This window comes from Lepisma saccharinum, chromosome 17 (assembly GCF_977018435.1).
Source record: "Lepisma saccharinum chromosome 17, izLepSacc3.1, whole genome shotgun sequence".
Classification (NCBI taxonomy): domain Eukaryota; kingdom Metazoa; phylum Arthropoda; class Insecta; order Zygentoma; family Lepismatidae; genus Lepisma; species Lepisma saccharinum.
Genome location: NC_139245.1, coordinates 20,611,446 through 20,683,534, shown reverse-complemented (window position 1 = coordinate 20,683,534; position 72,089 = coordinate 20,611,446). Strand labels below are relative to the sequence as shown.

The window sequence follows — 72,089 nt, the reverse complement described above, 5'->3', positions numbered from 1 at the left end:
CAAAATTGCGTTATCACCTGAGCAGAGTGCAAGAGGACATTGGATATATCTACGGTTTTCCATTAGCCTACTTGTAAGTTTGGCATTTCTCTTTATGGCGCTCGTCGTGTCATCCTATTATGGCATAAGAGTCATTCCATGCCAAATCAACACAGATATGTGCAATTTTTAACCTAACCATCTCCAATTTTCATGAAATTTGGGGAGTTGAAACTATGCATAGAACTTAGTAAATATGAAAATTTTTAGTCTCGTGCGTCTTGTAATTGTTAAATTATTCAAGGTCAAAGTTTGCAGAAATTGCCTTTTTTGAGCCCGCTTAGCTATACTAAATGTGCTGTAACTCCGCCATTACTTTGCCTAGGAAGCTCAAATAAAGCTTATTGTACAGAGAATTGAATAAGCTTTCCAGTGATATATAACAAGCCTACATTTGGATAAAATATAATTTTGTCACGTGACCTTGACTTTTGACCTTGAATATCTCAAAACATGTCATCACCAAAAATCGTGAAAAAAATATATTTGATCCCTCATACCATACTCTAAAACATATCAAAAAATCATTCTGGGACTGCAATGGGATCAGAAGATACAAAATAATATGTGTAACTATGTGACTGATAAAAGCCCCATTACATGAACTATGAAGAGTCAAATGTCCCTTAACACCCCCTACAAAATGCGAAGGAGTTATCCTGGGTATAATTGGTCATAAAAGAAATAGGTTAGGCACAGGGAGATCCCTAGCCGTGTGTGTCAAGCGCAGATCCGGCATATTGTTGACCGCCATATTGAATTCAACGCAAAAATTTCAAAGGAAAGGGGGTGATGTGATATATCAAATCAGGCTAGAATTTCACGAGAAATGAAGTGACGAAGGTTTATCCAACGTATCTTTAGCCAGCAAAAATTTATTACTGCATGCTTGTAACCATTTTCTCCTTTTCGAGGTGTTAAAAACAAAGCATTGGAATGCTCCTAACGTGTTAGGAACTCATCGAGATCACGCTGACATCTTGGGAGAGAAAGCAGTATACGCACCATTGCATATGATTTTAGTAGTAGTATTGATGCTATTATAAACCCGAGAAAGTATGAACCCCCCTCAAGCAGGTTTGGCTATACTTAAAACAAGCTCAACATGAGCATATGAGCTTTTTGCTCTAGTGTGGAACCCTGCCTAATCCAAGATTTTTGTAAAAATGCCCTCGGGAATTTCTCGGAAAGTATGAACCCCCTCAGATTGATGATGCTATACTTATAAAAGGCACTTCTGTGAGATTGTTGTCCATAATCCTGTCAAAAATATGCTCTTCTTGATATTTTTTTTGGCCACACTTAAAACTATGCCAAGATGCTTATAAGAGCCACCCACACCCACCCACACATATTTACTTCCGGTCTATTTCCGGTTATACAGTGTAACTTAGAATAAACAAGATTCAACAAGACAGGACAAGAATAGACAAAACTGGACAAGACAGGACCAGTCCAAACAAGATTCAACAAGACAGGACAAGAATAGACAAAATTCAACAAGACAGGACACAATATTACAGGTTAGGACCAGTCCAAACAAAATTCAACAAGACAGGACAAGAATAGACAAGATTCAACAAGATAGGACACAATATTACAGGTTAGGACCAGTCCAAACAAGATTCAACAAGACAGGACACAATATTACAGGTTAGGACCAGTCCAAACAAAATTCAACAAGACAGGACAAGAATAGACAAGATTCAACAAGACAGGACAAGAATAGACAAGATTCAACAAGACAGGACACAATATTACAGGTTAGGACCAGTCCAAACAAAATTCAACAAGACAGGACAAGAATAGACAAGATTCAACAAGACAGGACACAATATTACAGGTTAGGACCAGTCCAAACAAAATTCAACAAGACAGGACAAGAATAGACAAGATTCAACAAGACAGGACACAATATTACAGGTTAGGACCAGTCCAAACAAAATTCAACAAGACAGGACAAGAATAGACAAGATTCAACAAGACAGGACACAATATTACAGGTTAGGACCAGTCCAAACAAAATTCAACAAGACAGGACAAGAATAGACAAGATTCAACAAGACAGGACACAATATTACAGGTTAGGACCAGTCCAAACAAAATTCAACAAGACAGGACAAGAATAGACAAGATTCAACAAGACAGGACACAATATTACAGGTTAGGACCAGTCCAAACAAGATTCAACAAGACAGGACAAGAATAGACAAAATTCAACAAGACAGGACAAGAATAGACAAGATTCAACAAGACAGGACACAATATTACAGGTTAGGACCAGTCCAAACAAAATTCAACAAGACAGGACAAGAATAGACAAGATTCAACAAGACAGGACACAATATTACAGGTTAGGACCAGTCCAAACAAAATTCAACAAGACAGGACAAGAATAAACAAGATTGGACAATTAATAAACAGAAATTTTGATTAGCTAAAACAAACAAAGTTTTGATTGGCTAAAGCAAGCAAGGTTTTGATTGGTCCGACAAAACTATAAAAGCCAGGGCACAGTGCAGATTCTTCACCATTGCTGGATCGGCAGTGGAACCCACAAGTGGGGGGCAGAACCTGAACAGGCTCCACCAAAGTATAGGAGACTTGAAGCATATAATTTGGCGGAATAACCCAAGTAAGGTCATAGAAACAATATACACTGATACAATGAAAGCCAATTTTTGATTTGATTCCCAAGAAATTTTATATAAATACCAAAGCCAAAAAATATTAACACACACACACACACATATATACACACACACACACACACAAAGCACAGTGCTGAACCCAACTGATATTTTTATCCAGCATAGAATTTTGATTTGAATCCCAGGAAATTGTATATAATAAACAACAACAAAAATGCCAAGTCAAAAATATTGTAATCAATGCAATAAGAATATATCCAGCCCCAATTGGGCCAAGCACCAAAAGATTTGTAACCCAGACAAATACAGAACTCCCACAAAAATTTGCCCCAAATGCAATAGAAAATACAGCATGGAATATTTCACATATAAACATAAAGATACTTGTTCTGCACAGTCATCAACATTGCCCCCACAAGCATCTACATCTGGTCTGAAAAGGAAGCATGAAGCACCTCTTAATGCCAGAGCAGCAAAGCAGCCACGCTATGAACCTATCCATAGCAGTTTTAATGCCCAACTTAGGGATTACCGGTTTGTATCAGAGCCAAGATGTGGTATTAACAATTTTTTGAACAGTATAAATTCTGATCTGCAGGCAATTCTTAATGCACAAAATGGTTCTTATAAGCTGTCCCTCAAATTGTATACACAATATAAGAAGCCAAATGGCACAAAATTTACACAGCCCCACATAACAGAAACTGTACCGGTATATTCAAATGCAAATTCAGACAAAATAATAAGCAGATTGATAGATCAATTAAATATTAAACACTCTGAATTTGCAGCAAAAGAGTCTGGATGGAGCCTATGCGGATCTCCACACAAGTTATATGTCAATATTTCTGAATTCTGCCCATTACAAGGATCTACATATCTGCATTACCTGCCAATATTAAAAACAAAAGAGCCGTGGTTAATATAGAAAATACCGACCAGAAATGCTTTTTGTGGTGTATATTAGCTGCTTTGTTTCTAGTTTCAAGGCATCCTGAGAGAATAACTTATTACAAACAACATGAACATTTTTTTGACGATGCAATGGAGGGTTTAGAATATCCAATGTCTGTTCAGAATATTGATAAATTTGAAAAAAAGGCCCGGGATATTAATGGCAAACAATTATCTATTAATGTATTTATTTGTTCCACTGGCAATTGCTTGATAGAACCTCTCAGAATCAGTATATTTGATGATGAATCTGCTATTCCGATTGATTTGCTCTTAATTGAAGGGGATGGCACATATCATTACACTCTGATACATAATCTTGAAGCTTTAGTGAGAACACAACTAGATAAATCCAATAGAATATTTAAGTTGTGCAGAAGATGTTTAACTGTACTTGATGGTCAAAAAATGGTGAATGGGGTTCGGGAAAAAAATGCAGAAATTGCCAAAAACAAGTTAATTGAGCATCTGAAATACTGTGGAAACCATAAACCTGTTCATATGGTGATGCCTAATCCAAGTGAAAATTGCAAATTCAAAAAATTTGAAGCCTTGTTGGAACACCCAGCATATATTGTTTGTGATTTTGAATCAATTCTCAAATCTCTTGCATCCTGCAATCCAGATCCTGAAGAATCTTCAATTACACCATACCAGCTACATGAACCTTCCAGCTTTTGTTATGTGGTTGTACAGGATGGTGTTGTTACTAAAAAAGATTCATACTTGGGGCCAGATGCCATCAAAATATTTGCACATAGAATAGAAAATGAGTGCCGTGACATAGCATCTAATATCTTATTAAAATCAAAACCCATGTTGCCTTTAACAGAGAAACAGATTGAAGATTTCAACAATGCAGAAAAATGCCCGGTATGTGATTCTGAATTTTCAGATACAAATATCAAGGTGAAACACCATTCTCATACAGATGGTAAATTCTTAATGGCCCTGTGTAATAGCTGTAATATTCAGATCAAGAGACCAAGATTTGTCCCCATATTTTGCCATGGAGCATCCAATTATGATTTCCATCATCTGATCAGATATGAGGGGTTTGACAAGCAGAATTTAAATATTTTAGCTGAAAATGATGAGAAATATATATCTATTAGCAAAATAATTAAAGTTAATGGTGTTCCTATTCACATAAGATTTCTTGATTCTTACAGAATTTTATCTGCTAACCTGGCTACACTGGCCACTCAATTATCTGATGATCAATTCAAAATCACACGTGCATTGTTTCCAAATCAGGACCTGAAATTAATTAGGCGGAAGGGTGTATATCCATATGACTATGTTACAGATTTTTCTAAATTTGATGAGTGTTCTTTGCCACCACAAGAAGAGTTTTACAGCAAAATCAGAGGATCTGGAATTAGTGATGATGATTATCACCATGCCCAATTGATGTGGAACAATTTAAAATGCCAGACATTTGGTGATTATCACATGGCTTATTTGAAACTTGATGTGACCCTCTTAGCTGATATAATGCAGGCATTCAGAAAATCTTCTATGCAAAATTATAAACTGGACCCAGTGTATTTTTTCAGTGCCCCGGCCCTAGCATGGTCTGCAATGTTTTTAAACACTAAAAAGAAATTGGATCTGATCCCAGATCAAAAAATGTATCTGTTTATGGAGCAAGATATAAGAGGAGGCATGGTGCAATGCTCTCAGAGATATGCCAGAGCAAATAACAAATATATGCCTGATTATGATCCAGCACGGCCATCAAATTATATACTGTATATGGATGCCAACAGCCTCTATGGTTATGCCATGATGGATAAATTGCCATATGCAGGGCTTGAATGGGTTGAAGATTTCAATATTGAAGATCTTAAGGATTTTGATGACAGTAACTATGACCTCTTCTTAGAGGTTGATCTGACAATTCCTGATGATTTGCACAATAAATTTTCTGATCTGCCCCCAATTCCCGAGGTTCAGTGCTCACCTGGCTCTAAACAGAAGAAGCTCATGATGACACTGGAGCCAAAACAGGGTTATGTCATATATTACAAAAACCTCCAGTTCCTGATGAAACATGGTGTCCAAGTGACCAAACTTGGCAAAGTCTTAAGGTTCAGGCACTCAAAATGGTTGAAATCATATATTGATACAAACACAGAGCTTCGAACATCTGCAAAAAGCCAATTTGATAAGGCCTTGTTTAAATTGATGGTCAATTCTGTATATGGCAAAACAATTGAAAATGTCAGAAAACATACCGATGTTAAAATAATTACTGACCCCAGCCTGAGTAAAAAATTGGTTACAAAGCCTAATTTCAATTATAGAAGAATTTATGATGAAAATATGGCACTTTTCAACATGAAAAAAACAAAAATTAAGTTTGATAAACCTATTTATGTAGGGGCTGCAATATTGGATTTGGCCAAATTACATATGTTAATATTGTATTATGATGTGTTGAAACCTTTTTATGGTGATAGTGTAAAATTGATGTACATGGACACGGATAGTTTTATTCTTGATATTAAAACAGAAGATGTTTATCAAGATATGTCCCAGCCTGAATTGTTTAAATATTTTGACACCAGTGAACATACAAAGATTCAACACCACCACGACAAAAAGGTGCCCGGCAAGTTAAAAGATGAGACACTTGGTGATGTTATTGTGGAATTTGCTGGGTTAAGTGCCAAGATGTACAGTTTTAAAACATGTAGTGGTGTTGCTGCCAAAAAGGCCAAGGGCATTGGCAAAGTAACTGTGGAAAAAGAGCTTGAATTTGAAGATTATAAAAATTGCCTCAAATCCCAGAGTTTAATCAGAACATCAGAATCCAGAATTCAGAGTGTGGATCACTTATTGACTTCAAATGTTGTAAGAAAAGTGGCTCTGGACCCACATGATGATAAGAGATGCATTTTATCATGTGGCATACATACTTTACCATGGGGGCATTGTGATTTGAAAAATGGGAATCAATGCCCAATTACAGAGCATGATTTGAAATAAATAAACATGCCTATGAACTTATTTGGGTTCAAAAAACGGGCTATTATGGAGCTGCCAACACCACAACCCTCTTCTGATATGCTGTCTAAACTGAGTGGCTTGTTAATTATTCATCTGAACAGCATACTTACAGATATTGATGATGAAACAGGCAAAATATTGTACATATTTAACAATAATTTAAATTATTACCAATTACCTGTAGGTGGGCAATTGCAATTTATTACAACCCCTGAGGGTGATGTTAAAATTTCAGTAGGGAGAAATATTTATAGAATTAAGCATTCAAACATGGTTTCTGGCACTGTTTATACTGTTTCTGCTGGTGACTGCTTATATATTGAGGTCCCTGGATCATATGACAAGCTTATACCCTTTTTTATAGAATTAAGAATCAAATATTCTATAATAAATAACTACTAAACAAAATGCCTAATGATATTTTTGGCCATACAAGACATGAAGATCACAGTGATGAGATTTTGATGCTTGATGTCAGAGTCAAGAAATTAAGAAGTGATTTACAAGCTTTACAAACTACACTCAATGCCAGTCTTCAATTAGAAATTACAAATTTGCAATCACAATGCATGGACCCTCTTCTTAAAATTGATTCTGAACTCAAATTGTTGCTTCAGAAATATACTGATTTGGCCACATTGGATAATTTTCAAAGTTTAGAAGAAGCTGTAGCAGCTCTTCAAGCCAAATTTAAGAACCAGGCTAACAACTCTGAGCAATTGAAACAACAATTGGAAGAGCAAATAAATAATGTCCAGACACAACTCCAAACAATTGTCAAAAGCATAAAATCACAAGAAGATTTTGATCTCGTGATTTCCACTCTAAAGGAACAGATTCAGTCACTCCAAATACCTAATCTGGATCCTCTGAACAATGCCATAGCCGAGTTAAAGAAAAAATTGAGACACTTGAAAATTTTATGAACAACTTGCCATCTTCTGATGCTTTGAGTGCAATAACTCGCAGTGTAGCAAATATTAAGCTGCAACTTGAAACATGAAGATTTTGGAAAAATTCAAAGTTCCATAACCCATCTTGAAGGTACAATAGCAGCAGTGCAAAGTGATTTGGCAAATGTACTAGAATCCCGATTGCCTGGGATTGTAGATACCCTTGTCAGTGTCCAGCAACAAATCACAAAGCTTGAAAACCTCAACACTGAATCTGAACTATCTCATTTTCATCACTTGATAGATGATATCCAAACAAAACTTGAAATTTTACAACAATCTACACCCTCTCAGGCAGATATAGCCCTGCTCCAAAATGCTATGCAAAATGTGGCTCATGCTTCTGAATTAAATGATGTGAAATTGGCACTTGAATTTTTACAAAATACTGTGTCAAATCTTCCTACATCACAGGAACTTAAAAATATTAAGAGAGCAGTGAATAGGATATTGAAATCAGAAGATATCAAGAATATCCAGGCAGAGATCAAACATCTCACTCAGACAGTGGCCACTCTAAAAACCAATCAACATATTAATGAACTGCATGCCTTGTTTGAGGATATCAGAAGACAGGTCCATGACCTTACAGCTCAAAATTCAAAATTGGCAATTGTTGAAAATTTGCAACAAATTGTAGCTAATATCAAGCAACAGCTAGGGACCATGGAATCCAATCAAGCAAATGCTCTGTCTGTTTTTGCCACCCAGCTACAAGAAATTGTGCAGCAATACAAAAAACTTGTTGTGGACATAAAAATCAAGCCAGGCCATGATGATGTTGTTAGAACTATCAATGAGCACCTTGAATCTGTAACAAGCAGATTGCTCACAGCAGAAAAGGAAATAACAGGCATAATTGAAAATCCCAAACATACAGTAATTCTTGAATTGTACAGCATCCCCAACAAAGAATATGATTCTCCATTTACACCAGGTGGCAAAATATATATGCTGTCCCCTGCACAATTTTATTACCAATTTTTTGTTGGGGGCACATTGAGACCAATCAAGATCAAATATTGGCTTCAACCACAGGCACACCACTACCCCACCTTATCAATAACAAATGCTGATTACAAAGTGAAAATCACCAGTGTAGAATTGGAGGATTTTACAGATCCCAATACATTGGAAACAGCATATGTTGAAGATGATGGCTCTCTGGAATTTAAAATACAAATAGGGGACAAATTATATTTAGAAAATCCTGTAGTATCAGCTGCTGAACACCCCATAGTTGCAATATTCTTGTTTTCATATTATGTCTAGACAAATTATTGTTGATGAATTACACAGACAAGCCAGACATAATTATAAGAGACTGCCAGTGGTTACAAAAGGCATAGATGATTTATGGCAGTGTGACTTGGTTGAAATGGCAAGTGGACAGCTGAAAAACTTAGACAAAATCAACAAGGGCTACAAGTATCTACTCACTGTTATAGACACATTTTCAAAATTTGCCTGGGCTGTGCCACTCAAATCCAAGACTGGAACATGTGTTACAGAAGCCATCAGAACAATCATCAATCAGAGTGGAAGATCCCCGCGCTATTTGCAAACAGATAATGGCAAAGAATTTTATAATTCAGTGTTTCAACAATTTATAAAAGCCAGGCAATTAAACATTATTCGAGTTACAGTGACCTCAAGGCCTCAATTGTAGAGAGATTCAACAGAACCTTAAAAAATCTTATGTATAAACAATTTACCCTCCAAGGTAATTATAAATGGATTAATATTCTTCCAGAACTTCTACATAAATATAACAACTCGGTCCATTCCACAATCAACATGAAACCCTCTGAAGTAACTTCATCTGATGAGCAAAAATTGATCAGCACTGTTTATTATCCTAAATATCAGCCAACAATAAGAAAGGCCAAATACAGGGTGGGTGATCAAGTAAGAATCAGCAAATATAAGCACTTATTCAAGAGAGGCTTTACAAGAAACTGGAGCACTGAATTATTTACAGTGGTTCAAGTTAAACCCGGGACCCTTAACACATATATAATAAAGGATCACCGAGGAGAAATTCTCAAAGGCAGGTTCTATGAACAAGAGCTCAGCAAAACTAAACAGCCTGACACATATCTCATAGAAAAAATCATTCGCAGAAAAGGCAACAAGTTATTTGTCAAATGGCTAGGACTTCCAGAACACAGCTGGATCGATGCAAACAAAGTGATAATATGAGCACCTGGGATGTTATAAAGAGGCTGCCAGAACCTGAACAGCAGAATAAGAGAAATGGAAAATTGCTGCCTGATAATATTAGGTGTCTTATTGTTGGGCCATCTGCTTGTGGTAAAACTACACTAATGGTTGATAATTTTTTATTGGCACCCAACTGGTTAGACTGGAAAAACAGGCACTTGTATATCTTCTCTAAGAGCTTGGAACAATTAAAATATCAGCAGCTGATGAAGCTATATGATGGATTGGATATAGCCACTTTTGAATCAGATGTTAAGCCACTCCATGAATGTCTCGATAATTCTGTTGTTGTGTTTGATGACATTATACTGGATAATCAAAACAAGGTTAGGAATTTCTTTACACAGGGCCGGCACAAAAACATAGATTGTTTCTACCTGGCACAGACTTTTTCAAAAATACCGAAGCAACTGATCCGATACAACAGCAATTTTATATGTGTGTTTCATCAGGATCATACCAACCTCAAACACATACATGATGAATATGTAGGTGGGGACTTGAGCTACAATAATTTTTCTAAGTTTTGCAGCAGGTGCTGGAACCAGGACAGTTATGGGTTTGTCACAATTGATATGACAAGAACACCTAATAGTGGCAAATACAGAAATAAAATCAACAATTTTCTAGACATTGAAACATATATAAATAAACATGAAAAGGCCAATCATTGATGATCTTAAGTTAAGAGATTATCTTGTAAAAAGATTTAAGGGATGGAAATCAGAGAACCGTGGAATTTATGAAAAACACAAACAAACAGAACAGCCTGTAATTGATGCTATTAATAATTTAGGTAAAAATATCAAAACTGTTACAGAGCAAAATCAAAATTTGCTCACAGAGCTTGTACCTGTAGCTGCTAGGAACATATTAGATTATCCATTCACCCCACTTTCCAGTATTCATACACCTAGTCCTATTGCTCCTAGAAGAATTGAGGCTAGTCAGGATCCTATTGAATTGGGTCTTCTTGCTCAAAAATATTTAACCACACCTAAAGACAATAAAGATGAGGTTTTTGGCTTATATGCTGACACAGAGCTTGATGGTAGCATCATACATAGAATTGGCAATTTCAGAGTAACATTTATGGGAGATGATATAATTGTATATTCAGAATCTCGACTTGGAGAAAAAGGTGCTTTTGTTAAGTACACCGGCACACCTGGATTGTGGGAACTGATGACTAGGAAAAGGCCTGGCAGCTATACAGATCAAGATTATGAGGATTACAAAGAAATATTAATAAAATCAGATGCTCTATACCAGAACAATGATCCCACACAAAAAAGAGTCAAGTCGAGCAGTGGGGCAAAATACAATAATTTAATGAAGCCCATATGGTCACAAATCAAGACTGGCAGTGGAATAAAACAATATAACACCCTGCCTAAAGAATTTGTGTGGGTTGATGATGTCAGGAAACTTGTAGATAGGTTATTGGTGATAGCTGGGGAGGAAAATGCTGGGAACCACAATTTTTACAATGAAAAAGTTGGAATTATGGACATGATAAGCACAAAATTGTCTAATTTTATAGTGAATGACACTAAGGGGATTGGATATGTCATAAAAATTATTAATACTCTACCACCTAAATTTTGGAATATTTCTGAGGGTCGGGGCCTTGTTAATGATATTATAAACAAGCTGTCATTTGAACTACATATTCCAGGCTATCAGTATTGTGGTCCAGGCACAAAATTGGACCATAGATTAAACAGAGGTGATCCTGGTGTTAATCCCCTAGATGCTGCTTGTAGAGACCATGACATAGCATACAACACACATTCTGATCTTGACAAGAGACATGTTGCAGACAAGAAATTAGAAGAGGCTGCATTTGGCAGATTTGTAAGCAAAGATGCATCTTTGAGTGAAAAAATAGCAGCATTGGGAACCACCATAGCCATGAGCACCAAACAAAAATTGGGGTGGGGGTTGTGAATATGTATATAATAAACCTACAATGAGGGCTAAGGGTGTTATGTATCAAATACCTTATGCAGGTCTTAAATCTCTTAAAACTATTGACAGTCTTTTAACCAAAAAGCAGCGCAAGAAAAAAAGCTCTTGTATTGCAAAGGGTCATGGTATGAAATTGTTACTTAGCACCCCCCAATTAAAAAAATTACAGCAATCAAGAAAAAAATCACATGTGGGGGGATTCATATTTACCATCCCTGCCATCTTAGCTGCTCTCGGGGCTGTGGGGAGCTTGGCCGGGGGATCAGCCGCCATAGCAAAAACAGTAATAGATGCCAAGAAAAATAAGGCAGAATTAGATGAGCAAAGGCGCCATAACCTGGCCATTGAGAAACAAGGCAAAGGTGTTAAGAGAGCCATGAATAAGTTTAAAAAAAACAAGAGCCGCTTACAAACCAAGATATTGAAGCTTTAATCAAGCCACTGGGCATCAAACATTTTAGAGGTGTGTACATGTCTGATTCTTTACCAGAACAACCACTCAACAAAGAGTGTGGCATTGTTAATTTGGATAAGTACAAAAATCAGGGCACTCACTGGATTTGTTATCTTAAATATTTAAAAGATGAGGCATTTGTGTTTGATTCATTTGGAGGTGTTCCACCTGAAAATTTAATAAAATATCTAAATTCAGCTAATCTTTATTACAATAATGCCCGTGTTCAAAACTTCAAAGATGTTAATTGTGGACATTTGTGTTTATCAGTTCTTAGATATATGTCTCAAATAAATAAACCATCAATTGAAGATTTTCAAAAAGCCTTGTGGTATCTGAAACATCATGGGGGTATTCCATCTCACCAGCCAAAATTCAATATTGAAACTCAAATTGCATGATGACATAGTGTATCCCAAAACAATAGCTCTCAGAGCATTTTATGGCATGTACCTAATCCCCAATATTACACACCACAACAATACAATTGCAGTTGGTGATGAAAAAATTGTCATCACTCCAGGGCAGTATAATCTGTCCACTCTAAATGCTCAATTACCCAGAGGTGTAGTGTTAAGTCAAAATTCTGTCACTCACAGAGTAGAAATTGTATCTGCTACAGAAACAGTGGATCTGGGTACTATAGGAGAGCTGTTAGGATTTGAGAACAACACAAAACTTGAACCAGGCATCAAACACACTGCTATGAATATACCCAAATTCTTAGCCATAGAGACTCTGAATATTCACTGTAATGTGGCTGAGGGTATGATCACCAAATCAAATGGCATAGGCACTCACAAACAAACTGGGATCATTGCAACATTCAAACCTAATTCTGAATTCATGGAGCCCATCATCTACAATCCATCCCCAACATTATATTTTCCTGTGTGCCATAATAGAATAGATTATATTGAATTTATGGTCACTAATGAAAAAGAAGAATTAGTTGATTTTGCTGGAGCCACAACAACTGCAATCATAGAGATTAACATTTAAATAAAAATACATACAAGAAGAAAATGGAAAATATTGAGAGTTATGAGCTACAATCATTCCCCCCAAACAGGAGGACATTTGCAAATTTAAATCAACCCAACACAGAAATTGAGGTTGATCTTGATGTAGGGGATGGCTTTATACACCCCCACAGAGCAGATCTATACATCAAATTTGATGTTGTAAAGCTCGATGGTACAGATTATCCGGCAAATTCAAATATAAGATTGGTAGACAATTTTGTGCCACATCTGTTCTCTGAAATTGAGATCAGAAAGCATGGCGTTGTTATAAACAGAGTGGATTATCCCGGCATTACCTCCACGGCTTTGGCCACATTAAAATTATCCAAAACCGAGGCTTCTTACTACAAAATCGGTGGATTTGAGGCTGGTGATAAGATATTATCTAAGAACCACACAGTGCTGTTCCCGATGCGCCTATTGCCAGGATTCTTCTCAGATTACAAAGATATTATGTGGAAGGGTGGTTTAAGAATTACATTTAGAAGAGCTGCCAATGATAATAATGCTTTGATGAGGTACAGTGCAATATACTCTACAGGGGAAGCTCTGCCTAATACCCTACCAGATGCAGGCAAATGCATTATTCAGACTATGGAGTTAAGAATCCCTGTTGTTGAGTATGAGGCCAGTTATGCTCTTAAATACAAAGCAGATATTCTAAAAAATCCACAGGTTCCTCTGCAATTTTATACATATCAATGTGTACAGAAGCCCGCATCTGGTACATATTATGAGTTTGATGCTACAAATTCATTCTCCAGCATACAATTTGACATGCCTGATTTTGTAGTAGTATTGTTTCAGACTGGGAGACACAATAATCAGGAAAAAAATTCAAGTAAATTTGATAGCTGCAACATCAAGAACATATATCTTAAAAATGGCAGAAATGAGGTATTTCCTAGAGAAAATTACAATTTAGACATGTCCAAGAATGATTTCCTCAAATTATATGAGGCATTTTCTTCCTTCAAACGTGTCACTACAGGCAATACTGATATGTATTACACTCCAGATGAATTCAAAGCACAGAGACCCATGTTTGTAATCAACACTTCAAAAAGAAAACAAGTTGTGGTGAATGACAGGACAAACATTAAAATTATCTGTGAATTCCATGAGGCATTACCTGATGACACCATATGTAGTGTTATTCTCATAGGAGAAAAATCATATGTTTATGATGTAAGAAATGAGAGAGTCACGGAGCAATTCTAGAAGAATTATATTATCTTAATACTAGATATACAAGTTGAGCCTGGTGCCCAATTGAACTTAAACCGGAAGTAAATATGTGTGTGTATGTGTATATGTGTATGTGTGTATGTGTATATGTGTGTGTGTGTGTGTGTATGTGTGTGTGTGTATCTTAGCATAGTTTTAAGTGTGGCCAAAAAAAATATCAAGAAGAGCATATTTTTGACAGGATTATGGACAACAATCTCACAGAAGTGCCTTTTATAAGTATAGCATCATCAATCTGAGGGGGTTCATACTTTCCGAGAAATTCCCGAGGGCATTTTTACAAAAATCTTGGATTAGGCAGGGTTCCACACTAGAGCAAAAAGCTCATATGCTCATGTTGAGCTTGTTTTAAGTATAGCCAAACCTGCTTGAGGGGGGTTCATACTTTCTCGGGTTTATAATAGCATCAATACTACTACTGATTTTAATCAGCTACATTCACCAAATAGTTGAATAGTGAAGAATATTGGGAAAAGTATCTCAAACAATTATGTGACACTTCCTTTGGAATGAAAAATTCTTCAGTGACGAGGCTAATTTTTATGTTCACGGTGAAGTTAATAAAATAAAAATAATATGCAATACCTGTGATTTGCTCAGTCGAATGGTTGTTGCTGGTAAGCTAATTATGTGGTATAATGTATGGCGAACGGAAGTGGTTGGTCCATATACAACAACGGAACCTTAAATGGTGAGGGCTTCTTGGATTTGTTAAGTGAACAGGTTTTTTCACCCTTGCTTACGGGATATGCACTTTTCGAGAGTTTTGAAACAGGACAGAGTGTGACCACACTATGTGGACATTTTTGCAATTTCTTCATGGTAATTTTCTAGGTAGATTGATGGGCACACGGGGATCTATTAAAAGGCCTGCACATTCCCCAGATCTAACATCTTAGGAGGACTTTTACCTTCAGAAACATTTGAAGAGAATGGTGCATGCACTAAAAGTCCCTGATATTGACCATCTGAGAGAAAGCATAGTTGCTGCTTGCGATGTTGTTGCACATGCTACATTGCCAAATGTTCTATGCGAGTATGAGAGACGTCAACGAGTGTGCTCACAGGAACGTTGACAACATTATAATGTGCATATATCGTAAGTGAAAGATATGTCTATAACTTTTTGCTGGCGTAAGATACGTTGGAAAACCCTTCGTCACTTCATTTCTCGTGAAATTCTAGCCTGATTTGATATATCACATCACCCCCTTTCCTTTGAAATTTTTGCGTTGAATTCAATATGGCGGTCAACAATATGCCGGATCTGCGCTTGATACACACGGCTAGGGATCTCCCTGTGCCTAACCTATTACTTTCATGACCAATTATACCCAGGATAACTCCTTCACATTTTGTAGGGAGTGTTAAGGGACATTTGACTCTTCATAGTTCACGTAATGGGGCTTTTATCAGTCACATAGTTACACATATTATTTTGTATCTTCTGATCCCATTGCAGTCCCAGAGTGATTTTTTTAAATGTTTTATAGTATGGAATGAGGGACCAAATATATTTTTTTCACGATTTTTGGTGATGACATGTTTTGAGATATTCAAGGTCAAAAGTCCAGGTCACGTGACAAAATTATATTTTTATCGAAAGGTGGGCTTGTTATATATCACTGGAATGCTTGTTCAATTCCCTGTACAATAAGCTTTATTTGAGCTTCCTAGGTGAAATAGTGGCGGAGTTACAGCAGATTTAGTATAGCTAAGCGGGCTCAAAAAAGGCAATTTATGCTAACTTTGACCTTGAATAATTTAACAATTACAAGACGCACGAAACTAAAAATTTCCAAAGTTACTACGTTCCATGGATAGTTTCAACTCCCCAAATTTCATGAAAATCGGAGATGGTCAGGTCAAAGGCTGTGTTGATTTCGCATGGAATGACTCATAAGCGAAATTCTGCACCAAGCTGAACTGTTTCTTCCTGTGGATTTATTTTCACTTTTCGCGGATTTTCATGATTTGCTATTCGGCTGGATCGTTGACGGATAAGGTAAGAATTTACACTACTCAATTGACCCACACCTGACTCAATTTTTCATTTTCAGAACATGGATGTACACTTACTTCCATCAGAAAACATTGTTGATAAGAAAATAAATTCTGTATTTGTACGGATGTATTTCGTGATAATCCCTACGCCAGAAATACGAACAAACGGATGAAGGAAAATTGAACTATTCGAAATTTTGTATTGATGTGCGAAATTAGACATTCGTGGCTATCCCAAATACAGTACAAATGATGGAAATTAGAGAATGCCAACTGGAAGAACTAATTCGAACAAATATTTCTACCGTTGAGTATTTTATATGATTGTTTTCTGTTATGCTGTTTTTCATCCACTCTGTTGTCATATTTATAAATAATCGTTATATCTGGAATCTGTGGAGCGGCCGCGCATAACGGAAGGGAAGGGGGAGAAAGCGACTTGGCGGAGCAAAGCAGTGTGCGCTGCTGCAAAGGGCAGGTAGCAGCACTCAATTTCCCCCTCACGAATTTATTGGTCGAGGACTATGGAGCCACTACTAGAGCAGATACTTGATTGCGTTTGTACGCTGCAGAATTCTCGAGACAGAGTGTACTATATGTTTTAGAGCACTTTGATTTTGTCATGAAACGAAACAAACGTTAGGAAAATTTTGCACAGAAACGCTTCAAATGTTTCTTCAAGTGCATTGGGGTGACTGGTTTAATTCTTCAAATCGATGTGAAGATCTAGGCTTCCCCGATGGCGCAGTGGTAGCGTCGTCGCCCTGGTTCGATACCCGCTGGGGGCACATGGTGGTTCAGATCCCACTTTAAAACTGTAGGTCCAGTCCGGATTAGCCCTACTGTGCATAAAGTGGACTTAATACACCAAATCGACAACAACGATGAGAAGATCCATCGAAGATGATCTAAAATCCGAACGAGCGTCATCTTCTGTTGTGATATCAGTGACGGTGTCAGAGGTGTGTAGGGGGCTGGTGCCTACGTCGACCCTTCTGCACCGCAAATCGTTTCTTAGCATGTAGGAAAACCTTGACAAATGTATGGAATTTAGTGGTACACTAATGCGACTCCTATATTCCTCCCCTCTGACCCCCAACCTTTTCTTCTGGCGTCTTCACTGTTCATCGGCTCATGGAATATTAATGTCATCCTTAAATTATACGTTTGTAACATATAATTTATTTTCAACAACAATCCAAATGGCTATAGCAGGCAATACCTTTCTTGCATTTTGATCGTTTACGGGGTCGACAAAAATGCCGCGCGGCACTTCGCGGAGTCTAATATCCAGGATGTTATGGAATAATTTGAGGTTTCTATTGATTTTGTACAAAAACATTAAGTGAAGAACAAAACCGTTTATTTTGTGTTTTACTTCTGCGTACATTGCGTACGCTGCGTGGCTTGAGGAGTTTCATATTACATGTCACCGTCAGTAGGTCTTTGCCAAGTGAGAAGAACTTTGAAATTTGGCAGCATCAAGTAGCGAATGAGTGACAACTGCCGTAAGTACAGGTCGATGAAAAATGTAAGGATGTCCTTTGCTTCTTGTGGCGTGAAAATTTCCATGCTCATAGCCGGACGCTGAAAACAATAAAGAAAATAAGTTGCAATTCAAATGTTCCACTTACTCAGAAATAACTTTTTTCTTTGCTTCTTTCTTTTTAATCAATTGTCTTAAGGAGAATTGATTAAAAAGTTCACTTTTTATTATTATTTCGGTCATTCATTTTGGGATTAACGCCCTTTCTGCACATACGTACAAACATTCAGGGTGGTATTTCTAGGGAGATAATGGAGAAAACTCTCCTCTAGGTGCATTACCCTATCTGATGGCATTTGTGGTTTTCGGGGGGGGGGGGTGCTATGTGCTTCAAAAGACGCTTCTAGAATACTCCCCTGGAAATTTTTAAAATACCATAATGAAAACAACATTATTTTTTAATTGCTGATGAAGATTCTAGGTTCGTGTTTCTCACTTGAAACGTGTTTCATTGTCATTTCTTTTCATTCATCTTCCTTTTATGCATCATCATAGGCGTTCGGCAGGCGGGGCAGGGAGACGTGCCCCCTGGAAAAATGAATGTCAACTACTAACTAATTCACTCTCTAGCTTCTTAAACCCGAAGGTTTATGGCTGCAGCAACACAGGCCTTCCATCTGTCCCTACACTGGGCAAGATCTATCCATTCTTTTCCATCCCTACCGATTTCCTTCAGGTCCATCTCAACGTTATACCTCCATCTTCGTCTTGGCCTTCCTACTGTTCTCTTACCATCAGGTTTCCCAAGAGGAATCCTGTAAACTCCTCTTTCTTCTCCCATTCGTGCCACATGGCCGGCGCACCTAAGTCTTCTTGATTTAATCATTCTAATAATATCTGGACATGGATGCATATTATGTATTTCTAAATTATGTAACCTTCTCCAATCACCCGTCTCTCATTCCTTTTAGGTCCACATATTTTTTCTAATAATATTATTTTCAAAAACTCTTAATACCTTGCTTTTCCCTCCCTGAACAGAAAAGTCCTGGGACATCTATACACATCCTCACTGCATGCAGTGATTAATCCACACCCTCAACACCACAACAAATTTCCTGAACAGTCCCCTAAAATTCTTCACAAGGCCCCAAGTTATGGTCATTTATCCTTACGGCCCCCTCAGATGGTAAATTCTGGATACATCCCTGATTGCGTGTTAATGAAGGTAGAAAACAAAGTCAAAGAATCAACTACACAAAATACAAACATTATTATTTCACATACTGACCTCCACACAATGTCGTAGCAGCATTTCCTTGAAGTACATGAAGGTATCGTCTGTTGTCCTCCAACAAGATGCCATTACATACTCATGAGTCCGGAGGAACAAGGAATACACGACTGACACTTTACTTTCCATATATTTCTTCGTTCTGAAATAACCATTTTTCAAAATAAAGTCGGAATTAGGAATGGAAAATGCATACCGACGTAAAAGTAAATTAATGTGCATTATTGCACTTAGATACGCATCCGCTTGTGAAAATTGAAACATAAAAATAAATATCATACATTACTTTTCCTAACACTGGCTGTATTTTCTTGAAAATATTAGGCCAAATACTACTTGAAGAATTAATCCCAGAACTTTGTAGTTTTTCTCTGTGAGTGGTCCGCAAATGTACACACGTGTTCACATGATTGACATGTGTTGTAAACGACTGTATGTTCTGGGGTCAATTCTACTATTAATATTTATTATTTGATACACGTAATATACGGTTACATAAATTAAAGATCGATATTTCATCTGATGAAACCCATTGTGAAGTTATGAAACTACGAAAATACCTATTTTTAGTATTGTGGAGTATGAATTCAAAAAGTGATGTTTGCAATCAAGACGAATTTGTCGAAATAGTAGGTTAATTTTTCATTTTGTTTGTAGTTTTGTGTAATAGTAATAACTTGGAAAGTTGAGGTGATTGACTAATACTCACAATTGTGAAGATTCATGATCCGTGTTATTGATTTAATAGTGTTAACTGTTTCCTAATTGATAGCGGAGACAAAATTTGTTGTCAAGAACATGCATTTTTAAAGAAGCACTTCAAGACAGATATTGAGTTGAAAATGTTTGTCATGCATTTATTTCAACATAGTTTACAAAGAGGGGCATCTCACTTTCAGGCTTAACATAAATTATGAGTTTTTTTTTATCTAATTGAGTATACACCATTTGAGTTACGATGTCCATGATCGGTTCATTTCATAACAAAAACTGCAATGACATTTATACCATTCTTCGCACGTGTTTTGACAATATGTTTCCAATGTTCATTTACGTACATGTACTCGAAGTCAAAAACTAATAATAGCGTTTAAAATATGAACATTTCAGTGTAACAATACGCAGTAAGTAAATAACAAAAACTAACTGTAGAAACTGTGCGACAACTATTTTTGGAGTGCCAATATTAATACACAGTATATGAGTTACAACTACAATATTTCTGTGCTCGTATATTTCTGTGGTTCAGAACCAACTTTCCATGTTAGTCCTGTGGCTATTAGCCTGTTTGTGCATCATATGGACTTACAAGAAACTTAGACACTTAGCAAGTTCTTCCACTAATACTAAAATGTGTATTCTAATGTCCAAAATTCGTTTTTGGTTGTTTGTATGAGAAAATAACTTATATTTGGAATACATTGATAGAAGTAAGTTGTAAAAAAAATAGAACAAGAAAGTATTAAAGATGGTAGTCAGTTAAAAATATCTGAATGATTGATACACAATAATAAGATTACTTTACCTACAGAAGCGTATAACCTCATAGAGGAACTCCAGCGTTATATCTGCTCTCTTGTCTATGGCGTAGCTCCACATTTCAGGGTGCTTTTTGGCTGAAAGTAATGAAACCACATTACTACTACAAACAAATGCTTTTCTTTTCCCGTTATTCTCTAGTTTATTTATATTTCGTTGTTGGTAGAGTTTTGCATATTTAAAAATACATGGATTATACTATATATTTAAAGGATACTTATCTATAGTATAAGTGTTTCCAGAAAACGGTCACCCACGAAAATTGGCATTCTTTAATGTATCTTGTAAAAGAATATGATAAAAACTATATGAAATTGCGTGGTATGAGAGAATACGAAAGTAGAAATTCGAGTAAATTGTGTAATGTGCCTGCACCGCCTCTTACCCTCTCCCCCCAAAAAACTCTAAATCATATCGCAAGAGGGTTCATTTCAAATTTACTTGCAAATTTCAGGTTTACAAATTGCTTGTACTTATTTGGTAAGTTCCAGTATCCAGCAATTGTTGTATATCTTCAAATTATGTTTCACCACAAAATAATTTCAAATCAAGTATTTAGGGTGTGTTATACGGTTCAGTCTTGAATTTTTGCGAAATTGTTATTTTACCTCAAAGACTTATTGGTTTTCAGACGATATAACAGTTTTTATATCGCAAACACTCGTATTTACTGAAACTGCAGCTCTTGTAATATAGTTTTTTTTAACATCAATTTTCGCACAATTTCACCGATTGTTACTGATTTTACTGATTCGGAGTTGGAGCAACATATTTTATAGCCCCCAACCCCTCAATAGAGGATATATTTTATGTGAAAAACTTATTTGAAGACGCCGATAACAATAATACTTCTAGAGGAAAAGATCCACCTAATCAACATATTTCAGTAATTTCCAAACAGTTTTATTAGATAGAACCAAACTCACTGTCTAACCTAACAGCCAGCAGAGAAAATATATTGTTTTTGTTTTAAGTCCACTTTATGGATAGGTATACTTATCGAGAATGGATCTACGAACCACTATGTGCCACCGAGTATCGAGTCATAGACCCCGTTAGCGGATGATGATCTTACTATTACGAAATCGAGGAGATAAATATAATGTATGTCTGTTACCTGAGTCAATGAGCGAGAAAATTTTGTGTTTTCTTCTTTACGCTCCATATTTCTGAATTCATTTCCAATCAAAAGTTTAATTTTAAAGAAACGTATCTGTGGGAATTTTATAGCCTGGACTAACTTATCAAAATATTTTTTTTTTGAAGGTCTGTATATACATATAATTTGCACGCAATTGTGAAAGGAAAGTATAGGCTGTAGGAGTAAGAATTCTTCGAATATTAAAATTGTACTATTTCCTATACTGTGCATCAGGCTTCAAGTTCAACCTCCCTCCCGCCCCACAAAAATAGAACGTTCGGAACATCAGTGGTTCAGAGTACTTCACGACACAACGGCAAGGAAGAAACAATCGTTTTGTATCTTTGTATAGTAATGTCGAAAAAGTTGTTTAATTTTGGGAGGAATTTCACTTAACGTTACCATCATTTCTGCTATTGTACATTTTTAAAATTATTTTTAGTTTTTTCGAATAAGTTGCAAATTTCCATACCAATGTGCTAGATCTTATAATTCCGGTTAGGTGTGATAGCAATTCCTTGAAATAATGACTATAGCCACAATCCGAATTTATACCTAGGTATACATGAAAGTAAAACATTTTAATCTTCCTAAGTTATCAAGGAACACCTCTTTAATTTTTAACAGAAACAAGTACAACCTTTAGTTTTAAACGAGCATATACTTCCTTTTCTACCTTTCCATTACGTGTCTCCGATTTATCCCTTCGTAACTTGAGTTCTACGAAGGTCTAATTTACTTACTGAAGAAGCCCAGAATCTCATTCTTGTTTTCTAATTTCATAATTTCCTTCACTTCGTCACGGTTCAGGTCTTGCCAAATGCTAACGCGAGGACATGGCGACTTATGATCATGCTGGAATGGGGGAAGCAATGGAACACCAGTTTTTTGGGAATCTGTCGAATTGTTCATCTTCCTTCCAAATATTGCAATTTCCAATGGCAGTGATTAATTAAATATTTTGTATGTGTTCTGCGATTGAACTCCTTTGATTACGGGACAAAGATGTATTTAGTGAGGTGTAGTCACATTACACAGAAACGCATTCATTGCTCTCCAAAATGACGTCACTCTTTGGCACACGTCACCAATACTTCGATTCGCTTAAACCTTATTACCGACTGCATTTTCTATTGTCGCTTTTGATGTACGTACTTAGTTACAAATATTTGGCAAAAATTCTGAATGAAATTTATTTTCTTCCGTGGAGCAACGATCAACTTCGTGTTCTATAGGTTCGATCAAGTAAATAGGGAAACTTTATTTGTTCTCTCAGCTGTTTTACTATTCTCATCATGGAGAGACGTAGAAATATGAAGCCTCCCTTCCATGGATGTTGCCAGAAATGTTTGTACAGGGAGTCGAGCTGTTGATGAAACTTGAATATAATATTATTAAAATAACAACAACAATAATAAATTATATTATTAGGAATAAATGGGTTTACTTTTATTAATTTATAAGTTATTATTGTTTGTATTATTATAATTATTATTTTTGAAGTGGTTTAGTCACTAGGGCGTGTGACTACTACACAGGAGATCCGAGTTCGATTCAGGGGTTGGGTTTTAACCCATTACAGCATGTGATCCGAAAAATCGGATGTAATTATTTACCTGAGTAAATAATTAAGAAACAAATAATTTTGAAACTGGTTTCCTTCAATATGCACTTTGAACATTCAGCAATGAAAACCAGATTCATATGTTGCCATAACTTGTCAACACTGTTTCCTAGACGCAAAATGAAGAAGTATTTCGGCTTGTACTAGCACTCATTATCGCAGAGGGTAAGTACATTGTTGAAATTAAATATCTTACACAGGGATTTTACTTTGATTTTCATGTACATGTGTTCTTAAGACATTGTGAATTATTCTCTGATAATTGTGAAATAAGAGCTTTGTATTGTTATTATGTTGTAAGTGCTCATGCGGCGCGATCCGAAAAATCGGATCACATGCACACAGACCTAGGTTTGACTCTACACTTCATTTCATGCTCATCCATGGAGGTCTAGAAGAGCATTTATCAATTGATGAAAGCACGATTCCTTATTATGGGAAACATTACGCCAAACAATACATAAAAGGTAAACCGATTAGATTTGGTTTCAAGAATTGGGCATTGCGTACTGCTTCTGGCTATATGGTGGCCTTCAAAATATACACTGGCAAGGAAGAAAATCAAGAAAAACAGTTTGGTGTAGGGGGAGATACGGTTGTTTCTTTGATCAGGCTTGCTGAAATACCATCTAAACAGGGATTTAAAATTTATTTTGATAGTTACTTTACATCTGTAAAATTGCTATGATATCTGGCAGACGGAGGTTATTGTGCTACAGGGAATGTTCAGGAAGGGCGTGTAGAAAAGTGCCCTGTAATGAGTAGAAAAGACATGAGTAAGCTGCCACGTGGAAGTGTTGATTCTCGTACCTGTGATGATGTTCTTGTTGTTCGGTGGAAAGATAACAATGTTGTTACTGTTGCAACGAACTATGAAAAGAACGAAATGGGTACCTGCTCAAGATGGTCCAAAGAGAAGAAAAGCAAATTAACAGTACCGCAGCCAACAGTTCTTAGGTCGTACAATAAAGAAATGGGTGTAGTTGATCTCACTGATCAAATGGTTGCAAAATACAGAACAAGAATACGTCAAAAGAAATGGTACTGGCCCATTTTTGCTTATATGCTTGACGTTTCAATTGTGAATGCATGGTTGCTTATGCGGAAAGTGATGCCATCTAATGAAAAATCTCAAAGTCTTCTGAAGTTTCGGAGGGATGTGTGTGCTAGCCTACTGAAAAGCTACGGAACAGAATCACGAAGAGGAAGACAGCCTGGTGATCTCAATACAGATATTCGTTTCGATGAACGCAGTCATTGGATCATTCCCGTGTCGACAGAAAAGAAGTGTCGTTATTGGGCAGGAAAAGCTAAATACATGTGTCAAAAGTGTGATGTAGGGTTACATCCCAAATGCTTCAAAGACTATCATGCATATTAGGGAGGTAAGGACTGGCCGCGGTGGCTCAGTCGGTAACGCGTCTGACTACCATGCTAAAGGTCCCGGGTTCGATCCCCGGCCGGTTCAAATCCGGGAACTTTTCTAACGGTGGAAGCGGCCCCGGCGCCCACCCAGCGTCGAATAACATGGGTACCTGGGGGAAACCCTGGGGGGTAAAGGCGGTCAGGGGCGTGATGCTGATCACATCACCCCCAATCACGACCGGATCAAGAAAGTGTGGGGCGTTACCGCCACACCCCTATACGCCTTTATGGCGTGGTGCTATGCACAGGGGAACACTTTACCTTTTTTAGGATTGTCTCAGAAAGTACTTTTCAGAATATTCAAACTGTGTAAATAACTATAATATGTATCTTTGATCAAGTACAAACTTAAGGATTTGGATTTCTTCAAAATATTCTACATGTGACATATTATAACTAATGTTTGCAGTTCAGTGTTCTTCAGTCATGTGATTTGATTTTTTTGGGTGTTTCACTATCTTTGTGCAAACATATGATAATAAAATATTAAAATATATTTAATTTACTTTCACTTTTCAAATACAAATTTAAGGTTTTTGAAAATATTATTATTATATATAGAACAGGTGATCATACTTGACAGTCCAATATTTCCCAGGTATGTAATCCAATTTCTCGGTTGTCTCCCATCTCTCCCAATGCCGCCGCATGAGTTGACATCATATTATAATGTTCAATCATTAGAAATATTAAACTTCTTTTGGCTTGTCAGTTAGAAACTTAAGAATAGCGACTTTTCTGAAAATATTTTTCATTACATTACTCTATATCTAACCTAACATAACATGGCAAAATATTTTGAAGTGCAGTGTTCTCCAGGCATGTGATCCGATTTTTCGGATGCCCACCCCCTCTCAGGGTACAACATACAATGATCTACAAACATTAAAAAATACTAAATGGTGGCTAAAAAGTAAATAATAAATCAAAAGTTACAAAAAAAAAACATCTGCAAACTTTATGCACTAATGGGAAGGTCAAGAATTTGTACGTATTGTCCCTGGATAAATGCGGCTTTTGGGTTCAACCAGCCTCAAATAAATGGGTATCTGGAGGCAACCGAAGCGTGGTGCTGATCACATCACCTCCAAAATGGCCGATATCGACAATATGTGGGAGCCTATCTGCACATCAGATGAAAATACATTCAGACTATTTGAGAGAAGTATATTAAGAAAGATATATGGACCTGTAAGGGAAGATGACGACTGGAGAAAAAGAGAGCTAGATTATTTAATAAAAGGCCAGGATATAGTGATATTTGTCAAAGCACGGAGCATAAAGTGGTTGGGCCATGTGGAAAGAATGATGGAAGACCGGATGCCAAGAAGAATGTTGAGAGAAAAGATTCAACATGCAAGAAAAAAGGGCAGACCACGACTTCGATGGATAGACGACGTCGCTGCAAACTTGCGGACGATGAAAATTAAAGAATGAAGAAGAAGAATTGGTGACAGATTGGAATGCAGGCTGATTGTGGAGGAGGCCAAGGTCCATCAAGGGCTGTAGAGCCAGAAGGAGAGAGAGATCTGCACATCACATTTTTAAATTGCTTACAGTAAGTTTACTGAAATACATACTTCTTATATTTTGTTATTAACTTTTAACACCTCGTTCAAGAAAAACTTTTAAATGTTCTTGGAAATTTTGTAGTCGTAAAGCCTACGTTGAATTTTCATTTCTTGGATTTTGAAAACTGTGGAACCTCTTATTCTTTGCATTAAATGGTAGAATATGAAAACATAACCCAGTCCCAGTATTCAATATTATATTAAATATTTTCAACCTAACACATTTCTCCTTTGGTTATTCTGTTCGAAGAGTAACCGCTTGAACTTTATTTCGGTTAATTATACACAAAATAATTTTTCTGCTTTTTCGTAACTTGAAATGAACAACGACAGTTTCCCGGGGAAATCGGCGGATCAGTTCGAGCTAAACGGAAAAACTAAAGTTGAAGCGTTGGGAAGACTGAATAGAAGAAAAGTATGGACGCAATTGCAGCAAAATAGAATTAGCACGAGACTCATCAACTGCTACAAGTTTTCTTCGTCCTGTCGATAAAATTACTGAGGAAGAAAAGTGGAGAATACAAATTGAACAAATAAAAAATAAAATAGAACAAATATCTAAAAAAAAAAAACTAAAAAAAACAACCCCCGTCTATCAAAAAGTAAGACAATGACATGGAACAGCGAAAAGGAGGACATCTGAATGAAACCAAGCGTAAAATTGAAGACCAGATGAATTATCTATAGACGGAGAAAAAGAATAAGCCAAATAAGAAGTCTAAACAATGTATAGTGTGTGTACTCTGATACGAATCTGTCGCGACTAGCAACACAAATTAGTTTCTGGAACAAATATTGGAATATATTTTTTTTGAAAACCAATAATCGATTCTTTATCATTTTATTTTTTAATTTTAGCTTGAAGACTTTCTTTTAACCCAACGCTGGATCTTGGGTTATTGTGAGAACAATATCTCGTATTCATACAGTTGCCTGGAAAGTAACGGACAGAAACTAGCTGACTGACTGAGAGAATTGTGCGTCAGAAAATTTCATTAGTGACTCGATCGCTTTTTGAATCTATCCAAGTAGTGCTGGTCGATAGTTTTGAAACAGTGTTGGTGACTGTGATAGCATTAGTTCTCATTTCCTTTTTAAGTAAAAAATAACCCTAATTTGGGAGCAAATGAGGAATTCAATTCTAAACTTGGGTTGTATTGGATATTTTTAACTCATCATGAAGCATTTGAAAATTTTGTCTCGCCAGACTAATATATACACTGCTGTCACTCCACTCTTTTTCGTAAGCAATGCTCTCGGCATATGTCAACGTCCATTGCACAAGCAAGTTAAAAGAAACTGGTTCTTTAATTGTCACAGATTCACAGTATTTATAATACTCATTGTTTGCAATACTTTACTTCTGAAAAGGAAGATAACACATGCGTGGTGTGTAGAGTGCTCACCCATGACACCAGTGCAAAAAATGGTTGATATTCTTGATATGTTGTCTATCATTCTGCCCACACTTTTATCGTATCTGGCACTCATTAAGAATGGACACAAACATATCCCTATATTTCTGAACATTCACAACCTAGACAAAGTTTTAAATGTGAATACGAAAATACACAAACAAGCCAATATTTCTTGCATAATTCAGCTTGTTCTCGTTGGGACATACTGCATTTTAACATTCGTTTTTGACTATTGGTTTTTTGGATGGTATAAGGATAGTGTTTTAACGCATGCTGTCGTTGGATTCTACATTTTATACTTCACTGGTATCGTGATAGATTTGCAGTTCTGGATGTTGTGTCTCACACTAGGAAAAAGGTTTCACATACTGAACCAAAAACTAGAGAATATGGACTATAACTCAAAATCCAAGGACAGAATCATGGAAAATAGCGTCGTTCAAAACTGGATTCAGGGGAAAGCTAGAGATGAATTTAATTCTGTCCTGATTAGTAGAATGGCCCATGTTCATTACAGATTGTGTAGAATCATGGAGGAAATTGAATATGTTTACGGTTTTCCGTTGCTTTCGAATCTCATTGAGCTGTTCCTAGCAGTTGTTGTGGCATGCTATAATAGCATTTCAGCAGTTTTGAAACCAGCTTACTTACAGCCTCATCTGGTGACGATAAATGTTACATGGCTTCTCCTTGCTGTTGGTCGCCTATTTTACATTTGTGTTTGTGCCAAAATTGCCACGGAGGAGGTAAGTTACTATGTGTGTGTATTTGTTTGTTTGTGTGGCTAGTATTCGTAGTAGATTCTGACATTTTCTTTTTAAATGTGATATATAAAAATCATACGCTCTAAACACTTATGAAGTTATGTAAGAATTTGGTGTGCTCAGGCTTAGAGGTTACATTTTCAAAAATATATTTTGAGCTTATGTTCTGTTAATAGAATATCAGAGTTGTCAGTATTTCGACGTCATCGCGGAGAAGCTCGGCACAGAATAAGAAGATTGTTGATTTAAGCGAGTTTGGATTTGTTTTTGTTGTACGTTTTCAACGGATTTTTTTTTTCGTCAACTGAAATCATGTATAATTGTAATGGCAAGCTGTGAAAACTATAAACATAAAACTAAAGAAAGAGATATAAAATATCATAATTTCCAGCCGATAATTGTGTATGTACAGGAAAAGACAACATTAATGTAAGAAATGCGAGATTTCTCAGTGTCAATTTTTGTGAAGACGACGACTGTGTGTGAGATCTAAAAGCATAACTTTTGTATATTCTATGTAAGGGTATAATAAATGTGACTGCTCCCCGTAAAATATAACCACACTCTTCGCGTTTCGCCTCTGTCTTTTGTTTGGCGCCGTCAATAGCTACAACACATTTTTATTTGTTTTATATATCACATGTTTGTTTTGATTTTAGTATTTTCTTCCGCTGTTTAATATATTGTTACCTCAGGTACGTTGCAAGTGGAGGCCCGCACGTACTAACAAAATCGTGAGCTCCTTGCCATATACGATTTCAGCTGTCACATGGAAAGCTATATTTTTGTAATCTTGCCGCATTTCAAAAATTTCATTTTCCATCATTTTCTGGACCATCGTAACATATCGAGGTCCGGGGATATAGCCTTCCCAAGCCGCCCCTCCTTCCACACAGACACACCATGCCTGACCTCTTGAAATAAAATTATATATGAGAGATTGATTTGACATTTTTTTCGAACAATTTGAAAAACAATATGAAGAACACTACAATCAACCAATAGCTGTGCAAGTTTATGGCATTGATGAAGAAGATAAACTTTGTGTACTGCGTCACTATCCAGCAGCAAATGGTACACATGTTATACATTTATTATATGTTACAGAGAGAAAAAAAACACTATTGTCTCATACAGGATTTTGGAAGATTGATACATAGTCAAAAAAACATCAGATCATGGTAAAATAGCAACATGTGATCGATGCTTTACAAAATTTCATGGAATATATGGGAAAACACGTGAAGAGAAATTAGAGGAGCATATTAAATATTGTTCTCTCTACCCTCCTGGCACTTATATTTTTTCCTGCCAAAGTATAAAATTTAGTAATTATAAATCATTGGTAAAACATTCATATGTAATTTACGCAGATTTCGAAACAATACAAGAACCAATAGCAACATGTTTTCCAAATTAGAATGTATCAAGTACAACACATACAGCTAAACATAAAGCATGTGGTTTTGAACTAAAGAAAAATGTATTGCCTAAATATGAAAGGCAAAGAATAAATTAAAAAAGCTAAGGGTGTAATTCGACCATGTACTAGAGAACTTATAATGCAAGATTATAAAGAATGTTTATTTGAAAAGAAAACAATAAACATGTCTTCATATCATCTTACTAGCAAATTGGATGGTGTCTATACTACAGAAAAAAATAAAGTAGCTCTTGATGGCAATGATAATAAATCGCAAATATTAAATTGCAATGTCCATACTAGAGAATATGGACACTATAATATAAATAAACAATGTAATAAATGTTTATGAATTAAAATAGCATTTTTTAAATTAGTATTTTATTATATTATATTAAATATAAATAAATAGTAAATAGTATTTAAAATTGTTCTATTACACTGATGAACAAATTTAAACTTTTTTTTGCTCCTTTGAACGAAAAAAAGATGATTATTTATAATTCGACCCCGCTGAATCCAAATCTGAAAGTAGAAATGCTGTATCACCTATCGTTTTCCCTGGATTTTCATATTTTGCTTTTAATAAAAATTTAATTCCCTTTGTAATAATACATCGAAATTTGAAATTATTTTTGTTTGTTTGCTCATGAAATAAGATTTAAATATTGAAGTGAATAACTATGAAATATAAAAAAATAAAAAAATATATATAGGACCGATTTTGACTGTTCAATTAAGAAATTTCATGCAAATAAAGGAGAAAAACACATTTTTACTCACATTTTCAAAATTTCTTTCTTGAACTCTGCCGTTTGTAACTGCCACCAGAAACCTCTTCCTTGAGGTTCCAACAGTAGTCTGCTAACATATTCTGTACCGATTTTCCTGCATATCGTTTCTCCATGACACAAATATCCTGGTGAAATCTCTCGCCCCATTCGTCACTAACCGCGCCCAAGTTAGGGGGGAAAAAATCCAAATACGAATGTAAAAAGTGAATTTTCAAGGACATATTGCACCCCATGCGCTGATAACACTTCAACAAGTTCTTAACAAGTTCCTTGTAGTTGTCACATTTCACATTCCCAAGAAAATTACAGCATACTTGTCTGAAAGCTAACCATGCGCATTTCTTTTTTTCTGTTAGCAATTCCACAAAGTTGTTATCATGAATGATCTCACGGATTTGCGGCCCAATAAATATGTCTTCTTTTAACTTAATATCACTGAGTTTAGGAAATGTTTTTCTCAAGTACCCAAAACGCTCACCGTGTTTATCCAAAGCCTTGACAAAATTTTTCATCAGCCCTAACTTTATATGCAACGGTGGTAACAAAATCTTGTCTTTCTCAAGTAGAGGGTGATGCCTAACACTCTTCTCTCCAGGAATTACGTTTTTTCGTATGGGCCAATCCACAATGTTGTAATGTTTATCTCTTGCCCGGCTGTCCCATTCGCAAAGAAAGCAACAAAATTTTGTAAACCCAGATTGCATGCCTAACAGTATACCAATCACTTTGAGGTCTCCGCATATCTGCCAACCATATTTTTCATAATTTATCACTTTTAATATTGTATCCATATTTTCATATGTTTCCTTCATGGTGGAAGAATAGGCAAAGGGTACTGATGGGTATATATTACCATTATGCAACAATACTACTTTTAAACTATTCTTAGATGAATCTAGAAATAGTCTCCACTCGTTTGGGTTTTGACTCCTTCCAAGTTCTTGCGGAAGGCCTTCTACATCATTGCAGTAAGTTAACTCATTACTAACAGAAAAAAAATGTGTCAGTGATTGTTGGCGTTTCCGATATGACACCTTAACACCATCTTGTAATAAATTCCACCCTCGGAGACGAGAATCTAATAATTCCGCTTGAACTTTAGAAAGATTGAGGTCTCTGACTAGATCATTTAGTTCGGATTGGGAAATAAAGTGAGGTATATTTGGATCAGGAAAATTTGGATCGGTGTTTGAATATGAGGATCCAGGTTCATCATCTGGAGAAGCACTGCTTGCTTCTGTTTCATCCACTGTCCATTCTTTAGGAGGCTTAGGAATTGGTATAAAATCATGACTCATAGGTTTTTTGGCTGAAGGAACATCAGGATAAAATATAGAATGTTTTGATTTTGAACTATATCCCACTATGTTTGTTAAACACAAGTAACAATCCGTAGTATGATCTTTCTGTTTTGTCCATATTACAGGGTTTCCGAAGGGCATTGATATGTGAGTGCCATTAAGCCAACCACAATATTACATTCACAATTTCACGAACATACACAAACATAAAATACCGACGGCTACTCGCGAAGTTATCGGAAAGGAAGTTAAGACTCGACTAACCCACAGAAGAACAAATTTTAACAAACAGGAAATTACTCTACTGTCAGATGTTTCCTCCACGAAATATTAAGTGCCAGTCATAAACACACAAGAGCGCTAAAAGGTTCTTATCCATTTGCTAGGAACCAAACGTTAAGCCGTATGCGGAGCAGGGTGCGGAGACCTGAAACCATAAAACTATAAAATGTGGGTGTTCTGCAAAAACCTTAGGTGATACAGGAAAACGGATGCGATATTCGTTATCAGCACAACTGAATACATAAAAATCACTTAGTTTTATTTAAAGGAGTATTTCATTGTTTATCAGTGTTATCTATTAAAATATATATATTAGTAATAAATTGTATAAAAATTATAATTGTTCTATCACTCTCTCATTCTTTACATCATATCTCTCTGTATGATTTCTCTACAACTAAAATTGCATTGCATATGGTATTTTCAGGTAAAGTTTCATGAAACTCACATATTAACTTAATATTTGTTCGATCATTTATAACTATCAATTTTCTTTTTGATGCATTTATTAAAAACATTGGTCTGTGAATTATGAACTCGTCTGGATTATAATACATATCGATGTTTCCTTCAGTTACTCTCTTAAATGCAATAAATGCTTCATATAACTTCATATAATCTTGATCTCCAATGTTTAAATTGTAATTTTCACGTGGGAATACCTCATTTCGACCATTCTTCAGATATACATTTTTAATTTTACAATTATCAAACTGGCTGCTATCTTTTTCCTGATTGTCATCTCACCCTGTCTGAAACAATACAGCTACAAACTCTGGCATATCGTATTGTAGAGATTGAAACTGATTAGTAATATCGAATTCAAAGAATTTACCCTCCACTGCCCTCTGTATGCATTGATATGTATAAAATTGTATCGGAATTTGAGATTTTTTCAAAATGTTGGCTTTGTATTTCAGAACATAATTCGATTCATATTCAACTATAGGCATGCGTAACTCCATAGACTGAATCACACATTTTGCAGCTTCTGGTAAATTAGCATCATTGACTGTTCCATCTGCATTCAAAGTTTTGTATCTCATTATGGAATTATGATCATTGGGTGATCTGCGAAATATGATACTTAAACCACCTTCCCACATAATTTCTTTATAATCAGAGAGAAAGCCAAATAGCAATCTCATAGGAAACAGTACTGTGTGACTTTTTGCTTGAATTCTTGTTCCAGCTTCGAACCCACCAACTTTATAATATACACTCTGATTTGGATAATTTTGATGTCCCCACTGTGGTGGATGTAATTCCAGGATAATCAATTCTGTCAATGACTGTACCATGCTTTCTGATTTCAATTTGTGAGAATAAGAATGGAACAAAATTATCTATAAGTTTCACATTAGCATTACTTTTCTTGACGATGTCAAATTTTATATACAGATCTGATCTATGTGGATGAATAAAACCATCCCCTATTGTAATGTCAAATTGAATATCCTTATTCGGTTCTTTGAGGTTAGCAAATGTCCTCCTGTGTGGAGGAAATGACTGCAACTCATAACTCTCGATATTTTCCATTGGTATTTATTTGTTTATTTATTTTAAATATTAATTTCTATTATCGCCGTGGTATTAGCACCGGCAAAATCGATGATCTCATTTTTCTCATTTGTAATTGTTATCTCTATGTAATTAACTTTATCAAGAGAAACAGGGAAATAGACTGGTGGGATTGGGGAATAGATGATAGGTTCCATAAATTCTGAATTTGGCTTAAATGTAGCAATGATACCTGTCTCCTTGTGGCTACCAACTGCTTTTTGAAAACCTTGTAATTTGATCTTATGTATTTTATTTAATATTCTAAGCATCGTAATGCAAACATGACCACATATAATTTGATCGAAATCTTGAATACGTTCGTCGTTGTAATAAATCTTAACATGTTTTAAATAATGAATTAATTATGTAGCCGGTACCCCTCCGAAAGAATCGAAAATAAAAGCATTGTTATTTTGTTTATAATAGCATATCCAGTGGGTACCAATATATTTCGACATGTCCAAATTCACCACACCACCTTCTCGTGAGAAAGGGGAACTATCTTTAGGGAGAGAAGCAGACATGAAAACTCCCCTAAAATGTTGAATTTTAAATATTTTGACTAAGGATTCAATGTCTTGGTTTGAGAGCGCTTCTTCTTTTCTTTTAATTTCCTGAGTGCTCTGGACTTCACACCACTGCCTAATTTTTTCTCCATGGCAAGATTATGACGCATCTGCTCTTCTAGTCCTCCTTATTCTTTTTTGAATCAATAACAGTTTTGGCAATAGCCGCACTGCCCCCAGCTAAGCTCCCCACTGCCCCTAAAGCTGCCAGGATGGCTGGAATGCTGAATATGAATCCACCAATATGTTTTTTTCTTGTATTTTGTGGTGTACTAAGTAATAATTTCATTCCATTTCCTTTGGCTATACATTGTCTCTTCTTTTCTTGTTGTTTTTTAGTTAAAATTGGACTAATTTTTAAATTTTTAAGATCATGATATGGAATTTGATATACATCTCCTTTAGGTTTCATGTTGTTTTTTATTATTATTTTTTCAGGGTATTTATATTTATATATATATATATTACAGACCCAATCCTAATTTTTGTTTTGTGTTCATAGCAATGGTTGTACCCAATGCTGTTATTCGTTGACCCAATGATGCATCTCTGCTGGTTAATCTTCCAAATGCAGCCTCTTCCAATTTTTGATCAGGCACATGACGATTATCCAGATCTTTGTGTGTGTTGTATGCAATGTCATGTTCTTTACAAGCTGCATCGAGAGGATTGATCCCCCTGTCCCCTCTTTTAATCGTTTTTCAAGTTTTGTCACAGGACCACAGTATTGGTAACCAGGTACATGTAACTCAAATGGGAGCTTTTTAAGAATATCATTTACCAAACCTCGACCTTCTGCTACATTCCAGAATTTAGGAAGTAGAGTATTGATAATTTTAATTAAGTATCCTATACCTTTGGGATGATTTACAATAAAATGAGCTAGTTTATTGCTAATCATGTCTACAATACCCATTTTCTCGTTGTAAAAATTGTTGTTTCCAGCATTTTCTTCCCCTGCTATAACCAGTAATCTATCTATAAGTTTTCTCACATCATCTACCCAGACAAATTCTTTAGCAGTAGCGAAGCGTAGTCTTACGAAGGAGGCAAGCAATGTTTCAGTACAACAAAACATGTAGTACAACGACATGCCGAGGGGGAAGATTCAAGGTTTATAGCCTCATTTACCCAGTCGCTGGATTTGTCAAAATATCGTAATAAAGTGACTGTACTAAAAATAAACCATATGATCCGCAAACGTCACATTTACTTTTTAAAAAAAATCCAGGTAACGTTATTCATATGATATTAAACGTTTTGCATATGCGAACTTTCCGCATACGACTAAAGGGAGACGGAATTTCTTACTTACTTATTAGTACCTTTATTTGTTCATTATTATTTAATATGGTCAAACGGTGACCAAACCGATTTAGATAAAAAAAAATGGGAATCATTTGTTTATTTTACGCTGCATGATGTAATTTAGTATTTTTGGGCACCCTAAAAACCGCATTGGAGTAACTTAAACACTAAATAAAAAGTTAAACACAAACAATAAAAAATTCATTTCAAAGCAAAGAAACACATGCATAGACGATGTACTCACCACAATAAATTTCAAACTCTTGGTCCATTGGATGCCACCCTTTGGAAATGTCGCACAAAGCCCCTTGGGCTAACTTGTTTTTAAGTCCGGTAAATGCGGTGTTGGTATCTCTCTCGAGCTAAACGAAGCAATTTTCAATTGCTCAATAATACACCCGCACTTCACATCAACCGTTCCTAAATACGTGTTCATTCCGATAAATTCACAGCACAAAACACGAAGCAACAAACACTCACACTATCCCACGCGCTTTCCACAACTGCAAGCATCTACACAAGATCACTTTGAAAATCTCTGAAACAACAGAAAGTGATACCAACCTATTTCCTTAATTTTTTTTATCCGTCACAAAAGATATATCAGTTTGGAGATAAAAATTACGCGGAGGAATCAGAATCATTTCAGCAGAACGAGTATGTACATTAATATTTAAGTAATAAAGTGTCATTCAATGGCGTGCCCGGGGCGAGGGGGGGGGTGGATGGTAGACAAAACCCCCTTTTGGCCCAGTATATCTAAGAAAAAACGTCAAAGGAAGGAAAAGATGACAAAATGGGGACCGTAAAAAGACCCTGGGAACACCACTTGCGTCATAATAATAGAACTTAAAACATATTCGGGCCTCCCCGATGGCGCAGTGGTAGTGTCGTCGCCTTGTAATCAAGGGGTTCCGGGTTCGATACCCGATGGAGGCACAAGTGTTTCAGATCCCATTTTAAACTGTAGGTCCAGTCCCGATTAGCCTTACTGTGCATAAAGTGGACTTAAAACAACAAATCAATCAATCAATCAATCATTAAAACATATTCTTGTGCTCATAATATGCAGAATGTATACGATTTACTTCTATGCCATGTACAAATATCAGTAGATAGTTCTTTCTCAGATAGCTTTATTTTCACACCAAGTTTTATTCAAAAGCAGTCAATTTATTGATTGTAAAATTTGTGAAAGAGCTCACTTGAATTACTGCGTAAATAATTTGGCAGTTGCAAACACTGGTAGCGGTCAACACTTCTGGCGTAATTTGAGCTGGACCGACCAGGAAGCAGGGTGCAGGACCAAGGTCCGTCCAATCTTCCCTACCTCCCTGAGAAAACTCTTCACGGGGGTGCAGAAATTCCACTGCCCCAACTCCCAATGTCAACTTTTTTTACGCGTTTTACATTTCGCGAAATCTAAAATAATTTGTAATATAATATGATATATATATGGAATTTAGAACAGTGATAATAAATTCTTTTAGTTATTTTATGACTAACAATTATTATTATATTTGCGATCTTGTTTACGTGTTCATGAAGACAAATATTCGTTACTAGTTTTTGCTGGTAACGTACCCATAGATGAATCCTTCTGCTTTCGGTTGAACTCGGCTATTTTCGGGAATCACGCAAGCTCGGAAAGCACAGCTTTTTGTAGAAGCTTTGTGGACGGGTTACACCAGAATTTCACGCTTCGCCATGTGACACCTTCGGAAGCCTTATTTTCCCGCAGAACGGCTGCAAGCATTGAGGCTGGTGCTTGCTACAGAGCTGCTGGGGGAGTTTGCGGCCGCATTTTTTCGCGAAATCGAGTGCGATGGAAACTAAATACGGTTAGAACATTAAGTACATTAAATGATATTCGAATTATGCAAGCAGTGCTTGCATTGCTTGTACTATATCTTCGCCTCTGTTCTTTAGGTAAAGTATTGTATTGTTTGATACCACTACCAGTTTTGAGTTGGTTCCAGATAGGTTTAATAAGATTCTTGTATTTGTCCCCACTGCTCGATTTAACTCTATTCTGACTAGCATAATTGTTTTGGTATAGAGAATCAGATAGTATCAAAATATCTGAGTAACTCTGATAATCTTCTTCTGTAAAATTCTTTGGATGTTTCTTGGTGATTAGCTCCCATAATCCAGGAGTGCCAGGATATCTAGACCAGCTATTTTTCCCACCCAAATTGATTTTTATGTTGTCCCCTTCGAATGTTACTCTAGATTTCCCGATTTTCCAAACCACACCCTCGTTTGATTCCATGGTCGAATACAAGCCAAACAATCTTTTTCAAATTTGCCTGTAATCAGGTAATCTCTTGCCAAGGGACCCAACTCAATTTTATCTGGTTCACTTATAGCTTTAGTAGGTGGATGTTGGAGGGTCAGAGGTGTGTGAATACTGGATAAAGGTGTAGGTGAAAAATCTGCATAATTTTAGCAGTAAGAGGTACCAATTCATTTATGAGATTTTTATTTTGTTCTGTGACACTCTTAATCTCTTTACCGAGACCACTGATTGCATCGATAATTGGTTGGTCTTGACGTTTGTTTTGTTCATAGAATCCTCGATTCTCTGATTTCCAGCCTTTGAAACGTTTGGACAGGTAATCACGTAATTTCAAATTATCTTCAATTTTATGTTTTGACATATTTATTTGTTTGGTTAGACCTTATTTTATATCGTTTCAACGTTCAAAAAGTCGTTGATTTAATTTCTAAATTTTCCATTGTTAGATTTTCTAGTCATGTCGATTGTAACAAATCCAAAATCGTCGCTGTTCCAACAAGATGAACAGAATTTTGAAAATTGGTTATAATTTAAATCACCCCCCACGTAATCATCGTATACATGTTTCAATTTAGTATGATCTTTACGAAACAAACAAATTAGGTTTGTATTATCTCGTAGTAATTGTTTAGGAATTTTGGAATAAGTTTGAGTTAAATAAAAGCAGTCTATTTCTTTGTGACGACCCTGTGTAAAGAAATTTCGAATTTCGTTTTGATTTTCCATAATGACGTCATCAAAAACTACAACAGAATTTTTCAAACAATCATTGAGAGGTTTTACTTTTGATGCAAATGTAGCTATGTTAAGTCCCTCGTACAGCTTCATGAGTTGTTGATATTTCGGTTGTTCTAAACTTTTAGAGAATACATGCAGGTGTCTATTTTCCCAATCTAGCCAATTAGGGGCGAGCAGGAAATTATCTACCAGTAGAGTGGTTTTTCCACAACCAGAGGGACCTGCAATGAGGCATCTTATATTATCGGGTAACAATTCCCAATTTTTTTACTAGTTTCCACTAAATCTGGTAAACGCTGTACCACATTCCATGTTGGTGTCAAAGAATCACTTGGTTTGCTTCTATCCAACTTCTTTCTGGCAGTCGTAGCCATTTAACATACAGTTTATTATTTTTCTTAAGTAATATTTTCTCAATTAAATATGTATCTCGATATCTTGTTTTACTGAGTCCCTCTTCATAAAATCTCCCCTTCAATATTTTATTATCTTTTATGATATATGTATTTCTAGGGATTCCCTGGTAAAACTTGAACTACAGTGAATAACTCTGTGCTCCAATTTTTGGTGAATCCCTTCTCAAATAAATGTTTAAATTTACTGACTCTCACCTGTTCTCCAATTTTGTATTTTGGTTTCTTGGTTGTATATTTATATTTTTGACAATAAACAGTAGAAATCAACCTAGACTCATCAGACTTGGTTACCTCAGCAGGTTTCATGTGAATAGTTCTGTGTACTGAATTATTATAATTATGAACTAGCTCGGGTAAAATTTGTACCCATTTATAGTTACCCTGTAGAGTAAATTGCCTCCACATGCGATTTTTTAATGTTCTGTTGAATCGTTGCACTATACTAGCTTTCAAATCACTGTATGTAGAATAATGTTTAATATTATGTTGTTGCATTAACTTGGTAAAATTAAAATTATGGAATTCTTTTCCTCTGTCTGTCTGTAAATAATTCGCTATCCTACCCTCACTAAATATCGACTTTAAAGCCTCGGTAATACAAGTACCTGTCTTAGATTTTAGAGGAATAGCCCATGCATATTTACTGAATGTATCAATAACTGTGAGCATATATTTATAACCATGATTTACCTTATGTAAATTTTTTAAAGTTCCTGTGCTCATTTCTATCAGATCAGCTTGAAACAAATCGTCTACACCTATCGTTACCAAAACTCAATCGTTTGTAGTTACGACGAGCTGGTCTGTGTAATTCACTAACTATATCTTGTCTTAACATCGGGTTCTATAAGAATATATGACATAAAATGGATTATTTTCAGGGTATAATTGTTTCACTTCAAATAATAATTGGTCACCAGCTGCTTCCACATGAAAACCAGATAATTGTTCATCCTCATGTATTTTACATCTTTTTGCAAGATTCATCCGAATGTGCAATAGGTATCTGAAGTGCTCTATACACCCCATCTTTTCTCTCTATGGTGAAATTTGGTACTTCCACGTGTTTTCCCTTTTTACATAGCCAAATTTTAAAAACCTAATATTACCATCAAGAAAAAATTCATGAGACTGAGTGTAGGGATACAATTTGTAAACATTACCTGCATTAACATAAGTCCAGTGCCCTCGTGCATTTGCTACACTCTCAAGTCTAACTATCTCAACAGTGAAAAATTGACGTAATTCAATATCGTCTAATCTGCTTAATACTGATTCTTGATATTCGTTTATGGTGCGTACCACTTCATCGTAGCTGGGTTTGATTTTCACATCGACATACACTTGTTTAAATTGTTCTTTGAGATCATAAGTTGCGAGGTAATACCTGATAAAGCAGATTCTTGACTTGTTTCGAGGGTACTAATTTGTAGCTTAATGTTAGAAATAATCTCTTGTAAACTTTCTACAAGTTTCAATTTAGTACTCTGGCTTGCAAGATCGTGTACCTGACTTTTGATTTCTTCAAACAATGCATGAAGTACGTTGACTATCTGGTTGGTGGGCAAAGTAGTGATGGTGTGTTGAATTACAGCAATTTCCACTTGAATGTTCTTGATGTCCTCTGACTTGAGTATTCGATTTACCGCTCTTTTTACAGATCTTAACTCCTGGGAAGTGGGTAAATTAGCTAGAGTATTTTGAAGTGTGGTCAAAGCGTGTTTGACAGCATCTACCTCCGTAGCATCTGCATCATTGCTCAAAGCATTTTTAAGTTGTTGTATGTCATCTTGTGCAGGCGTAGATTGTTGTAATATTTGTAATTTATTCTGTATGTCACCTATGAGATGATGAAAATGGGATAATTCAGATTCGGTATTAAGATTTTCCAGCTTGGTAATCTGTTCTTGGATTATGTTTAAAGATTCGGTTATGCTTGGCAACTTAAATTCCAGAGTTTCCTGTACATTTGTCAATCCATATCTCATGGTTGTCAAAGTCTCTTCAATATAATCTATGATACCCTGTATCATCCCGGAATCTTCATAAGTCTCCAACTGTAATTTTATACTGGCAACACTGCGTGCGCTGGCATTTAATTCGGAAGATGAATCTTCCAACGTTTGCAGTTTGGCTTGAACTTCTGTTATTGCCCTATGTAACTGATCTGTTTGCAATTCAGTTTTAATATTTTCTAGTGTAGGAATTTTAAAAGATAGAAATTGCTCTCTTAATTCGAGAATACTAGCATTAAGCTCTTCGTATTGCACTTGCGTTTTGATATTTTGAATAATAGAAAGCAGTTCGGTACGAATAGTATCTGCTTGATTGTTTAATTCTTGTTCTAATTGTTCTGAAGTGGTTGTTTGGAGTTGTCGGAATTTATTAAGTTCATTTTTCAACTGGCTATACTTTCTTCTAAGTTTTGAACATTGTCTATTCAGGCTAATTTGGTATATTTTTGAAGTAGGGATTTCAGTTCGCCATCAATTTTCACTATGGGGTTAATTAATTCAGTTTGGAGATTTGTAATCTCAGCTTGTATATTTAAATATAGTGAATTTTGTAAAATTAATAACTCTGATTTAAGTTTCCTAAGACGCTCTTCTAATCTGGCAATGTCGCTGGATTTATCTGGTATCTCTTGTCGCCTCCTTTTTCCAAATATATCCATTGTTTATTTATTTTTTATTTTTATTTTTTGTTTTTTCGTATTTTTTATATTCATTAGAGGATATGTTATTCTTATTTCGATGAAGAGAGGAATTAACTTATCATACTCACCAATTATTTCAGCATAGAGGAAATCACCTTTTTCTACCTCGTATATTGTGTTGGGAATCATATTGTTGTGTTTAATCCTGTACAAATTTCGACCTATGTGTACAACTGCTGCATTGGATGGGGAGATACTTATTTGAATTTTCCCTGTGACGGGAATTTTATAAGACGATAAATTATTGTTGAATACATGTAATTGTTTACCCGTATCTTCATCCACTTGATACCAGATACTATTTAGATGAATGATAACCAGACCTCTTAGTTTACCATGAATATCCCTAATAATATCCATGTTTACTGGAATTCTCTCTATTTGTGGAATAGGTTTCTTAAAACCAAACACATTCATAGGCATTATTTCTTTTTGGTTATTTATGTATCGAGTTTGTTATCAAATTAAAGAGAACATCAAAACAAAACCAATGCAAAAAAATACACCTTTCTACGTTACTTGGTTCTCGAGATAAAAGCATTTTAATAATTTATAAGATCAAAAAAGAAGATAAGGGAATTTAACACATACTGCTTCTCTTCATAGCATGCAAAGAGGAGATAATAATCTTTCCATGTTTACATATTCCCCATATTCCGGGTTCAACTTGTGTGCATGTCACGCGCTACCAATGTTCCGAGTTATCATCGATCTCTCTGTATGTCACACAATGTACTTTTTCGTGTGACAACTATTGATTAGAAGGCAGTGTTTCCTGCGGGTTATTGTCTAGACTTACTGGCACACCACAAAGTTAGTTGACCTTCTCAGTAAAGGAGTGTTCACCCCGTTAACTATTGATTTGCACAAATTCTTGCGTCAGAAACTTGCTCAACATTTTGCAACAAAGACGTATAATGTTTTTGAGCTTCTTTCATGACATCATCACTAACCAATGGGTAAGCTTTTTAAATGAGGAAAACCCCGTTTTTTTTATTGTGTCCGTAAAGTATAAAAGTGTTCGCAAGTGGCCACTCAGGTTATTTCGTTTAGTGCGCACTTGTGAACAGATATGTTTGCTATAACTAAGAAATACATGTTAAAAAAATATATATGATAGACACAGTTCGAGACTTCAACCACTTGCTCCATCAGGGCAAGTTAAGTCTCTATTAAGTCTCCTTCAGAGGCAATTGAGTCTCCATCAGAAGCAATTTAGTCTCCATCAGAGGCAATTGAGTCTCCTTCAGAGACAATTAAGTTTCCTTCAGAGCTTTTTTTGTCAGCATTGCATGAAGATGAGAGTTAAACTTTTTGTGACTTGTGAAATTTTCCTCTTTAGTAGTGGTTTGTTTATGTTTGAAAATATTATATTACTAGCTTTAATTTGTAATACTTTCAAGATTTTACAAGATTTTCTTAATCTTTCAATGTTTAAAAACCTCTTCAAGGTATCTTTGATATATTACTGGCACTTAAATTTGATATTGTACATGCATAGATATTTTTATATATAGCTTTTTCTTCTACAAAATACACACATGTACATTTCAGGACGTAAAATTAATCAGAATATATATATATATATATATATATATATATATATATATATATATATATATATATATATATATATATATTTACTTGGAAATTAATTATATACACTACACAGTATTGCAGTGCTAATTACTTAAAACAGTATTTATATTTCAGAAATTAATCAGAATACACACCTTTGAGAAATAATTATATACACAGCACTACACAGCATTGCACTGCTAATAACTTAAAACAGTATTGTCACGTGCCAGTTCCGACGACACAAGGAAGAAATGTTTTCCGAAAACCACGATAGATGGCAGCACGCCATATAAAGAAGAGCAGAGTTCATTGTAGAAACTAGGAGCGGAGAAGAGTGATTATATATATTATAGTAAATGCAAAATACATAAGGAAAGAGTATAAAAATTATAGGAGTGAATAAAATGTTGTATATAGCCAATTAAGATAAATAAGAATATACTCGTATATGAAACAATTATGAAAGTTAATAAGTGAGCAAATGAATTCAGAAATGTATCTCCTTTTTGATCCTAGTGATCAAAATTTCATTTAATACCTCTGACGAGGAGAACATCGTCAGCTTTTGTGTTTGTCTGTCCCTCGGTGGCGGTGTGTTCAATTAGACGCCCCGGAGCACTTACGGTTGCGCTTCAGGCAGCGCTTGCTGTTAGCGATCCTGGGCTATTCCCCGTTTGGTCGTTACATAGGAGGTGGCGCTATTGTCAGTTTAGTCGACCCTACTCTTTCTATAAGTATAGCTTGTGTCGTTTGTACAGGGTGGCTCAAGTAGTCACTTAACACCCTCGGTACAAGGCCACTGCAGCGCGCAACATGGAAATGGTGATGACCAATCGTTGCCAGGCCAAGGGGGAACCACATTGACGACACCCGCACGGTCGGCGGCCATCTTGAAGTCCGCCATCTTGAATTCAACTTTAGAATTTTAAATAGGAAGGGGGTGATATGATATATCAAATCAGGCTAGAATTTCACGACAAATGCAATGGTGAATATTGTTTTGATGTATCTTTAACCAGTAAAAAGTTATGACTGAATTCTTGTACCATTTTGCTCCTTTTCGAGGTGTTAGAAAAATGCCTTAAAATTTGTTTAGCGCATCGGTAATGCATCAAGATCAAAGTGACGTCTAGGGAGAGAAGTTCGCATGCCATTGCGCAAGATTTTAATCGGATACATCCACGAAGAGCTGCGCATTATGAATGGTTGTCGCGAACAATTACAGTGTGACGCTTCCATTAAATGAAAAGTCCTTCACAGTGACAAGGCTAATGTTTATGTTTCAGTTCCATCTGTGTGCGTATTGATCGCTTATGAAATAATTAGTTTCTCGCGTGTGAAAGAGTTTATAGTTACTGTACGTGTGTATTTATTTGTGTAATTGCGTCTGTGTTCCAGACAACTTGACATGTAGATTATCTTCGTAAGTATAAACGAACTTTTTGGGGGTACATGGCCAATGTAAAGTGTTGTAACTGAACTTAACGCTTAACATGGACTGGTATCAACAAAAAGTGTGGCTTTGTGGTTGCGATAAGGCAGCGCTTTACTTTCCTTGTATTTTGTTTGGGGGCGACTTTGCTTGGAGACGTACAGATATAAAGGACATGAAACATTTATCAGAAAAGATAAAAAGCCACGAATCTTCCAAATTGCACATTAATGCATGTATGGATCTTGCATTACTGGGCCGGGTCGTGTAAGCATTGCTAAACAACTGGGCTCATCATATCGAATAGCAGTGAAATGGCACAATGATATGGTTGACAAGAACAGGAAAATTCTATCAACTATTATAGATTACATTAAATTTTGAGGGGTGCTAACCATTTCACAAATTTTAACGTCGTATTTTAAAGTACGTTTGGCATTGCTTCCTTTCTCATGCCCGCCCATTATAGCAGAGTTAGCAGTGTAACATCTTGCTAATCATTCCAGTATCTACGCAAAGGTTAATTTCTGCAAGCGTATAGGGTTCCCATCTCAGTATTCGAGTTTTTTTTTTAATTCATGTAATTTCTTCCATATGTTGCTGATTTTTCGTTTGCCGACGTAGTGAGTATTTAATGCTCTTTGGAGAGTTATCTTGATCCGAATTTGTTACATTTCATTCCAAATAGTGACCCATTGTACGAACAATTTACTTACTCTATGTCAAGAAACTCTTCTCCAAAACCTTAAAGAGGAATATAGAGGTAAACTGAACACCCCCCTCCCCTCCCAAAAGAATAATGTGCCCTACCTTCCAGGAAAGGCAAGCGCCGCCCCTGTCATTTAGACGTATTGTGGTTCGTCTTTCACCTTTCGAGGATTTTCATGATTTGCTATTAGGCTGAATCTTTGACGGAAGAGGTAAGAATTTACGCTATGCATTTTAGTTTTAAGTCAAAATTTAAAATTCTGGTTCAGTGCATAATTTTATACGCATATTGCTACTGTCGGGTACATTATGTTCCCAAACATATCTTTTGAAGACGTCTTTCCTCTGGACTTGCTGCAGCTTAACTAAGTCGGCCTAGAGTTTGCCACCGCTCAGTTCTATGCCATGCAGGCTATCGATGGAGACCACGTCTATATACTTTCCCAAAAGCATTTTAAGCTCAACATTAATTTTTTAGCATCGGATCCACCAACTGCAACTAGAGGTTAACTATTTCGGTTTGAACGTTGGAATCCAGAGTGCTCTGCAATACTTGCAGATCGATCCTAATTTTCTTGATTCTGATGTCACGTTTAGCCAATTCAGAATATTCTCTGACCTAGTGCGACCAAAAATATCGTTCGGCATGATTTTATACAGTCGTGATAGGTACGTTGTGAGTAATTCAACACAGAGAAATCAGTTTACCATAATCGCCAATAATTACAACGTTGTACAAACAGTAACCTGCTTTCACGTTGTTCCGACCCGTCCGAATTTTACCAGCATGCTCGGGTGTCGACTTGCCATTAATAATAACGGTTTGAAAATATTCATTGTAGTCGAGCACGTAAAATTTCTTGCCCTTTTTTTATGCCATATGCTGTTGAAATGAACAACCAAAAAGCCACAAACAAGCCAAGGATCGAGGTACCAAAGGGAACTTTAAACGAGGGTCTGTCTTAGAATAGAACATAGGCAGATTTGTATGATACTATGATCCCTGTTCTAACCCTAAGCAACATATTCGGTATGAATCTGTCTTCGCAAACTATCTTGAATGATTACGTGAAAAAGTTAATCTCTTCTACTGTGTTCGTGATGCTTTTGGCTTGTAAAGTTGGAGTTCTATACAACACGTTCAACAATGTATGGTGTTCTCGTTGTTCAACAATACCGCCCGTGAAGAAAATTGTAGACGTACGCAGTATAATGTTCATTGATCCAACTTCTGCACTTTCATGTGCATGGATACTCAAAAATGGAGGAAAAGTTACAGGGATCATTCAATATATACATCAGACTGATGGTATGTTGAAGTTAGATTTTCGTACACAAAGATGTACGGCTGTAAAAGCTACATCCTATGTAATTTCGCTTGGCTTTTATATCTTGGGACTCAACATTTATGATTTCTGGGTCCTTGAAGCAGAGAAAGAGGGTATGATTAATGCATTTTATGTTGGTACTTACGCTCTGTTTTTTGCCAGTGTCGTGGTAGAGATGCAATTTGTCATTCTATGCCTCGTCCTCAGAATAAGATTTCGATGGCTGAACAGTCAATTGGAAGATTTGGAAAACTGTGCACAGAACAAATCCTCGAAGAATGAAACAATGATGTCTTGAGTTCACAGGATGATAGAATCTCGGCAGCGTGTTTTGAGGATGAAACAATTGCACCAAATCCATTTCAAACTCTGTAGAGTAGAGGAAGTTGAGTTTGTGTATGGTCTTTCTTTGCTAAGCAATTTGTCGGCACTCTTTGTGGGCCTTATTATAACATGCTATTACTCCATAACGTCTATTATGAGAGCAGATAAACTGGTCGTTCATTTAGCCGTTCTGAATGTCCCTTAGCTCTTTCTGCATTCTAATCGAGCCATCTTGGTCTGTTACTCTGCAGGAGCATCGACCAAAGAGGTAAGAATATTTCATTTTTTGCCATATATCAATACGTTAGTACTTGGTACTGTGTTTATTAAGTTTCGCAAATAATACAGAAACATGTATTGCATTACTCTAATAATTTTTTCATTTCAAAATATTATTTTCTGTGGACATGAACATGTGCCGTTTATTACCTTAGAGTAACTAATTGTAACAAAATCGTAAACATCCATTTTCTGGAATTTTTGTAACACGTCCCCTTGTCAACCACGCACCTGTACATGAACAGTCTAGAGACTACGAGACGGGAAACAAGATTGGTTAGAGTAAATATTGTTCTATAGGAATTTGATATTTAAAAAATATGACCTTTTTATTGAAGCAATATACTGTGTATTGCGAAACGTTCATTCCTCTGTTAGATAATCATGTAAGAAAAATCAATTGTCGGCAACATCCGTGAAATAATGCTAGGTTAGTATGTGCTATTATTCAGCATTCCATCAACCACAAAGGACGTAAATTACGAATGTTGAAGGTGATACATAAACATAATTATGTATAAACTCCATAAAGAATGCAAAACCTTCGTACTTGTTCGTAGTGCAAATGGTAACGTTTTTGATTGTTGTGTTGAGTTCCGTGCTAATGGATGACATTCAGCCAACAACTTCCCTCATAATTCATTGCTCGAAATCACTCTCCGCGTCTGCGGCCATATTTCTGGCAAAATATCACACATTTATCGCTGTAAATAGGCTTCTCATAAGCTTTCCTTAACATGTGCGAATTTGCTTACTCGACTTCATTCTGTTTCTTCTCAAAGTGAACTGCGTGATGACGTCAAATTTAATATCACCAATTAAGGATTTTGCCTCTGTTTGTGACGGAGAAAGAATTTCAATGCACTCCGGATCTTGGCAAATAATGTGGACAGTGAGCCTGAGCCATCCTTCTTTTGACCTTGTTCAACCCACCATTCAGCATCCCATTTCGTAAACTCCTGCGAACATGAATGTTATTATGGAGGCAAATCTGCTAAAGCGTATTATAGGTATTTTTCTTCAACATGTGGCAACAAAGCTACATGTTATATTTCAGAAACACATTAAACTTATTTCGGTATTGTGTACTCTGATTTCATATTTCCTGTGATACCATGGATATGTCGTGTGAGCCAATGATTTTACAGTTACATATTCTTAATCTCAAAAAACAATATAGTTAGCTGCAAAAGATAAATCACTATATTGAGTATTCTTGTCACCAAAATAAATAACTTTTGCAATGTACTTCATCTATAATAATATTTTTCTGGATACTTGGAGCAACAATAGCCCATAATTTCATTATTTTTTTTTAAAAAAATTGGTGTTGCATGATGAAAAAGTTTCTATGCAACTTCGAAATTTGCTACTTGGTAGGATATATAGTTGTTGTTTTTTTCTCTTATGGAGATATAATGTGTTTCGAATTTATATCAAAACCTCTTCAGAATGCCCCCTTCCCTCTAAGCAAAGCTACCATTATGTGTTTGTATATGATAGGATAAGGAAAAAGTAATTGATGAATTGTAGAAATTAGCTTTATTTCTCAATGCTTTTAGATTGATAAAATCGATAACCAATTATCACGCTTCGATGAAAATGTCAGACTTCGCATGTCTTATTGAAGAAACATTTCCCACTTTAATTCGAGTAATCCAATTTGCAAACAAAATGTGAAAACCAATTCCGTTCCACTTCAAACTCAAATGGCCAAGAGAACTGCGAGCAAAACTATTATTTTCTAATTGGCCTGATCCTTTGCATCTGGCAGTCTATATTTTCTCTATGAATGTACTTCCACAGACACTGTTCGTGAAAGGAAATTAATTGGTCGTATTCTTGCAACCAACATTTCTAACTCTTTACATGAAAATTCGAGGTGGCCTTGTCAGAGGCGAATCATTGCTGAAGCTCGTTGTGCGTTACGTATAATAATTGACTGAATAATGCAGAAAACATTGGTACTTTTTCGAGTCAAAATGAGGTACAGAGGTGTTTACCACTAACCATCTTCATGCTATCCGATTACAATTTAAGCATGATCATGATAATTCCAAATAAGTACGATGTCTACAAAACGGTAACACCCTTATTCCATCTGACCAAGATTCTTCGAATGAATCCACATCGACTACGAGAATCAGCTTCAAAATCCAAAATCTGCTTGGACAAAATATATTCGTTCCTGGTTTTCTTTGTACTTTGTGTTTGTGAAGTCGAACTTCTGCGAACCAAGTTCAGATACGGTTGGTGCACATTTTATTCCACTATGGCGCCAGTGAAGAAACTAGTCGATATGCTTGATGTGGTATCTGTTACACTATCTGCGCTGCTCGTGCACGTGTAGATTCTTAAAAATGGACTGAAGCATGCAGCAATCCTTCAATGTATTTATGAGATAGATAATGTGTTGATAATAGACTTGCAAACACATAAGAAGTCGTATTACGGTACCATAATTTGCATATACATTGTTAGTCTATTCTGTACATTATTGTCATTGTATGATTTTTGGGCACTACAAGCCGAGGAGGAACGTATGATAAATGCTACTTATGTTGCGCTATACGTCATGTATTTCTCTATTCTTGTGTTGGAGATGAAATTCTGGACTCTGTGTGCTATATTAAAGACAAGATACTCAGTTCTTAATAAGAAACTAAAAGGCACAATCCAAATACGTGAATTTAAAAAGCTTTCCAAATCTCATTATAAACTGAGCAGAGCGATAGAAGAGACCTTCACATGTCTATCTTAAATGTACTGTGGTTTGTCTTTCACTCTTCGAGGATTTTCATGATTTGCTATTCTGCTGGATCGTTGACGGAAGAGGTAAGAACTTACTCTGTGCATTTTAGTTTTAAATCAAAATCTAAATTCTGATTGAATGCATGTTGGTACTCAGTTAGGGTATTATTTTTTTTGAGAAAACATATATTTTACATTTATTATTATTATATTTATTATGCTGATGGATTAGTTGGGTTAATGATAGTGACATTTAACTTGATCAACTTTCGGTTATATGTATTTTCTGTACACTCTGGTGTCTGCATGAGTCATATGCATTTTGGAGGTATACATATGTGTGTGCTTGTTTTCCTTCTTTATCAGTGCTACATCCTTCCATATTTTATTCCTTTCAATCTTTCAGGTGTATATGTCGAGCGTAAGCTATTTTCGTCATGTTCAGCAAGAATACATGAAAATTGCTTAAAAGAAACACCACCGTTTATTACTTTATTGGAAATCAATTGAGCTCTAAATTTGCTCTAATTCCTATTTGCGCATTCCACTGAAAGTGGAGCCTCCTCGATGGCACAGTGCTAGCGTCGTTACCTTGTAATCAAGGGGTCCCGGGTACTATACTCGGTAAAGGCACATAGTAGTTAGGATCCCACTTTAAACTGTGTCAGACACTGTACGTGAAAGGGGACGAATCAAGCTCATTTCTTAATTATGAAGAGAAAATAAAACACGGAGGTGGTTCGTAGAGTGCATGAAAAGATCCTATTTTATATATAACAGAGAGTAAATTGGATATATCAAATTATAGAAACTTCTCTGAATGCACAGTAGTTGAGAGAAAAAGTTCTTGATCAGCATATACTCGCACGTAACACAAACTATATTCTCTTGCTTGAAAAGAAACAACAAATTCATGGATGAAACTTACCAATTACAACTTACGCAAGAAGATGATAAATACAAGTGACAATTTCGATGTCTACAAAACTGTATCTCTATTGTTCCACCTAAGCAGATTTCTTGGAATGAATCGACATCGATTACGGGAATCAACTACGAAGTCCAAAGTTTGGATTGGGACAACATACTCATTTTTCATTTGATATACTATCGGCTACACTGTCCGCACTCGTCTCATACTTGTCAATACTTAAGAATAGCATGAAGCATGAGACAGTTCTTCATTGCATACATCGCACAGATAAAGCGCTGGCAATAGATTTGCAAACACATAAGAAATCGTATTACTGTACCATGGTTTGTGTAATCTTGGGCTCTTTTTTACATTCTTGGCATTATACGAGCTTGGACACTCAAATTCGAAGAAGAATTGGTGATAAGAGCTCCTCATGTGACACAATACATTATGTATCTAGTTACTATCGTGATTGAGTTGACGTTTTGCACTCTATGTGCTATTTTAAAGACAAGATTTTCAATTCTTTATAAGAAACTAGAAGACACAATCCAAACGCACGAACTGAAGCAAATGTCGAAAATCCACGGTTTCCCATTGTCTGTAAGTTTGACAGTGCTCTTTATGGTACCCCTCGTGACATGCTATTACACCATAACAGAAATCCTGCGCCCTGATGAACTGTTTGTACTAACTAACTAACTAACTCTCTAGCCTTCTTAAACCCGAAAGTTCATGGTTGCAGCAACACAGGCCTTCCATCTGTCCCTATCTTGAGCAAGATCTATATACTCTTTTCCATCCCTACCGATTTCCTTTAGGTCCATCTCAACGTTGTCCCTCCATCTTCGTCTTGGCCTTCCTACAGGTCTCTTACCATCAGGTTTCCCAACAAGAATCCTGTAAACTCCTCTTTCCTCTCCCATTCGTGCCACATGGCCTGCCCACCTAAGTCTTTTTGATTTAATTATTCTAATAATATCTGGACATGAGTACAAATTATGTAGTTCTAAATTATTTATCCTTCTCCACTCACCTGTCTCCTCATCCCTTTTAGGTCCAAAGATTTTCCTAAGGATCTTATTTTCAAATACTCTCAATTTATGTTCCTCTTTCAATGTAAGGGACCAAGTTTCACATCCATATACTACAGGCAAAATTACTGTTTTGTATATTTCAACTTTTAGTTTCTTAGATATTAAATGAGAAGACAAAATTTATGAAGAGAGAAGTAACATGCATTCCCTGAATTAAGCCTACTTTTTATTTCCTCTTTAATATCATTTTCATTTCTTAATATTACTCCTAAGTATTTGAATTTGGAAACTGGTTCAAACGAGTTGTTATCAATAATTAGATTTTGATTATTACCTAACACTTGGTTTCGGCCTGTAAGCATATATTTAGTTTTCTCTTTGTTAACTTCCAAACCTATCTCTTTAGCAGTTTTGAAAAATATTTTAGCATTATTCTTAATTGTATTCACATCATGCCCCAGTAAGTCTACATCATCTGCATATGCTAACACCATTTAATTTTAGTCCTTCTTTAGTTTATTTTACCTTCCTTACAGCATATTCTGTACACAACTACATTTTAGATGTACTGTGGTTTCTCTTTTACTTTTCGAGGATTTTCATGATTTGCTATTCAGCTGGATCGTTGACGGAAGAGGTAATGTAATAACTTTACATTATACATTTTAGTTTTTAGTCAGAATCTAAATTTGGTTGATCGTGTCTTTTTTTCCATGTACAGTCACCGGAAATAGAGATGAGCACTTATGGCGGTGGTAGAAGTTGCCATTGAAAATTTGCTATTAAAATTCACTTATCGCGTCAGAGTTAGGCAACACACATAACGCCTTGCAGGTAGCGAGCATTACAGGACATAGCTCTTTCATTTTTATTGCCGGAGACTGTACATTTACTCGTTTACAGTTCTTTCCAAAGGACATATTTCACACTGATTTTTATTATATATTTCATGCTGATTGATTAGTTGAGTTAATACAGTGACAACCAGTTTTCGTGGTACATTCTTTCAGCACATATTGTCGGTAGCATATTTTGAATATTTATTTTATGGATCATAGCTGTAAGATTTTGCATGTGTGTTCCTTTGTGAGTGTTTATAACTTTTCATGTTCCATAATTTATTCCTTTCAATATATATGAAAATTGCATCTAGATGAGACGAGACTTGACAGACTATCGGTCTCGTCTCGGGTTGTAAATGTCCATCTCATTCTCTGTCTCGGCTCGATTTATAAACATTCGTCTCGTTTTCGTATTGAAACTGTGCGCCGCGACGCTCTTGTGCGTGGTCAATATTAGTCCGGAGGAAGAAGGGGCGGCTACAAAATAAAACTAAAACCTACACGACGTCAGGGATCCAGGGTTCGAATCCAGGCCTGGGCATTATTTGTGATTGTCCCTTTAAAAATTTCATCATGTTACTCTTTCCCATCGTCGCGATTCTTAATCGTCGAAGAAAAACTACGTTAAATAAAAATCAAATGAAACGAAAATGATAATGTATCGTGAAAGCAGCATTCGTATACTCTGTCCCAGAAGTATGTGAAGCAAGAGAACGAAGACGACAAGTAGTGACTCGGGAGGGCTCAACCAAAGAACACGATATACGGAAAGGGAGGTGAAACGCGACTGCAGCTACCTGTCATTTGTAGTAGTGCGTACTGCTTTGTTCCAACCCCTAGCTTCCTCCCCATCTCTACCATTATGCGCGGCTTTGTTTCAGAGACTTCTGGGATAGAGAAGAGTCAATATTCCAAATTTCCAATACATGTACATGTTTACATGGTGGCTACTCACCGGGAATTCCTTGAATACCGGGAATTATGTGTGAATTATTTTCTCCGGGAATTATGCGTGCACATCTCCGTAGAATTGTGACTTTTTCTTGTAGAGGTATATCGAACCTGAATATAAGAAATGGCCCCGGTGCATAGGGTCAATATATATATATAAGGTAAATTTGTAAGCGATAGTTTCGCCTTCATTCAGGACAGCATATCAGAAAAACTATCTATTAATTGGGATTTAATTACTATCCGGAATATTTTTTTACTCTGGGGAAAAATGTTGGGGGGGGGGGTAAAGATATTCTGTTGTACGTGAATTGCCTCGCTTCTGTTCAGTGCTGCCATCAGGTGACAAGTCATGGTACTAGCTACCGGCGACTGTCATATAAGGCCCAATGGTCGACCGTTGGATGTGTGCTTTGGACAGCGTAAATCATTATGACATGCTTCTCCTATTTTTACTGGATAAATTTAAAGCACAGTCTTTTATTGTTGTTTCGGAAAATAGTGTCACAGGTGAAACAGATAATTTATTACATAAAGTAATGTAAACTTTTCTGCACAACTTCCAAATATGCTACATTGAAAGCTTTTTCTTATGAAAATATTAATGTGCTGCGAATTTATAACCTTGTCAAAACTTTCCAATGTTTCCCCTCCATGGGCACGCCTATGATTGTGGGTGTGATAAGTTAAGGTAGAAAGGAATAGATGAAATATAAAAAAGTAGATTTATTCTGAATTTTTTTAGTTTAATAAAATCAATAACGTAATGTTACGCTTCCATGAGACTGTCTGTCAGTCTTTGATTTCTTAAATTCAAGAAGCACTTCCACTTTAATTCGAGAAATGTAATAGCACATGTGAAAAACAATTCTGTTCCACTTCAAATCCATATAGCCAAGATAACTGTGCGCACAACTATCGGAAGGAAATTAGTTTGGCGTAAAATCACAGCAAATCTTTCAGACTCTGGATTTAAAAATTTGCTTAGGCATTGTTGGAGGTGATTCATTACTGCAGCCCGTTCTGCCTTATACATAAAATACTTGGCTGTAAAATCAGAAATACAACGTACGTACATTCCTGACGATTTCTAATTACAATTTAAGAATGATCCACATCAATCCAAATGATAAGTACGATGTCTACACAACAGTAACCCCAATATTCGTCTGGCGAGGATTCTTGGAATTAACCCACATCGACTAAGAGAATCAGATTCAAAATCTAAAATCTGGATGGGGAAAATATATTCTTTCCTGGTTACTTTATTCTTTGTATGTGTGAAATCGAACTTCTGCGAACCAGGTTCACATACGTGTGGTGCACATATTGTTCGACAGTGGGGCCAGTGAAGAAACTGGTGGATATGATTGATGTACTCTCAGTTACACTGTCCGCACTCGTCTCATAATTGTCAATACTTAAGAATGGCCTGAAGCATGGGGCAGTTCTTCATAGCATACATCGCACAGATAAAGCGTTGGAAATAGAGTTGCAAACGCATAAGAAATCGTATTACTGTACCATGGTTTGTGTAATCTTTGCTGGACTCTTTTTAACATTCTTGGCATTGTACGAGCTTTGGGCACTCAAATTCGAAGAAGAATTGATGATAAGAGCTCCTCATGTGACACTATACATTATGTATCTAGTTACTATCGTGATTGAGATGATGTCTTGCACTCTGTGTGCTATTTTAAAGACAAGATTCTCAATTCTTAATAAGAAACTAAAAGATACAATCCAAATTCGCGAACTGAAGCAACTGTCGAAAATCCATTACAAACTTAGCAGAGCTGTTGAGGATATGAAATATATCTACGGTTTCCCATTGCTTGTAAGTCTCACTGTTCTCTTTATGGCATTCGTTGTGACATGCTATTTCAGTGTAATCGAAATTCTGCACCCAACTGGACTCTTTCTTCACAGATTCATTTGTGAAATGTTCTGGTTCGTCTTTCACCTTTCGAGGATTTTCATGATTTGCTATTCAGCTGGATCGTTGACGGAAGAGGTAAGAATTTACGCTATGTATTTTAGTTTTTAGTCAGAATCTAAATTTGGTTGAGCGTGTTTTTTCTTTCCATGTACAGCAGTGGAGGGGTGTGACTTTTTCAAAAGTGTTACCGGCAATCAGACGTTATCATCTTCACCCTACCTTGCCCCCCCCCAAAAAAACATTCCTTTGATCTAGATTTTTGTTCATTTCATTCCTTTTTTTTGCAATCCGCTCAATGATTTAGCCACAACCACTCCTAGAAAGAACTACCACTCATGAGAGAGTTACTGCGAAAATCCATTGAATAGTGGTCGAGCCTTGTGAACCATCTCTGTTTCTTTGCAAAGAGGTGGAAAGGGGAAGAAGAACCACTACGTTTCTCTGGTCAGTTTGACGCGGTGAGCAGACGACAGAATTCCCCTCCTCCAGCGGTGGAAGGGAAGTTCAGATGTACGTACTTATGTTGCCAACTTAAATTTTTGGAGCAAGATTGAACTTCCGCGCTTTCCGTAGCCGAAGCCCAAATCAAGGCCACGGTGCGGAACATTTTATTACATAAAGAAATGTAATATTTTCTACACAGCCTCTAAATATGCTACTTTGAAGGTTTTTCTGCTGTATTTTCTTATGAAAATATGAATGTGCTTCATATTTATAATATTGCCAAAACCTCTCCCAAGTTGTTCCTCCCTGGTGAATCCTATGATTGTGTGTGTGTGTGTGTGTGTGTGTGTGTGTGATAACTAGTAAGTTAAAGAACAAAGGAATACATGAAATGTAGAAAGTAGTATTGTTTCTGAATGCTTTTAGATTAATAAAACAGATAAGACTGCTTCCATAAGACTATCAGTCTTTCATTTGCTAAATTCAAGTAGCACTTCCATTTTAATTCGAGCAATCTAATAGCATACATGAAAAACAATTCTGTTTAACTTCAAATCCATATAGGCAAGAAAATTGCGTGCAGAGCTATCTCCTTTCTAATTGGCAGAAGATTTTTCGTCTCAAGGTCTGAATTTTCTCTGAATGTACTAACACAGACATTGTAGGTGGAAGGAAATTAGTTTGGCATAATTTCACAGCAAACCTTTCAAACTCTGGATTTTAAAATTCGCGGTGACATTGTTGGAAGTGAATCATTGCTGCAGCCCGTTCAGACTACACATAATAGTTGGTTAGAAATGCCTAAAAGTTTAGTACTTTTGCAAGTTACAACAAGATACAGAGGTGTTTGTCACTAAATAGTACTTTAGTGTTGAAAAAATTATTTCTGATTATATTTGAAGCATGATCCAGATAAAGCCAAATGATAAGTATGACGTCTACGCAACAGTAACGTCATTGTTCCATCTGAGTAGGATTCTTGGAATGAATCCACATCGCCTACGAGAATCGGCTTCAAAATCCAAAATCTGCTTGGCCAAAATATATTCGTTCCTGGTTTTCCTTATACTTTGTGTGTGTGAAGGCGAACTAATGCGAATCAAGTACACATATGTTTGGTGCACATTATGTTCTAGGATGGAACCAGTGAAGAAACTAGTCGATGTGCTTGATGTGGTATCTATTGCATTATCTGCATTGCTCTTATACGTGTCGATTCTAAAAATGGAATGAGCATGCAGCAGTTTTTCAATATATTCATCAGATAGATAATGTGTTGAGAGTTAAGTTGCAAACACATTAGAAGTCCTACTACCGTACCATAATTTGCGTATCTGTTGTTAGTCTCTTATGTACATTTTTGACATTGTATGATTCTTGGGCACTACAAGAAGTGTTGTCCACGGGACGAGACGGGACAGGCTTTTAAAAATTCGAGACGAGACGAGATTGATCATGTGTCCCGAGACAAACTAATATTTTCGAGACGAGACAGCATTTCACAGCATTTTCACGAGACGAGACAGGCCAAAGTCTCGTCTCGTGGGCAACACTAACTACAAGTCGAGGAGGAAAGTATGATCAATGCTACTTATGTTGGGCTATACGTCATTTATCTCTCTAATGTTGTGTTGGAGATGAAATTCTGGACTGTGTGTGCTATCTTAAAGACAAGATTCTCGATTCTTAATAAGAAACTAAAGTACACAATCCGAACCCGCGAACTGAAGAAACTTTCAAAATTGCATTATCACCTGAGGAGAATGCAAGAGGACATTGGATATATCTACGGTTTTCCATTACTTGTAAGTTTAGCATTTCTCTTTATGGAGCTCGTCGTGTCATCCTATTATGGCATAAACGAAATTCTGTACCCAGCTGAACTGTTTCTTCACACATACATTTTAGAAATCCTGTGGATTGTTTTTCACTTCTCGCGGATTTTCATGATTTGCTATTCGGCTGGATCGTTGACGGATGAGGTAAGAATTTACATTATGCATTTTAATTTCAAGTCAAAATCTAAATTTGGTTGAGTGTGTCCTTTTCCATGTATATTTTCTTATTGCTGGTATTTTTCAAAAACATATATTTCAAACTGATTATTTTTATATTTATTATGTTGATAGATTAGTTAGATTAATAATAGTGACAATCAACTATCAGCGGTACACACTTTCGGCACACACTGGTGCTAGCATGACTCGGATATTCATTGCTGGGTATGTTGCTTTAAGATTGTCTGTTCGTGTTTTCCTTTGCTTGTCAGTGTTACATCTTTTCATTTCAAAATCTATATATCGTATCTTTCTATCGAAAGTTAAATTACATAGCTATGTCATTCTTCACCATAAACAGCACACATTTGACTCACACCTTACTGAATTTTCCATTTTCAGAACATGGATGTACACTTACTTCCATCAGAAAACATTGTTGATAAGGAATGAAATTCTGTATTTGTTCGGATGTATTTCGTGATAATCCCTATTCCAGAAATACGAACAGGCGGATGAAGGAAAATCGAAATATACGAAAATTTGTATTGATGTGCGTGATTAGACATTCGTGGCTAACGCTAATACAAATCATGGAAATAAGAAAATGCCAACTGAAAGAACTAATTCGAACAAACAGTTGAGTATTTTATGATTTTCTCTTTCATGCTGTATTTTATCCAGTTATTGATGTCTTCTCCCACCAATCCGTTGTCATACTTATAAATAATCTGTATCTGGAATCTGGGCCGCGCATAACGGAAGAGAAGAGGGAGAAGGCGACTTGGCGGAGGAAAGCAGTGCGCGCTGCTCCAAAGGGCAGGTAGCAGCACTCAATTTCCCCCTCATGAATTTATTGGTCGAGGACTATCGAGCCACTACTTGAGCAGATATTTGTTTGCGTTCGTTCGCTGCAGAATTCCGGGGACAGAGTGTACTATATGTTTTAGAGCACTTTGATTTTATCATGAAACGAAACAAACTTTAGGGAAAATTTTCACAGAAACGCTTCAAATGTTTCTTCAAGTGTATTGGGGTGCATAAACCATAAGCACTCTTCAAATCGATGAGAAGATCCAGGCGTCCCCGATGGCGCAGTGGTAGCGTCGTCGCCTTGTAATCAAGGGGTCTCGGGTTCGATACCCGGTGGAGGCACATGGTGGTTCGGATCCAACTTTAAAACTGTAGGTCCAGTCCCGATTAGCCATACTACACCAAATCAACAACAACGATGAGAAGATCCATCGAAGATGATCCAAAATCCGAACGAGCGTCATCTTCTGTTGTGATATCAGTGACGGTGCGAGAGTGTAGGTGTCTTGGGGGCTGGTGCCTACGTCAACCCTTCTGCACCCCAAATAGTTTCTTAGCATGTAGAAAAACCTTGACAAATGTATGGAATTTAGTAGTACACTAATGCGACTCCTATATTCCTCCCCTCTGACGCCCAACCTTTTTTTCTGGTGTCGCCACTGTTCGTCGGCTCCTGGAAAATTAATGTCAGCCTTAAATTATACGTTTGTAACATATAATTTAATTTCAACAACAATCCAAATGGCTGTACCAGCCGATACCTCTCTTGCATTTTGATCGCTTGCGGGGTCGACAAAAATGCCTTGCGACACTTCGCGGAGTCTAATATCCAGGAAGTTATGCAAAATTTGACGTTTCTATTGATTTTGTACAAAAACTTTAAGTGAAAAACAAAACCGTTTATTCTGTGTTTCACTTCTGCGTACATTGCGTACGCTGCGTGGCTTGAGGAGTTTCATATTACATGTCACCGTCAGTAGGTCTTTGCCAAGTGAGAAGAACTTTGAAATTTGGCAGCATCAAGTAGCGAATGAGTGACAACTGCCGTAAGTACAGGTCGATGAAAAATGTAAGGATGTCCTTTGCTTCTTGTGGCGTGAAAATTTCCATGCTCATAGCCGGACGCTGAAAACAATAAAGAAAAGAAGTTGAAATTCAAATGTTCCACTTACTCATAAATATAAATATATATATATATATATTTAGTTTTACGAAAGATAGTTACAGAGAACTGATTAAAAAGTGGACAAAACAACAAAAATGTTCAATATTTATTATTATTTCGGTCATTCATTTTGGGATTAACGCTCTCGCTGCCTGCACTTACGTACAAACATTCAGGTTGGAATTTCTAGGGGGATAATGGAGGAAAATCTCCTCTAGCTGCATTACCCTATCTGATGGCATTTGTGGTTTTCGGTGGGGGGTGATACATGCTTCAAAAGACGCTTCTAGAATACTCCCCTGGAAATTTTCAAAATATCATAATGAAAACATTATTACTTTATTGCTGATGAAGATTCTAGGTTCGTGATTCTCGCTTGAAACGTGTTTCATTGTCATTTCGTTTCATTCATCTTCCTTTTATGCATCCTAATGGGCGTCCGGAAGGCGGGGCAGGGAGACGTGCCCCCTGGAAAAAGAATGTCAACTACTAACTAACTAACTCTCTAGCTTCTTAAACCCGAAGGTTTATGGCTGCAGCAACACAGGCCTTCCATCTGTCCCTACCCTGGGCAAGATCTATCCACTCTTTTCCATCTCTACCTATTTCCTTCAGGTACAACTGAACGTTATATCTCCATCATCGTCTTGGACTTCCTACTGTTCTCTTACCATCAGGTTTCCCAACAGGAATCCTGTAAACTCCTCTTTCCTCTCCAATTCGTGCCACATGGCCGGCACACCTAAGTCTTCTTGATTTAATCATTCTAATAATATCTGGACATAGATGCATATTATGTATTTCTAAATTATGTAACCTTCTCCAATCACCTGTCTCCTCATCCCTTTTAGGTCCAAATATTTTTTCTAAGGATTCTATTTTCAAAAATTCTTAATACCATGCTTTTCCCTCCATTAACAGAAAAGTCCTGGGACATCTATGCACATCCTCACTGCATGCAGTGATGAATCGACACCCTCAACAACACACCAAATTTCCTCAACACTACCCTTAACTCTTCACAAGGCCCCAAGTTATTGTCATTTATCCTTACTGTCCCTCAGATGGGAAATTCTGGATAAATCTCTGATTTCGTGTTAACGAAGGTAGAAAACAAAGTCAAAGAATCAACTACACACAAAACAAGCGTTATTATTTCACATACTGACCTCCACACAATGTCGTAGCAACATTTCCTTGAAGTACATGAAGGTATCGTCTGTTGTCCTCCAACAAGATGCCATTACATACTCATGAGTCCGGAGGAACAAGGAATACACGACTGACACTTTACTTTCCATATATTTCTTCGTTCTGAAATTACCATTTTACAAAATAAAGTCAGAATTAGGAATGGAAAATGCATACTGACGTAAAAGTAAATTAATGTTGCATTATTGCACATAGATACGCATCCGCTTGTGAAAATTGTAACATAAAAATAAATATCGTACATTACTTTTCCTTACACTGGCTGTCTTTTCTTGAAAATATTAGGCCAAATGCTACTTGAAGAATTAATCCCAGAACTTCCCAGTTTTTCTCTGTGAGTGGTCCGCAAATGTAGACAGGTGTTCACATGATTGACATGTAAACGACTGTGTACACCTGGGAGCCACTCTCAGAGTAAAACTGCTATGTTCTGGGGTCAATTCTACTATTAATATTTATTATTTGATACACATTATATAAGGTTACATAAATCAAAGATCGATATCTCATCTGATGAAACCCATTGTGAAGTTATGAAACTACGAAAGAAAGAAATATAAGACTTGTAAATACAATTTACGTATTTTTAGTATTGTGGAGTATGAATTCAAGAAGTGATGTTCGCAATCAAGATGAATTTGTCGAAATAGTAGGTTTATTTTTCATTTTACTTGTAGTTTTGTGTAATAGTAATAACTTCGAAAGTTGAGGTGATTGACTAATACGCACAATTATGAAGATTCATGATCCGTGTTATTGATTTAATAGTATTAACTGCTTCCTAATTGATAGCGGAGACAAATTTTGTTATCAAGAACATGCATTTTTAAAGAAGCACTTAAAGACAGATATTAAGTTTATACAGGTAATGTTTGTCATGCATTTATTTCAACATAGTTGAAAAAGAGGGACTTTGAGACTTAACATAAATTCTGAGATGTTTTATTTTATCTAATTGAGTATACACCATTTGAGCTACGATGTCCATGATCGGTTCATATCATAACAAAAACTTCAATGACATTTATACCATTCTTCACACGTGTTTTGACAATATGTTTCCAATGTTCATTTACGTACATGTACTGGGAGTGAAAAACTAATATTAGCGTTTAAAATATGAACATTTCAGTGTAACAATACGCAGCAGTAAATAACAAAAACTAACTGTAGAAACTGTGCGACAACTATTTTTGGAGTATCCATATTAATACACAGTATTTGAGTTACAACCACAATATTCCTGTGCTCGTATATTTCTGTGGTTCAGAACAAACTTTACATGTTAGTCCTGTGGCTATTAACCTGTCTGTGCATAATATGGATTCGCAAGAAAACTACACACTGAGCAGGTTCTTCCACTAATACTAAAATGTGTATTCTAATGTCCAGAATTCGTTTTAGGTTGTTTGTATGAGAATATAATCTATATTTGGAATGCATTGATAGAAGTTAGTGGTAGAAAAAATAGAACAAGAAAGTATTAAAGATGGTAGTCAGTTAAAAATATCTGAATTATTGATAATAATAAGATTACTTTACCTACAGAAGCGTATAACCTCATAGAGGAACTCCAGCGTTATATCTGCTCTCTTGTCTATGGCGTAGCTCCACATTTCAGGGTGCTTTTTGGCTGAAAATAATGAAACCGCGTTACTACTACAAACAAATGCTTTTCTTTTCCAGTTATTCTCTAGTTTATTTATATTTCATTGTTGGCAGAGTTTTGCATGTTTAAGAATACATGGATTATACTGTATATTTAAAAGATACTTATCTATAGCATAACTGTTTCCAGAAAACGGTCACCCACGAAAATTGGTATTCTTTAAAGTATCTTGTAAAAGAATAAGATAGAAACTATATGAAATTGGGTGGTATGAGAGAATGCTTAAGTAGAAATTCGAGTAGATTGTGTAATGTGCCTGCACCGCGTCTTACCCTCTCCCCCCCAAAAAAAACTCTAAATCACATCGCAAGAGTGTTCAGTTCAAATTTACTTGCGAATTTCCGGTTTACAAATTGCTTGTACTTATTTGGTATGTTCCAGTATCTAGTAATTGTTGTATATCTTCAAATTATGTTTCACCACAAAATAAATCAAGTATTTAGGTCCGTTATACGTCCAGTCTTGAATTTTTGGGAAATTGTTATTTTACCTCAAAGACTTATTGGTTTTCAGACGATATAACAGTTTTTATATCGCAAACATTCGTATTTACTGAACTGCAGCTCGTGTAATATAGGTTGTTTAACATAATTCTCGCACAATTTCACCGATTGTCACTGATTCGGAGTTGGAGCAAAATATTTTCTAGCCCCCAATTCCTCAATAGAGGATATATTTTATGTGAAAAACTTATTTGAAGACGCCGATAACATTATTGCTTCTAGAGAAAACATCCACATAATCAACATATTACAGTAATTTCCTAACAGTTTTATTAGATATAACCAAACTCACTGTCTAACCTAATACCCAGCAGAGAAAAGATATTGTTTTGGTTTTAAGTCCACTTTATGCATAGGTAGCTTTATCGAGAATGCACTTACGAACCACTATGTTCCACCGAGTATCGAGCCATAGACCCCGTTAGCGGGTGACGACCTTTCTACTATGCCATCGAGGAGATAAAGAAAATATATGTCTGTTACCTAAGTCAATGAGCGAGAAAATTACAATACATTTTTGGAATCTTTCCCTCTGTGTTTTCTTCTTTACGCTCCATATTTCTGAATTAACTTCCAATCAAAAGTTTAATTTTAAATGAACGTATGTGTCGGAATTTGATAGCCTGGACTAACTTATCAAAATAAAATGGTTTTGAAGGTCTGTATATACATATAATTTGCATGCAAATGTGAAAGGAAAGTATAGGCTGTAGGAGTAAAAATTCTTCGAATATTAAAAGTGTACCATCAGGCTTCAAGTTCAACCTCCCTCCCGCCTCACAAAAACAGAACGTTGAGTTACAACACAACGGCAAGGAAGAAACAACCATTTTGTATCTTTGTATCTTTGTATAGTAATGTCGAAAAAGTTGTTTAATTTTGGGAGGAATTTCACATAACGTTACCATCATTTCTGACATTGTACATTGTTTTATTATTTTTAGTGGTTTCGAGTAAGTTGCAGATGTCCATACCAATGTGCTACATCTTATAATTCCGGTTAGGTCTGATAGCAATTCCTTGAAAGAATAACTACAGCCACAATCCGCATTTATACCTAGGTATCCATGAAAGTAAAACATTTGAATGTTCCTAAGTTATCAAGGAACACTTCTTTTATTTTTAACAGAAACAAGTACAACTTTTAGTTTTAAACGAGCATATCATTTTTTTCTACCTTTCCTTTAGATGTCTCCGATTATACCTTCGTAACTTGAGTTCTACACAGGTCTAATGAAGAAATTTTACTTACTGAAGAAGCCCAGAATCTCATTCTTGTTTTCTAAATTCATAATTTCCTTCACTTCGTCACGGTTCAGGTCTTGCCAAATGCTAACTCGAGGACACGACGACTTATGATCATGCTGGATTGGGGGAAGCAATGGAACACTAGTCTTTTGGGAATCTGTCGAATTGTTCATCTTCCTTCCAAATATTGCAATTTCCAATGGCAGTGATTAATTAAATATTTTGTATGTGTTCTGTGATTGAACTCCTTTGATTACGGGACAAAGATGTATTTAGTGAGGTGTAGTCACATTTCACACAAACGCATTCATTGCTCTCCAAAATGACGCCACTCTTTGGCACACGTCATCAATACTTCGATTCGCTTAAATCTTATTACCGATTCCATTTTCTATTGTCGCTTTTGATGTACGTACTAAGTACAAATTTTTGGCAAAAATTCTGAATGAAATTGTTTTTCTTCCGTGGAGCAACGATTAACTTCGTGTTCTATAGGTTCGATCAAGTAAATAGGGAAACTTTATTTGTTCTCTCAGCTGTTTCATTATTCTCATCATGGAGAGACGTAGAAATATGAAGCCTCCCTTCCATGGATGTTGCCAGAAATGTTTGTACAGGGAGTCGAGCTGTTGATGAAACTTGAATTTAATAATATTAAAATAACAACAACAATAATAAATAATATTATTTGGAATAACTGGAATAACTATAATATTATTATAGAGAATTTCGGTAGGCTCGACAATATGTGGGAGCCTATCTGCACATCAGATGGAAATACATTCAGACTATTTGAGAGACGGATATTAAGAAAGATATATGGACCTGTGAGGGAAGATGACGACTGGAGAATAAGATATAATGCAGAGCTACATTATTTAATAAAAGGCCAGGATATAGTGATATTTGTCAAAGCACAGAGAATAAAGTGTTTGGGCCATGTGGAGAGAATGATGGAAGACCAGATGCCAAGAACTTCGATGGATAGACGACTTCGCTGCAAACTTGCGGACGATGAAAATTAAGGGATGGAGGAGAAGAATTGGTGACAGATTGGAATGCAGGCTGATTGTGGAGGAGGCCAAAGTCCATCAAGGGCTGTAGAGCCAGAAGGCGAGAGAGATCTGCACATCACATTTTTTTTAAATTTCATACAGTGAGTTTACTGAAATACATACTTGTTATATTTTTTTATTAACTTTTAACACCTTGTTCAAGAAAAAGCTTTAAATGTTCGGGGGAAATTGTAGTCATAGAGCCAACGTTGAATTTTTATTTCTTGAATTTTGAAAACTGTGGAAACTCTTATTCTTTGGATTAAATGGTAGAATATGAAAACATAACCCAGTTTCTGTATTTTATAGTCAATTTTTTTCCACCTAACACATTCTCCTTCGGTTATTCTGTTCGAACAGTAACCGCTTGTACTTTATTTCTGTTAATTATACACAAGATAAGTTTTCTGCTTTTTCGTAACTTGAAATGAACGATGACAGTTTTCCGGGGAAATCGTCGGATCAGTTCGGGCAAAACGGAATAACTAAAGTTGAAGCGTTGGGAAGACTGAATAGAAGAAAAGTATGGACGAACTTGCAGCAAAATAGAATTAGCACAATAATCATCAACTGCTACATGTTTTCTTCGCCCTGTCGATAAAATTACTGAGGAAGGAAAGTGGAGAATGCAAATTGAACAAATAAAAAAAGAACTCCCGTCTATCAAAAAGTAAGACAATGACATGGGACAGCGAAAAGGAGGACACCTGAATGAAACCAAGCGTAAAATTGAAGACCAGATGAATTATCTATAGACGGGGGAAAATAATAAGCCAAATAAGAAGTCTAAACAATGTATAGTGTGTGTACTCTGATACGAATCTGTCGCGACTAGCAACACAAATTTAATTTCTGCAGCAAATATTGGAATTTAATTTTTTTGAAAACCAATAATCGATTCTTTATCATTTTATCTATTAATTTAGCTTGAAGACTTTCTCTTAACCTATCTCTGGCTCTTCGTGTTCTTCGTGTTCCTGGATCTTGGGTTATTGCGATAACAATATATATTCATACAGTTGCCTGGAAAGAAACAGACAGAAACAAGCTGACTGACTGGTAGAATTGTGCGTCAGAAAATTTCATTAGTGACTCGATCGCTTTTTGAATCTATCCAAGTAGTGCTGGTCGATAGTCTTGAAACAGTGTTGGTGACTGTGATAGCATTAATTCTCATTTCATTTTTAAGTAAAAAAATAACCCAAATTTGGGATCAAATGAGGAATTAAATTCTAAGCTAGGGTTGCATTGGATATTTTCAACTCGGCATGAAGCATCTGAAAATTTTGCCTCGCCAGACTAATATATACACTGCTGTTGCTCCACTCTTTTTCGTAAGCAATGCTCTCGGCATATGTCAACGTCCATTGCACAAGCAAGTTAAAAGAAACTGGTTCGTTAAATGTCACAGATTCACAGTATTTATAATACTCATTGTTTGCAATACTTTAGTCCTGAAAAAGAGGATAACACATGCGTGGTGTGTAGAGTGCTCATCCATGACACCAGTGCAAAAAATGGTTGATATTCTTGATATATTGTCTATCATTCTGCCCACACTATTATCGTATCTGGCACTCATTAAGAATGAACACAAACATATCCCTATATTTCTGAACATTCACAACCTAGACAAAGTTTTAAGTTTGAATACGAAAATACACAAACAAGCCAATATTTCTTGCATAATTCAGCTTGTTCTCGTTGGGACATACTGCATTTTAACATTCGTTTTTGACTATTGGTTTCTTGGATGGCATGAGGATCGTACTTTAACTGGTGCTCACATTGGATTCTACATTTTATACTTCACTGGTATCGTGATAGATTTGCAGTTCGGGATGTTGTGTCTTACACTTGGAAAACGGTTTCACATACTAAACCAAAAACTAGAGAATATGGACTATAACTCAAAATCCAAGGACAGATTCATGGATAATAGTGTCCTTCAAAACTGTATTCATGGGAAAGTTAGAGATGAATTTAATTCTGTCCTTATTAGTAGAATGGCCCATGTTCATTACAGACTGTGTAGAATCATGAAGGAAATTGAATCTGTTTACGGTTTTCCGTTGCTTTCGAATCTCACTCAGCTGTTCCTAGCGGTTGTTGTGGCATCCTATAATAGCATTTCAGCAATTTTGAAACCAGCTTACTTACAGCCTCATCTGGTGACGATAAATGTTACATGGCTTCTCCTTGCTGTTGGTCGCCTATTTTACATTTGTGTTTGTGCCAAAATTGCCACGGAGGAGGTAAGTTATACGTGTGTGTATTTGTTTGTTTGTGTGGCTGGTATTCGTAGTAGATTCTGACATTTTCTTTTTAAATGTGATATAAAAAAATCATACGCTCTAAACACTTATGAAGTTATGTAAGAATTTGGTGTGCTCAAGCTTACAGGTTACATTTTCAAAAATATATTTTGAGCTTATGTTCTGTTAATGGAATATCAGAGTTGTCAGTATTTTAACTAGGTTGATCTATTGATTCGTGACGATGGTGGTAGAGAGAAAGGTAGTTCAAAATGACGAATACCTCGCTCATAGAATATGTAATAGCCTACCATTAACTTATTAAGGGCCGTCGAAGAATAACGGATGTCATGGCCGTATTTAGAAAGGCGATTTTAAGGTTTGAAATCAGTTCCGGAAGAACCTAGACAATAGATTCCTTTCTTTATTATAATGATACCCGCCATTCGATTGATTTTGATAGCAGTCTTGCTCAGGAGTTCCTCATTCGGATGCTCAGTTCGTATGCGCGGTTGTCCGTGGATGTATCTTAAATCGTCTACTTTACCATTTTGATAGAGCACTTATTTCGGGAGAAATGAGATAAGGTCAGATGGTGTATTACTGTTTATTGAGCTAAACAAATAAGAGTAGGAGGAGAAGGGTAGGTGGCTGAGGGATGCGCCACTACTTACGTCTGCTTCCTAGCGGCGGCACTGGCTGCTACTATCAATGATCCACCAACTAATTACAACTGAAATAAGGCCTGGTAACAGGACACCCTTCGCTTAAATAGTAGCCAGTTCCGCTGTACTTTGCAACCTCCGTTTCCTGTGGAATTCCCCTCTGCAAGTCGGAGCATTCCAGGAGACGGAGAAAACCGGAGGAGAAGTACACCAGGAACCAAACGTTCTGCACCCGCATCCCTAGCCATCTACAGTATTACGTCATTGTGGAGAAGCTCGGCACAGAATAAGCAGATTGTTGATTTAAGCGAGTTTGGATTTGTTTGTGTTGTATGTTTTCAACGGATTTTTCTTTGTTTTCGTCAACTGAAATCATGTATAATTGTAATGGCACGCTGTGAAAACTATAAACATAAAACTAAAGGAAGAGGTATAAAATATCATAATTTCCAGCCGATAATTGTGTAAGTACAGGAAAATACAACATTAATGTAAGAAATGCGAGATTGTTAAGTGTCAATTTTTGTGAAGACGACGACTGTGTGTGAGATCTGAAAGCATAACTTTTGTATATTCTATGTAAGGGTACAATAAATGTGACTGTTCCCCGTAAAATATAACGGGACTCTTCGCGTTTCGCCTCTGTCTTTTGTTTGGCTCCGTCAATAGCTACAACACATTTTTTTATTTTTTATTTAGCACATGTTTGTTTTGATTTTAGTATTTTCTTCCGCTGTGTAATATATTGTTACCTCTGGTACGTTGCAAGTGGAGACCCTTCCGTACTAACACAATCGTGAGCCCCCTGCCATATACGATTTCAGCTGTCAGATGGAAAACTGTATTTTTTGTAATCTTTCCGCATTTCAAAAATTTTATTTCATTTTCTAGACCATCGTAACATATCGAGGTCCGGGGATATAGCCTTCCCAAGCCGCCCGTCCCTCCACACACACACACCACGCCTGACCACTTGAAATAAAATTATATATGAGAGATTGATTTGACATTCTTTCGAACAGGGATAAGTTTTAAATTTGAAAATTTGAATAGCTTATGAATTTACACTGTTCCTGCGTTTACTCAGTAGTTATCGCTCTCGCCTTTGGCACTAGGGTCCCGGGTTCGATTCTCGGCATTGGCACAGCGTCGTGTGGGCAATTTGAGACCTACTTAAAAAAAAGTAGCGGGCTCCGGTCTCGAAAGCCAGAAAACATCATATATGGGACTAGATGCGCTGACCATGCGTCACCCAACAGAAGACGCTCTGGCCGGCTCTTGCCATCGGGGGGGCAGTTGCTCCATGGAGTTTAGTATTAATTAATTTACACTAGCGATTTTCAGTAAAGATTATGCGTACATTGAGTACATAGAATTATAGGGATAGATCTCGATATTTATGAAATATTAATACTGTTTTTATTAAAGCTTCTTGTAAAAATGATTTCTTACTTCAATAACCGCCTCGTAAATGTTTCTCGCATTAAACAAATGTGTGTCACATGATTGTCGCTTACAATTTATTTATTTTTATGCTGGCCTCCATAATTGCAATCAGTATTTCAATTAGGATGCTACTGAAATTAATGTTTACAAGTATTATCAAATACGTGAAATACAGTGATTTTTGTTGGGTTACTTTGTATTACATGATGAGAGGGTAGTTGCTCTCAATGTCAGGCCAAATTTGCCTGTACGTGTACGTGTTAGAGTATGCACATAACATGGAACAAAGTGCGTACTAGCTCCTATTCAATTCATTAACATAATTTCATAGATTAATAACTAAAGCTTCAATTGAATAAATATTTTCACATATTTAATGCAAAGCAATACACATTGTAGGAGACAAATATGTTGGGAAATAGCTTTATGTAATTTGTAGATGTAAAAGCAATAGGTTCAGGCATTCTCGCCTAAGGAAAAAGCGAAGTCGATCAATAAATTGATTGTTCAATGGCGAGTATGTTGTCTACCGAATGTCAGTCCGAATTTGAATTCTTACCAATCAAAAAAACACAATTTAATTTCATGAACAAATATTAATACAATTTCGTCTGTATCAGAAATGAAAGAAATTGATCTTCTCTATTTACTTTAGGCAAAACACGTAAACATTTACATGCATCGTGCCTCTAGAATTGGTTTCAAAATTCATCCTTGGTTCTATTTTATGTTTGCACGACATAATTAATAATGTGATTAGTTCCTAGTGATCGTCGATGAACCTTGTAGTAAATATAGCAGCTATCCTTCCTTGTTACTAATGCTGTGATCTTTTTCTACCGTGTAACATTTTGCAGTTTGCTTTATATAATGTACAGCATAAGACTAATAGGAAAATATGTCTATTAAAGACACACTTTGACATACATTTTAAAATATTACACTATGTAATTTTACTTGAGTTACTTTCTCGCGTGCAAGCATAATTTGCTTACTTGCGGTTCTAGCCTTGTTTGAAGATAAACAATTTGAAAAAACTTGATTAATTCAGCTAATTGATTGTCTTCCGCGAGATTGAATAATCCACATGCAACTAAGAAAATTCTTCACGTTTACATCTTATGTTTGCTTTCTATATTCAAATTGTCAAATCTAATCACTCAAGAAAACAAAGCTTGGAATTTCCGTGATGTTAACATAAGTATTTTTTTTTTTTTTTTTTTTTTTTTTTTTGCGTATTTTGGCTAAAGCGTGCCTTTTATGCAACACATAACATAGCCCACTATAAAGTTTAATTCTTGAGCATGAAACTTTTAAATCGCAA

General features: G+C 36.2%; 2 protein-coding genes across 2 annotated transcripts; both read right to left on the bottom strand.

Annotated features, from left to right (window-relative positions):
* Positions 1–17,944: 17,944 nt before the first annotated feature.
* Positions 17,945–22,971, bottom strand: LOC146001211 (uncharacterized). Its single transcript, XM_083138504.1, has 4 exons — positions 22,741–22,971; positions 20,843–20,933; positions 19,315–19,459; positions 17,945–18,124 (listed from the first exon to the last, which is right to left on the bottom strand). Exons 1-4 carry the CDS (start codon positions 22,907–22,909, stop codon positions 17,960–17,962), a joined length of 570 nt encoding a protein of 189 aa, XP_082994630.1. The 5' UTR covers positions 22,910–22,971; the 3' UTR covers positions 17,945–17,959.
* A 37,522-nt stretch (positions 22,972–60,493) lies between these two features.
* LOC146001789 (uncharacterized) lies at positions 60,494–65,517 on the bottom strand. The gene is made up of 4 exons (XM_083139511.1): positions 65,349–65,517; positions 63,467–63,557; positions 61,882–62,026; positions 60,494–60,672 (listed from the first exon to the last, which is right to left on the bottom strand). Exons 1-4 carry the CDS (start codon positions 65,515–65,517, stop codon positions 60,508–60,510), a joined length of 570 nt encoding a protein of 189 aa, XP_082995637.1. The 3' UTR covers positions 60,494–60,507.
* Positions 65,518–72,089: the final 6,572 nt, after the last annotated feature.

Coding starts and splice junctions, on each gene's coding strand:
- LOC146001211 (XM_083138504.1), bottom strand. CDS start 22,909: ATGAACAATTCGACAGATTCCCAAAAAACTGGTGTTCCATTGCTTCCC. Junction 20,934..22,740: donor TGAGATTCTGGGCTTCTTCA/GTAAGTAAATTA, acceptor CATTACTTTCAG/CCAAAAAGCACCCTGAAATG. Junction 18,125..19,314: donor TGCTACGACATTGTGTGGAG/GTCAGTATGTGA, acceptor TATTGTTTTCAG/CGTCCGGCTATGAGCATGGA.
- LOC146001789 (XM_083139511.1), bottom strand. CDS start 65,517: ATGAACAATTCGACAGATTCCCAAAAGACTAGTGTTCCATTGCTTCCC. Junction 63,558..65,348: donor TGAGATTCTGGGCTTCTTCA/GTAAGTAAAATT, acceptor CATTATTTTCAG/CCAAAAAGCACCCTGAAATG. Junction 60,673..61,881: donor TGCTACGACATTGTGTGGAG/GTCAGTATGTGA, acceptor TATTGTTTTCAG/CGTCCGGCTATGAGCATGGA.